The 72,089-nt window shown below is 35.2% G+C and overlaps 4 protein-coding genes and 1 long non-coding RNA gene across 7 annotated transcripts; 1 reads left to right on the forward strand and 4 right to left on the reverse strand.

Annotated features, from left to right (window-relative positions):
• Positions 1-11,497: 11,497 nt before the first annotated feature.
• On the reverse strand, positions 11,498-13,539 carry LOC114173969. 2 transcript variants are annotated; one of them, XR_003602653.1, is made up of 5 exons: positions 12,913-13,539; positions 12,574-12,630; positions 12,344-12,484; positions 11,922-12,009; positions 11,498-11,852 (listed from the first exon to the last, which is right to left on the reverse strand). It is a non-coding gene; the product is annotated as an uncharacterized LOC114173969 (long non-coding RNA). The 2 variants fall into 2 exon arrangements; XR_003602652.1 differs by having other exon boundaries at positions 12,344-12,630.
• A 3,980-nt stretch (positions 13,540-17,519) lies between these two features.
• LOC114186780 (probable glutathione S-transferase) lies at positions 17,520-22,663 on the forward strand. 2 transcript variants are annotated; one of them, XM_028074795.1, is made up of 3 exons: positions 17,520-17,845; positions 17,931-18,276; positions 22,373-22,659. In XM_028074795.1, exons 1-2 carry the CDS (start codon positions 17,528-17,530, stop codon positions 18,273-18,275), a joined length of 663 nt encoding a protein of 220 aa, XP_027930596.1. In that variant the 5' UTR covers positions 17,520-17,527; the 3' UTR covers position 18,276; positions 22,373-22,659. The 2 variants fall into 2 exon arrangements, with proteins under 2 accessions (XP_027930596.1, XP_027930605.1); XM_028074804.1 differs by having other exon boundaries at positions 17,528-17,845; positions 22,364-22,663.
• LOC114186801 (probable glutathione S-transferase) lies at positions 18,942-20,616 on the reverse strand. Its single transcript, XM_028074827.1, has 2 exons — positions 19,614-20,616; positions 18,942-19,453 (listed from the first exon to the last, which is right to left on the reverse strand). The coding sequence occupies exons 1-2, from the start codon at positions 19,926-19,928 to the stop codon at positions 19,118-19,120; spliced, it is 651 nt and encodes a 216-aa protein (XP_027930628.1). The 5' UTR covers positions 19,929-20,616; the 3' UTR covers positions 18,942-19,117.
• Positions 22,664-29,387: 6,724 nt separating the features above from the next.
• LOC114186794 (probable glutathione S-transferase) lies at positions 29,388-31,149 on the reverse strand. Its single transcript, XM_028074815.1, has 2 exons — positions 30,614-31,149; positions 29,388-29,967 (listed from the first exon to the last, which is right to left on the reverse strand). The coding sequence occupies exons 1-2, from the start codon at positions 30,926-30,928 to the stop codon at positions 29,620-29,622; spliced, it is 663 nt and encodes a 220-aa protein (XP_027930616.1). The 5' UTR covers positions 30,929-31,149; the 3' UTR covers positions 29,388-29,619.
• Positions 31,150-43,065: 11,916 nt separating this feature from the next.
• On the reverse strand, positions 43,066-44,782 carry LOC114185549 (glutathione S-transferase U19-like). Its single transcript, XM_028073387.1, has 2 exons — positions 44,309-44,782; positions 43,066-43,588 (listed from the first exon to the last, which is right to left on the reverse strand). Exons 1-2 carry the CDS (start codon positions 44,621-44,623, stop codon positions 43,247-43,249), a joined length of 657 nt encoding a protein of 218 aa, XP_027929188.1. The 5' UTR covers positions 44,624-44,782; the 3' UTR covers positions 43,066-43,246.
• Between the last annotated feature and the right edge of the window lie 27,307 nt (positions 44,783-72,089).

Genomic DNA, 72,089 nt, shown 5'->3' on the forward strand with positions numbered 1-72,089 from the left:
TTGTCTTCAATCAATACTGATGATATCATGTTTTAAGCTGCCTAATCTGTCGTTCAAATGCATGTCTTAGGTTTAATTTCGTTTTATTACTTAGCTTTAATTTTTTTTTCGAATCATGTTTTGTCTTAGGTCATGTTAAATGCTTTGTATGTCATTGATTCCATAGATGTGTACCTAAACTGTGTTTTGTCTATTGTGTGTTTTGTCATTGTTCAGAATATGTTTTAATTCCAATGCGTAGTTTCTATGTTTTGTGTAGTTCTTTAATTGCTAATAGATCACTAGCAATTTTTAGCAGTTCATGATTCTAACTGTTTCAATTTAATTCGTGCATGTTGTTTCGTTCGTGCTAATTTTCTTGCATTTTTGTGTTTTGTTTGACTCTACTATTGTTTTGTTTCTGCAATGCAATTTTTGGCCAAGGATTGTGCTGATAGTATTGTTGTATTCCCCTGAACTAATCATATATCTGACTTTGTTTAGATTGTTCACATGGACATTCAGTATTGCTTAGATCACTGCATAGGCAGTGATAGTCTTTCTTTCTATGTCAGTTACCTTCAAAAAAAAATTCTATGAAATTGAATTTCAATAATTGGTGCATTGCTTTGTTGATTGTATTAACTTCTGACTGTGCAAGTATAACAGATTGTATACATGTGTTAAATTCGCATGTTGTAGTCCAATCACCATTGTTGTGTCATTGTGCTTCGAATTTGATCCATATCCAACTGCTTGCAGTAAATTCTTGTTCATCTCTGAACCTGAATTGAAAACTGCATTAGGATATTTTTCTTTGAAAGCTAAGTCACATTTTCTTATTTTCTGTGATTAGCATAGTATTGTGAGTCTTGTACCATTGTCATTGATTCAATCCTATAGTTTCTAATTGGACCAAGCAGCTTTTACTTGCAATGCATATTCTGTTATTAATTGCCTTACTATCTGAGCATTGCTTTTGTTCAATCATATTTGTAGATGTTGTTGCCTAACACAATTTGATGCCTCAGCTTGTTCCTTTGCTGCACTACTTTGATAGTATCTTCCATTCAGCTCTACCATGTAATTTTTTAGTTGTAGTTTTTGTTTTAGCAGTTTCTGTTTTATCATATTACTGTCCTTCAAACTGTTTCCATTATTTGTTTCTTCTGGTCCATTTGAATACAGTAGAGGTATGACGTCTACTGTCTATTGATATTTGTTGATGTGTCTGGCCTATCAGTTTACTTTGTTGCTATTTCTTTGATCACACATGTTCATATTTTGAGATTGTCAAATGACTTAAACTGCTGCACCTTTTGTGATATGTGTTGATGATTGATTCAAATCTGCTGCATATTGATCATTGTTCTGCGCTAGCTAAGAGTTTCTTGTGAATTCCTTGTTTTCTAGTGTGCTTTTCATCATTGTTTTTAAGTTGGATCATTTGTCCTCTGCTACATGCATTTGATCACTAAAATGGAAGTAGTACATATACATTGTTGTGAGTTGTTCTTAAAGTCTTTAAGAGTTGCACGAAAAGAAAGAAAATCAGTGAAAAGATTATGCCGAACAAAAGGAAACAAATCTGAACCCAAATAAAAAAGAAAAAAAATAATAATGAAAAGTGTTGCAGGACACTAGAATTTGTTTACTTCCTTAGTGTGCTAAGAGTGTTGCACAACTCACACAGATACTACTATCATCTTCAATTTCAATTTGCATGTGCTCTTGATTCAACTTGTTTGAGTCTTGTTTGATTTTACTTTTGTTCATCTTACTCTAGATACATTCCTTAGGTTCTTGATGAGTTCAAATTTTTGCCCTCATTTAATATTTAAATTTGGAGATTTAATTGAATTTTCTGTGCTTAAAGATTGATTTAATTGAGATTTGTGATTATTGGATTTATTGAGTAAGTTTGGTAAAAGTGGCGTAAAAATTGATTTTAGTTGCATAAAATATTATTGGATATTCTAACGTTTGTTAATGCAGCTGAAATTTATTTTTGGTCAATTAATAGTGTGATTTTAAAATATTCAAAGTTACAAAATAAGTCCAAAATCAAGAAATTCTGAAAAAGAATAAATCAGGAGCTAAATGCACCCTCAGTTTTTACTTGCACACTCCTTTTAAAGTGGACCACAAAAACCTGTTCTGCACCCCCAGTTTTCACTAAGTTGCACCCCTCCTACCACTTAAACTCCACTCAACCAGATCATGCCATGTGGCAATCCCCACCTCTTAAAATTAGGCAACCAAAGCAAGCCACGTGGCAACAATCCTTGCACTAACAAGCTGTCTAATGGAAGGCTGCCACGTCATCATCTTCATCTCCCAAAACCCTAACCCTAATTTTCTTTTCTCCTTCCACCACCATGGCAGCCGCCACCGCACCTCCTCACCTCGCCGGCCACCACTGCATCACCATCACACCATTGCCGGCAACTACCTCCCTGCCGTCCTCTTCGCTGGAAAATGCTGCAGCGCTCCACACACACAGATCCATGGCAGCCGCGAGTACACCGCTAGCGCGACCTGCGCAATTCCGACCACCACGAGTTCCCGCACCACCATCTTCGTCCGCAACCACGCCACAGCACCTCCATGACCACCATCTTCCTCCTTCGCGCCATCGCCATCTCCACCGCACCTTCACGTCTCGCCGGCCACCACAACAACCATTCTCTCCGTTCGCGCAACTGCAGCGCGCCTCCGCAACACAACCTTGTTCCGCCATCATCTTCCTCCATTAAAGCGCGAGTTCTTCTTCCTCGCACACAACCTCCGCGAACCAGAACGCCACCGCGCCACCGCGCCACCGTGCCATCTCCATCACAGCTGCAGCAGTGCCGCCACGCTCGCCGGAGCAGCCACCACGTCGGAGCACCGCGCCGTCACGAGGGAGGGAGAAGAGTGTGAGAGTGAAACCCTAATTTCTGGAGAGAGAATCTGCACTGCCACGTGTCAGCATCTGATAGGACAGTCAAACTGGTCAACTCTGGTCAACTGGTCAACTGGTCAAAGTATGCAGTCAACTCTGGTCAAAACTGCAAATATGGTTAAATGAGAGGGGCAGAATTGGAAATTGGACAGAAATTGAGTTGCTAATTAATTAAATAAAAATGAAAGAATTTAGCAACTGACAGATAAAGTCCAAAGTCCAGTGGAAGCCTATATAAAGAGACTTAAGGGAGTAGAGTGACGGACAATTTACAACTTACAGCTTAGACACTTAGAACTCTCTGGTTTTGGCAGATACCGTCTCCACCACATCTCTCATTCTTTCATTTATTTTCTTTCTTTCATATCATCATGTATTCCATCAAAGCCATGGAGGGCTAAGCTTTTAGGGTTGATTCCACTGTAATTTCTTAAATGGATTCTGAGGTTAGATGAATTTATATGTTTTGTTATTTTGATTATTGTTGTGGTTTTCGTTTATCTATGTCCTTTGCTTCTTAATCGAATAGAAAATAATGATTTTAAATCTACATGCATGCTAATCATATGAGTTAAAAGGTTTTTAAATTAAATTGAGACTTTACTTTGATTTTGTTTAGAAACTTTCATTTGATTAAATAAGTTTTAGCCAATAATTGAGACTTTAATTTGATTAGAGGTAATTACTTTAACTAAAATTAGTCAAGACTTTACTTTGATTAATTAAGTTTTCTATTTGGTAAAGAAACAAAGGAATAGACATGATTAGGCATAGTAAAATTAATTGAGACTGTACTTTGATTAAATTTACTATGGACAATCTAAACAATTCTCACTTTTAATTGAGACTGTACTTTGATTAAAAATGAGGATGCCAACAAATGAATTGAGTCTTTACATTGATTTATTTGTAAATCAACAACAATAATTAATTTAACAATAATCTCTAGATAACCAATGAAGAATCTTATTTAGAAAAAGCAGTGGAATTGACCTATTTACTATTACTGTGTTTACAATCTTCCGTGTCATTTTCTTTGCATATCAAAACCCCCCTATTTTTATAGTTGCTAGTTTTAAATTGCATTTTTGAGAATCAAATATTTGAGATCAATTCCGTATTCGTTGTGAGACGACTCAGGGTTATCTTAACCCTAACTATTTTCTTCACTACAAACTGGCAATACTGAAGTTGCTAAAGTAGTGGTAATTTGATCGCCTAACGACAGCGATATCAGTTCTCTTTTGTGTGCCTCCTTTCTTTGATAGCTTGTTTCTTGCTTATCTTTGTTGGCCATCCTTTGAGTTTGTCTATTACATCCATCACTTGATGTTGTCCTTGCCTCATATTTGAGCTTTTCTTGTTTTCTTGATTCTTTTTACTCTCACGCAGCAACTTGACTTGCTCCTATTCTATTTTGGATTCTCCAATCTCACTATTTTTTGCAACCTTGTAGGTGAAGCCTCTTACGAGAGTAGTGGAGTGGTGAGGAATTTGTAGGGGACTCAACTGCCGAGAGGAAAAAGGAGTGAGCTGGGACTTGAGAGCATCAAAATGGAAGAAACACTTGAGGGAGACATGTTTTGGAGGCTGGACCAAGAGAGACATAGCATATCATTCCTTTATTTTGTGATTTGTTGTTTTCATATCACGGTCTTTTGGGTTGTATCTCTTTTTCAATTGCTGTTTTTGCTCATTTGGCTTAGGTGCGAAAATGCTTTAGAGCAATCCCATCCTTAGCATTTAATTGTAATAGTTTAAGCGTGTTTAGTGTGAGGTTCAAAGGGTTCCAAAGGTCACTTGTATCTTCACTTCGGTTTTTCATCTAGTTTATGTTTTCAGTCTTTATGTTTTATATTTTTATGTTTTCAATGTCCAAGTTTTGTGTGATTTGTGTGTTTGCCATTTATGTTTTAGGTCACCGTGATATCTAGGTGCTATGTGTTTAACACTTAGTTGACCTTCTTTTGGTCTTTAAGTTTTCACTCTGTTCACACACTTTGTCCAATTGTTTTTCACACAATTTGTTTTCAGTTGTACTTTTATTGAGAATTTTTTTGAAAGAAATTTAGAGATCTTTTGCTAAGAAAGGTTTGGTTTCTAAGTTTGTCCACGAGACTCACCTCCCTTTCCTAGGAGTATCTCTAGAAATCTTTTCCATTATTTTCTCTTTAGAAATTCATCAACTTCTTTGTGAAAAAAAAATTGTTTTGCCAAAAGTGTTTCAAAATGAGTTTTTCTTCTACCCGTATGCATATAGATAGGCATAGTAGTAATGAGTTGCATCATACCATTCATAGTGACATTCCATTCTTTTAGGAAGATATATGACCAATATCATTTAGAGATTGGATGTGGGATACTGAGAAATTGGTGCGACCAATGTTTAGTAAATATAGTCACATAGACATTCTTAGGCATGTTACATCTAGGTTTGTAGGACGTGCATATGAGTGGTGGTAAGAGAGGGAATATAGAGTGAAAAAGGGGAGAAAATCATGCATCAATACATTTTATGAATTAAATATGCATGTGGAAACATTTCATTCCTCCTTCATTTAGGATCACTAAAGAGCAACAAGCTAGGATAGAAGACTTCATTGACATAGGGGATGCATTCATCCAAAACATTGCTAAGTTTTCTATACTAGAAAAGGATTTTAAGCACAATTTGGACTTGCTCTTAAGTGAACAAACAAAGAGAGAACAATATAAGAGAGAGCAAGCAAAACTTGAAAAGCTTCGAGAGTATGAAAAGAAGAGAGAAAAAGAAAAGCATGAGAAGCTTTGTGCTAAAAGAGAATAAGAGGAAAATGAGAGAATTGAGAAGAAAAGAGATGAGGAAGAAAAGGCTAACAAAGAGAGTCTAAGAAAAGCAAAAGAAGAGAATGAGAGAAAAGACTTAGAGGAAAGAGAGAAAATAACACAAGAGAGTGAGCTTGAAATACAATCACCAGTGGTGGAGTTAAAGATCGTTTCAAAAGCAAAAAGGGGCTTAATTGTTAAGAATTTGGTGTTCAATCCTTCACCAATTCCTTCCATTAAGTTCCAATTTTCAAAGGGAGTTTTTGTAACGTCCTAGTCGGAAATTACTTAATAAAATACATAAGAAAATAAATAAAATAACAACCTTATTTATTAATCATCAATTTCCCAAAAGTCGTAGGAAAATTTAAAACGTAAAGTCCAATGCGCCAACACAAATAAAATAAGTCGTATCAATACGTATTACAAATAAAACCAAACAATATAATAATAAATACCACCTCAACAAATTTAAACACGGGTTAGTACACTTCCCCCTTTTCTTTTACTCCTTCACTTCTAACACTTGCCTTTAGACATCTATCTTCTTTATACCCTTTAGGTGAGATCAATGATCGACCTTTGTTGTACAAGTGTCTACTTGCCCCTTCGACTACAGGCTACCACCTGATAGTCCACACGTGGGAATAACTTTGCCACAGCATCTCACCGTGACATCAAGTGGAGTTCCCCAAAACAAACCTAAGTTTGTAGTTGTTTCCAGACTACCAAATCTTTATCAGAATCCACTGAAGAGGGCAATCATCTGAAACCTCGTCGTACGAGCCATAATCCGCACACTCCAATGGACTTCCTAAACCACCAGGCTACAACCTAGAGTGGTCACGTGTTACCCCAATACAAGATGTACTCGTAATTGAGCCCCCAACCAAAGCATCGCATTATGAACATCCCCTAAAGCGGTGTAGAAAACTTTCCTCGCGCACCACCACTAGACCAAAACCGCCTGGCACGCATCTCACGCCACTAGGCGAAATTCAGCTCTAGATCGCCTGGCGAGCATCACACACCGCCAGGCGCCAAGCGCCTGCAGAATCATCACTGCACCGTCACCACCTGGCAGACTCCACCCTACCGCTAGGCGCCTCGCCCACCGTCACCGCCTGGCGCGCCGATCTCACACCGCCAAGCGTCAGTCCCTTCCCAGTCCTTCTGTTTCACCTTTTCCGCCTGCGAACCCGACCCTACCGCTAGGTGCCATTTGCGCAGAGTGACTACTGTCACTAGTTTTTTTACTCTACCGCCTGGCTGCTCGCCTCGTGCCGCCAGGCGCCATACCTGTAGCGCAATGCTACTGGTTTTTTGGCCTTTTTCTCAGGTCTTAAGAGACCCCAAACCAGTCTCATACCTATCATAATATTTACAGACATAATATCATAACCAAACTCAACATATACCACAACTCATGCTCAATTCATACATACACAAATACATCATACCAATTCAATTATCATTTTACACATACTCTTCATCCATTCCTACTCTAAACTTGTCACATGCATGCAATCCTTGATCATGACATCTAATGTTATTTAACTCATGCCACATCAATTCTTTCACACATAATACCAACATTTTATAGCAAACCCTTTTCGCAAAACAGTGGGTTAGAAGCCAGATACCATCACTGCCACATTACCTATATCAATTCTGCCTTCATTGACCAATTCACACACGGATATGTTATTCTTATAATTTCACATGCACATTCTCATTTAATCGTGACATTTAAATCTCAATTATACCATCACATACTCTTTCATTCCATACCTGTTTTTAGGTTTCCTTCTACTCATGTTGCACTACCAATCCCAATTTGCTATAGTTTTATTCCACACAACACCCATCACTTACATTCACTACTGAGACTCCAAAATAATCCACAACAGCGTCCCCTACATATAACCCCTCACGTTCATACAGAAAATAGATACATATATATATATATATATATATATATATATATATATATATATATATACACCTTGCATAAAATAATACCCATTTGATTAAACAATATACCTACATCGTGCGTAATGGTTTTTAACCCCTAACACAAACCCTATCTCTCAATTTCAGATCAAAATCATGTCTTCCAACAACCATAATATTCACAATCGATCAGAGACATCAAAGTTCAAAAATCAAATGTAAACCATCACGAAAACATTAACAAACAGCGAAAACTGAGCAACCCAGTTCGTGCCGCCTGGCGGGTCTCCTTCGACCGCCCGACAATTCATAAAAGGAACCAAAGCCTGGTGCAACTGCTTGTGCCGCCTGGCGGCGTATGAACTGCCGCCAGGCGGTTTCTGGAAGGTTAGCATTTAATGTCATAAAGGCTTCTCTTACCCGCATTTATTAAATAATTATTTATTTAATTATTTAAATTTAGTGGGTCTCACAGTTTTCCCATCTTTCAACTCTATTCACTTTATCATTAAATCTTTTGAGTTGTTTCCCGCATTTATTAAATAATTATTTATTTAATTATTTAAATTTAGTGGGTCTCATAGTTTTCCCATCTTTCAACTCTATTCACTTTATCATTAAATCTTTTGAGTTGTTTTTCTCTCAAACTTTTTGTTCTCCATCTCATTCCCTTATTTCATCATCCTTAACATATTGTGCCAAAACACACTTTGACTTTAAAATTCTTTTCAAAAATCATCTAAGTCAAAGTATAAGACAATCTTTTTGTGAAGTGGGCCTAATACTAACTTTCTCATTTTTAAAAGCCCATTTTCACACATTGTTCAATCAATTCTACTGCATAGCACTATAATTTTGAAACCTTACAATCATACCTCAATTACCACACCCATCAGAACCAGTCCTTACCTCTAGTCCTCCTTGCAAGTCTAGTCATTTCCATATCACTTACTCCCTATATTTTAGTCACTTAGTCCTCCTTGCCCGCTAGGCGATTTTTAGGCGAAAGTCTAGAAACTTATAAAATAGCATAATCAAAGGGAGTTTCATGCAAATATGGTCACAACAAGGCACTGTGCATTATACACGAATAAAAAGCACACGAAAGCAACTCCCCTTACCTGGAATCATTGCTCCAATTGAGTTCCTTACTCTTCTTTCACACTCATTCTTCCCTTTGCTTCTAATAACCACAAGAAATATCCTTTTCTTTGATTTCTCCATGCACCCAGAACTTCTCCACTCTCACACCAAATTCATCTGCACTTTTCCAAAACTATTTCCCTTCCCTCTCTCTTTTTCACTTCTATTTTAATTAAATTAATAAAAAAACGAAAATAATTATTGTAAGGTTTATTAGCCATCAATTCTCATTAACTTGATGGTTTTACTGACCTCTTGGCTTCACACTCTGATGGCTAGGGCTTTTGACCCTTCTCCTTCATACCAAAAAGAAATTTGGCAAAAAGGAACCTATTTCACGTAAGTCAAGGTTTGAATACACAACCCTCCAATTACAAAGCAAATGCACAACCAATTCAACCCATTCATGTTTCGTGATAATTCCTACACCCCTAGGAATATAATATCACGCACCGCTGTAAAAACATATCATTAAAATGACACATAATTAAATTAACACACAATTTGGGATATAAAGGACTCAAACCCAAATCCTCTCAATCACAACCAAGTACTCTCTTGAGATAGTACTTTTTCACATCATAAAGAGTAATAATTAATGTCATAAAGACTTCCATTACCCGCATTTATTAAATGATTATTTAATTAATTATTTAAATTCTTCGGGTCTTACAGCCCTCCTCGGTATTAGCTAACAAGTTTGATAGTCTTGGAACAAATATGGGTTGCGATTCGTATTAGGGAACTCCACTTGGTGTTGTGGATTGTAGTCCATGACAAGATTATTTCTGCATGTGGACTATAGGTGGTGTCCTATAGCCGGAGGGGTGAGAAGACACTCGTGACAACAAGTATCGACCAATGTAATCATCAAAGGGTGTAGAATCAAGAGGCGTCTAGAGGAAGATGTGAATGTTGGGTTGACGATTGGGTTTTGGGTTAGAGTTATGGGTTCAAATCATTACTTTATTGTATATTGTATTCTTTTATTTGAGCTCATCCTATCTGTGTGTGTTTGGTGATGATCATGTAACTTGTTACAGAGGTGCAGTTGTTGATACAGGTGAGTCCGTGGATACTCAGAGCTAGAGAAAGGTCAGCTTGGGGACCTTTTCATGAATTTATTTTCCTATGGATTCTCTTATTTACTTTGTAATAATTTTACATTAACTGTTTGGATCACTGTAAGCGTTGAATGCATTCGTGGATTTGATTTTTGGCGCATATAAATTAAGTTTTAAATTTTCCCGTGTTTTTAGGAAAGTACATTATTAACAAATGCAGAATAATAGCATTTCTATTTTTTTAAAATTCTAAATAAGTAATATCCGGCTAGGATGTTACAAGAAGAATGGTAGCGAAGAACCACAACAACGAATTCTTTAACGAAGAACTCAACAATGACAACGAGTAAAGAAGTGGCGATGAGCTACAACACAAATGAGTGTAGTGAAAAACTAGGTCGTGAAGCAAAAAAACTCTACAAAAGTGAAATAAAATGCATATACGACGATAGTTCTACCTTTACTCGTCGTTATATAGATTTCATTTAACAAATGATGACGTGTTTTACTCTAAATTGTCATTATATATCTTTCATTTGAAAAATAATAACGGGTTTGACGATAATCATCGTTAAACAAACAACACACTATAATTTCATTATTGGATGTTATCGAAGCCTTTTTTTCCACTAGTGACTAAGGAGCAGCAATTGCGATAATAGTACACACAATAGTCATTTTAGTCACAAGTGCAAAAATCTCCTCATAGTCAATGACAAATTCTTGTCAATTACCAAGAACTACCAATCTAGCCTTATATCAGTTCATTGATGTGTTTGATTAAAGCTTTATCACGAAGACAAATTTGTTGCCAAGAGGTTTAATAAATGGAGGGCATCGAACAACATTCCCACTACAAGAAATTAGCTTATTATTTACGTCAGTTTTTTGTAGGTAATGTTTTGTTTTCGTAGGTAATGCGTTGTTATCTACGAATTACCTACGAACAAAATTTTGTAGGTATTAAGCTGATAGGTAACTTTATCTACGAAAATATACTTCGTAGATAATATATCTACGAATATTATCTACGAAAGAAAGACGTAGATAATTATCTACGAAAACAACTCGTAGGAAAATTATTCAAATTACCTACGAAGAATTTCGTAGACGACTTATCTAGGAAGATTTTCGCGAGTAACAACATATTTACAAAATTCTACCTAAGTAACTTACCTACGAAAATTTTCGTAGATAATTTACCTACGAAATTTTTGGTAGATAACTTAAATATAAAAAATAAAAAAAAAATAAAAGATATTATAGAATTCCTACATCCATATATCTCGAATAATATATCTCGGATATGCTAATAACAATCAACTAGGTAAGAATATTAATTAAAAGGTAATTATATCTCTATATTAAATTGTGGTTATAAACAAATCCACTCCTTTGTTAAATATCATCTTCTTATACTCATATTATATAATTATATATATTCTTCCATCTTATTAAGAATCCATCCATCATGATAGTTTTCACATTCAAGGACGAAAACCACTTCTCCTATGCAACTATAAAAATGCAATTATATGATATAAAAATGCAACCCATGCATACAGAGAGATAGCAAAATGTCCGCACTGAAAAAAAAGAGAGAAAAACATAGGAAAAAAATTAACAAGTCAATGCAACTTCTATTTATCCGCTTCCACAAATTCACAAAGTGACAAAGCTAATAGTTGAGTTTAGTACCAATAAGCATTCAATTCCTGTAAAGTATTACTAAATTAGGACCTTCCACCTATCATTTTATCACAAAATAAGGAATTAAGAAGTGGAAATAGAAACGAAAATAACAATGTTAAACAAAAAGGCCAAATAATAAACAATGTTCAATCACACTGTTGGACAGCGAAGGTCCCATGGCTGATTTAGTTCTAAAGCATCTGACCTTTCCCTTTCATTTCTAATTCTTTGTATGCTTTCTTCATGTCTTTTAATTTAAAGTCAGAATCGACCTGAAAAATAATTATTGTAATGAGAAAAATTCAAGTTGGTTGCAATGTGAAAAATGAACTAACCAGTACCTCTGATGCATGCAATTCATCCATTTTTTTTCATCTTGTTGTACTTGGATTTTGCTTCCTCCAAGGCAATGGTATGTTTGTCAATTATCTGCGCGGTAAAATTAAATTAGCCATGACTCTACCCAACCAATATGTGTATGTATAACTTTCAAAAGGTGCACTACACTATACATTTTTAATGTATTTCATTTACTAAGGAAAAAAATTTACAAAATCAAAAACAATTTCACCCCAATATTTTCTAAATTTCTCTAGAGCTCCAAAGCATTGAGTTGTCAAACATTAATTAAACCATCAAAGTTAAATATAAATGTAACCTTTATTTTCAACATTCATCCACCTTTAGAAATAAAAATAAATACAAGACTTGTCAAGTAACCCTCAATTTGTAAAGGAATTAAAAGAATGAATTTCGAGCCAACCTTTTCCTTCAATTGTTTAGATCCATTAGTTAGCCTCTTAATCTCCTTTTCATCGACAGAAACAATTTTCTTCATCTCTTCCAATCTCTTAAGCTCATCCTCCTATGGCGTCGATGTTGCCTCAAGTGAATCAATTTGTTTCTTAAAAAGAAAAAAAGTCTCGATGCCACCATCAACAACTCTAAGGAAATTACAATTTACTTTTCTCAAGCTCAGAAATAGTGCATTACCTCTTTTTGACTTCTAGCTTACTCCATTTCAAAAGCAGCAACAACTTTTTCTGAGGCCTAATAACGTTTCACAACAGCCACAATTATTTAGCGAATGTAATTCAATTTAACATTCAACTCAAACAACTTGTATCCTTTCAACCGTGTTACTTTCTTATCCTTCTACTACCAAGTTGGTTCAACAACAGAGCAAAACAATACAAATTCACAATCCATTCATATTACCATTCTCAATAAAAAATTCATAGACAAGAAACAAAAAACAAAAACCCACCCACTTAATATGAATGCCTAGAACATCAATAGGGTTTAAGATTTGAATGGGTTGTTTACCCTAACCTTAAGGTGAGAAGACAAGATTGTGGTCATGAGATGACGCGGTGGTGCTCGCGGAATGACCCGGTTGTGGTTGCGAGATTATGCAGTGAAGGTGGTTCCAATAATGGGCCAATGCACGGTGAAGGGTAGGGTTTTGAAGAATATGGTAGAGGCACCACTGGAATAATGTCGCTCCGCCGACTACTCCCGCCACCACTGAAGAACTTTCTAGAGCTTCGAAACAACGTCATTCGTCGACTCCTTCGTATCATCCTAACTCCTCTAGCGGACGTAGTTGAACGCAACCTCAGCTTGGGACCGTGAATCGCCGCAAGCTGTGATGGCGTTAGCGCCTTCGGCTTTACGGCGATTGATATTGCTATTTGAGGTGGAAGATGTCGTAGCACACGGCGTATTCGCAGCCACCGCAATGGCGATAGAGACCGTAGAGCGGACACGAGAGGTTGGACTAGAGTCAGGTGTTGATGCCTTCAGCGTGGAAGGTGTGGAAGCATAGAGGGATTGGTGCTTAGGGTTTTCATTTGGTGATGCTTAGGTTTTTTTGATTTGGGGAAAAATTTTCGATTTTGATTCGGGGGAAGTTTTAGTTGAGTGTTTTTTCTTTGGTAGGAAAGTTCTACTTCGTGAAAAATTTAGATGGAGAGTAAAAGATCAAGTGGAGGGTTGCAAAAGATATATTTTGAATAAAAAAAATTATACAATTTTTACCTATGAAATTTTTTTGTAGGTAATTTTTTTTTTAAATATTTTTATTTATTTTTTTGGTGATAATTATTTTCTACACAAAAATTTGTAGATAAAGTTTCGTATGAAATATTTCTACCGAAGCGCGTTATGTTTGTCTACGAAATTTTCGTATGTAATTTATTTTTTTCTTACTCACGAACTTTAATTTTATCTACAAGTCATAGGTTAGCATGTAGTTAGGGGATCTGGTCATATGTTTTTGTGGATTAAATTAAGAAAATTGCATTCCTTAACTCGCCAACAAATACTCCCCATTGGTAATGAATACAATGAAGATTTAAAGAGGTTTTGTACATCCTTTTACACATGTTCGAAATGTATACCACGAGTTAGCACTTACGTAGGCATGGGTAAGCCAAAATACTACGCAGTAGAAGTGAAGAAGAAATATAGGCACCTTTATTTTCCTTCTCCAAAACATAAAAAGGGGCAAATTAGACTCACTTGAAGGAGTATGAGTATGAAGATTTAACTTTATCACATTAATTCAAGCAATGAAAGTGTCACTACTGAAGTTATCGAAGAAAGAAAAATTCATGTGCAAAGCATTGCACCTAGGTTAACAGTTATTAACTCACGGGTTGACACATATTAAAGGGATGAATTCATATGTTGTTGTGAATTAAATTAAGAAAATTACATTCCTTGACTCACCAACAATTCTCCCCACTGGTTATGTACATCCTTTCACAAATGCTCAAAACTTATACCACGAGTTAACATTTACATAGGTATGGGTAAGCAAAAATAATGGACAATGGAGATCAATGTCAAATATAGGCACCTTTATTTTAAAAAAGACAAAAAAGAGGGAACGTGGACTGACTTTAAGGAAGTGGAGACTGATGATTTAATCTTAAAATATGGATTGAAGCCATGATAGGCATTTCAGAAGTTTGCCAAGGATGAAATATTTATGTGCAAATCATTCCACCTTGGTTAGAATTTATTATTTCATGAGTAAGCAAGTACTTAGGTCGTTTTGTTCATACTGAATTAGTGAAGCATCAAGTCCAATAAAAGTAATAAAATAACTGAAAAAAAGTACTTAGGTCAAATAATATGACTTTAACATTTTTATAATTAATCCTTACTTAACATCATAAAATACAAGTACTAATATATCATACTCTTCAGACATTCAAAAAATATATATATTTTCAACATGGGCTACATTCACAAACATAGTACTACAAAATTCAGTAATTTAAGTTTCTTCTAATTATGGTGCTTTCTCCTCGCGTAAGTAAAAAATGGAGTTCGTATGACTTGGCTCTTGAAACGTTTCCTTGGTTGATCCTAAAATCGGTGATACAAATTACTACTTTGTGATTGGTTGATGTCTTCATGTTCAGCAAGCTCTTCTCCCTAATCGGGCGTTAGTCCCCAATTAAAAACAACCTGTGATTAACAATAGAATATTACAACTTAAGTTTTAGTATCAATTGTTATCATTGTAAAAAACAAATGAAATGGGTTTGTAGTTATTAAGTCCTAAGTAAGCACATATGAGGATTTATAGTTTACTAAATAAGCCAACCAATGAAAATCATCTCTAGACAACGATAACTACCATGAATATCTTTTGCGCAAATCATAGAGCATGAGTTTGCAGATATTAAGACTTCAGTAAGTACATATGTGGATTTACAATTTAAGTCAACCAATCAAAATCATCCCTGCTCAATTATAAATAACATGGATATCTAATGTGCAAACCATACACAATGGATTCATAGTTATTAAACACTAAGTAAGCACATATATGGATTTACAGTTTACTCTCAATAAGTCAACCAAAGCAAAATCAATTATGCTCAACAATAACTAACATGGGTAACCAATGTGCAAATCATAAAGCATGGGTTTGTAGTTAATAACTAAGTAAGCACATAGGGATTTACAGTTTACTGAATAAGTTAACAAATGAAAATCATCTTTAGACAACTATAACTACCATGAATATCTAATGTGCAAATCATAGAGCATGGGTTCGCAGATATTATGTCTTAAGTGAGCACATATGTGAATTTACAGAATCTTAAGTAAGAACACTGAATCTTAATCCTAACCTCAACAATCCATATTCAAATTAAAAATCCATCTTCGTCCTTGCCTTTTACAGAAAAAATAATCACAAACAATATGCAAAAATAAATACAACTTACCGCCACGCACCTTTCAAAGAAACGACCTCGATTAGATTCCACCAAAAAGACGAAAGCCACAAATTTACGTCACTACAACGAAGACACCACTACAAACAACAACAACATTCCCTCCTGTTCACCCCAATGGGTACAAGTGTTGAACCGTTGAAGCTTTTGTTCAATGAGAAAACCCACACCGTTGGGACGAAGAAGAAGTAGAAGGGGTTTTAAAAAAATATATGATTTTTAGAAAACTCACACTGTTGGGACAAAGAAGAAGAAGAGGGGTTTTTAGAAAAATAGGGTTTGAAGATGAAGAACAATGATTAAGACGAAAATTAGTGTGGTTGAAGAAGACGAACAAGACGAGCAAGATGTTCTTCAGTTCAACGGTTTGCACTCGCACTTTCTACTTTTTCTCCTCCAATTGTATTCGCACCTCTTGTTTTTTCTCTTCCCGCTTTCTTCCAAAGAGAACCAACGTGAAAATTGAAGAAAATTAAAAAAAAAGAACTTGAAAAACAAATGCCACATCATGTTTTGAGATAAGTTGTCAACAAATAGATGTTTCTGTATATTTTCCTATAATTATAAACATATATCTACACTAATAATTTATAATACTTTTATTAATAAATTCCAAATATTTGGAAAACCATATATTTAGAAGACCAAATCTATTAACGTGCATAATTTTCTTTTTTATCAACAAAGAATAAATAAATATAATATATATAGTACTTATGGGATACTCTAACTTTTTACACAAAAACACATGTTAATCTTTGTCAAGATATGTGCGAAGATTCTAAAAGAGAAGATGCTTAAAATACAAACTTTCCACCTGTGCCAGACAATATATGAGCATGGTTACGATTCGACAAAAATATTCTTCAATGCCAATTTTTGTTTTTTTATTTTTTGGAATAACTTGTTCATATTTTTTAATGTTGTTTTTGTATTTATGTATTTCCATGTCAATTCTTTAAACAAAGTCTCGTTATTTTTATTTAAATTCAACATTTTGAAGTAAAAGATCAAGGAATTATTATTCCAAATCTATTATTTCATAAAAAGGTCATAATTAATTGCCCAATCGGCACCCATCCTTTCTGAACTTTCGACACTCTACTATATTCCTCTGACTTACTAAATGAATAACCAATAGCTTTAAGAGTTTTTAGAAGCATTACCCAGAAGCAGAATTTAGGACTATTTTAAATTTTTTTAAACATTTTGAATAATTTAAATATCAGTATTAAATATGTTTCATGTTTTTAATATAATCATAAAATTGTTTTTTTCGTATAACCTTTCTTCACATTTTTTCGATGTTTAATGGAAGATGCAGGGTTTTAGTTAAATTTGATAAATAAATTCATTAGATAGAGTAAAATTTTGATTATGCGTGATGTGTTCTCCTTCAAATTCAATAAAGGGATTGCTATGAGAGAGTTTATTTGAAATTAAGCATATGTAGTTTGGGATCATTCGATGTATTAATTTCACGGAATTTATGGAAATGTTTCTTAAAATAAATTTATTTTTAATTCAATAAAGTCACGTTTAAGAAATAGTTGTTGATAAATAAGTTTTAATTAATGTATTTCATCAGATAGGACGAGTTTGACACCGATTTCTCTTCTATTGGTCCAAAGATAACCAAACTTCCAGATATTTATTCGTTCTCTTCAATTTCATAGTGCAGTTGTTGGAACATGGAGGAGGCCAAGGTGGTTTTGTTAGGGTCAGGGTTCAGTATGTTTGGGATGAGAGCTAAGATAGCTTTAGCAGAGAAAGGAATAAAATATGAGTACATAGAAGAAGATGTCACCAACAAGAGCCCCTTGCTTCATGAAATGAACCCAATTCACAAGAAAATTCCAGTTCTCATACACCATGGAAGACCAATATGTGAGTCCCTCATCATTGTTGAGTATATTGATATGGTTTGGCAGAACAATTCTCCTTTGCTCCCCTTGGATCCCTACCTCAAAGCACAAGCCAGGTTCTGGGCTGATTTTGTAGATCAAAAGGTAGATTTAAAAATTGGAAGATAAGAACTACGCATATATGTTCTAGAAAGGTGTTAGTAACAACTTATGTGGTAAAAAACTGCAGGTGTATCATGCTTCTAAGAGAGTGTGGATTTCTAAGGGAGAAGAGCAAGAGATGGCAAAGAAGGACTTTCTAGAGAGCTTGAAGCAGTTGGAGGAATTTCTTGGAGACAAACCTTATTTTGGTGGAGACACATTTGGGTTTGTTGATGTTGCTCTCATTCCTTTCTATTGCTGGTTTTATACTTATGAGACCTTTGGCAATTTCAAAGTCGAGGCAGTGTGTCCAAAACTTATCTCCTGGGCTAAGAGATGTATGCAGAGGGAAAGTGTATTTAAAACTCTTGCAGATGAAAAGGAGCTCTATGAGGCTGTTTTGGATTACAAGACAAAATTTATATTGAATTAAGGTAACACTAGATGTTTCTTAAAGCTGTTAGAATTTGCCTGTATGAGATAGAAAGAATTTGCTATTAACTGTTGTCACATATTGAACTGAATTAAGTGTTTGTTAGACCTGCGAGAGAGAGTTTGACTGTGAAAGACCTAACCTTTACACTGATACTGATTCAGACACTTATCCTTATAAAATCTCAATTATGAGATTTTTCCGCAAATTTCAAACTGGTCATACACCTATAAATAGGAATTCTCATTTAGAAAACACTGCCTTAAATTCTCAATCTTATGGATAAATCTTTATCTCTGGAGTTTCGTTATTTTGGTTTGTTTCAAATCCGATATTTAACAGTCTGAGCAGATGTATAAAGAAAGTGTAACACATGTATCAAAGGAAATTTACCAATGGCTAAGCCAAAAGTGTATTTGAATGATATCAAAATGAACATGTAGTTTGAGTTAGTGGTGCTCACAAATGGACAATTTGCATAATTGTAAGAGCAAAACCACAAGTCCTTTAATATAAACATGCTTATTTCGGTTTCAAAATTTGTTATGTGTTTCAAAATGAAGCTGTCTTCATGAAATTTGTTTTGGCTTTGTGCACTTCATTTTGCTGTCCGTAATTTATGCCTAAAGAAATCATATATCTTTGACATGCAAAACAGTGTCATGATTTATAAACATCCAAGGGCTGTTCTATTCGATCATAAACCAAAGATGCATCTCAGTAATTCCTTTATTCAGAAGACACAACACACAAAGTAACTAGAGGCAATATTACCCTGCCTATAGTCTTGCCTCTGTTTCTTTTCTGAGAAACAGCAGGCTCTTTTACCACCTTCTACTACTCTACCCTTTGTTTCTCTTATGGGAAACGTGCTCTTTCACTCTTTGCTCCTGGGGAAAACTTTTGAACACACTCTCTCTTTGGGTGCACCTCTTAGCCCAAGAAATGATTTTGGGGTACTGTACCTCGCTGATGAAATTGCCATATAAGCTAAAAGTGTAAAAGTAACAGAACAAAGGAACAAGTGCAACATCCACGAAGCCAAAGTTGTTTCCACCAAAATAAGGCTCATCCCCAAGTTGTTCTTCCAATAATTTCAGACACTCCAAAAATTCTTGCCCAGCAGCCTCTCTCTCTTCTCCTTCAGTTGTCCAAAACCTCATGGCACGCTTATATACCTATCAGGAAGTCAATCATGAAAATTTTAGTTTTTCAAACATATAGGAATATTGTGCGAAATTCAAAGAAAGCAGTCTCAATGTAGTTTATTCATGATAAAATAATAGAAAAAAAATATTCGAAATCATAACAATGAAGCACCCGAAAGAAGTAAATTACCTCGGTGTCAACATAGTTAGCCCAGAATCTTGCTTGTGCTCTCTGGTAAGGATTAGAAGGCAACAAGGGAGATTGTTCATTCCAAACCTCGTCAATGTACTCGACAGCAATCAGAGACTCACAAATGGGTTTGCCATTGTGGATGAGAACTGGTATTTTCTTATGAACTGGGTTCATTTGGAGGAGTAAAGGGCTCTTCTTGCTGAAATCCTCTTCTCTGTTCTCATACTTGATGCCCTTTTCCTCTAGCGCAATCCGAACCCTTATCCCATAAGGGCTTAACCAGAAATTCAACAGAATCACCTCGTCTCCCATTTCTGAAAGGAAACTAATGTTCACAAGTGAGTGACACGAGTTGGAAAGTCAATTTATACAGAAGATGGAATAGATGATAAGTGACATGATAACAAACTATTCTAATTAAAAAGAAGTCCCTATCACTATGTATATTGTTTCATTTGTGTGGCACTTACTGACAACAGTATCTTCTTGTCCAGACGGCAATTGAGACATTAACTATGTTGGTTGCTCATTATAAAACAATTAATATTGATAATAATGATAACCAAGCTGCTAAAGCATTTCGCCAAAATCTATGCATAATGATACTTTTTTAATTATTAAGATACTTTTATAATTTTTGCTCATTAAATAACTACAATACATAGTACTTTTATATATGCCATGCCAAATAATAAATAAGCAGGATGATAAAATTATAAAAAAAGTTCCATGGTTACTAAATAAAGGAGAAAAATAATGAATGTTGTTGAAATACTATTGTAGTTCATGTTAGTGATGAAGATGTTTTGATGATGTTTAAAGACGTTAGTGATGAAGATTTGAGTACTAGAGTCTAGCTTTGTGTATTTATGTTTATGTTCTTTACATAAGGTATTCCTTATGACTTTGACATGCAGCATACAAACTATATTAAAAAGTGAAAATGTTAATTATTAAGATGTAAATAAATGTTCCTGTGAGGTTTTAGAAATAAATGATTATATAATGAAAATAACCGATCAAATTAAAAGATTGTTAAAGTATTTTCAAACTCTTAGATTATAATTAATTAAAACCTTTTATAATTAACTGTTTTCAGCAATTAATGAGAGCATGTTTAATAGATTAAAATATGTAATGATTCATAATCACAAAAACAGGTTGCAACTGTTTTTTCTTGCTAACAAAACAAACGTCGTAGTTGTTTTTCAAAATTTCAATTAGAATACCAAACTACGTGTAAGACCCATTTCTTTATCTTTGTAATGTTTTGGGCCAGTTTTGGTAAAAGGCTCGAGGGCAGTCCATTTCTACTACCTAAATTCCTCCTAGCCACTTACTTCCTACCTTGTTCCATTTTACTGAAACAGTTTATCTCTCTACTCTCCCCACTTGAGCAGAAACTTTGTTAGGGCACAATAGTTCCTCTCTTGAGCAAACCGATCTCTACCTCCCCGTAAGTAAAACTCTAAAATCTTGGAAGCTCTAGTTCCGCTTTAACCTCTGCTAGGGTCTTAGTTTCGTTCTCCTTGTTCTGTTTTTTAGCTTCGTAAATTGTCACGTGTAGTGGTGCTCTTCCTTATGTTCTTGTTTTGCTTGGCTTTCATTTGTTCAGGTAAGGGAAGCTAGGGTTTCATGTTTTTAAGATATTTTGTTTCTTTGTTTTTATCTGTTTTATGTTCTTGGTGCTTGAATGATGTTGGAGTTGGTGGGAAAATATCTTGCTATGTTTTATGGTTGATGGTCGAGGTTGCATGCATGAGCAGGGGAGGAACCTGTTGTTTTCGCCCAAGCGAGCAAGTCTCGCCTAGACGAGAATAGCATAAACTCTCCTAGGTTCCTGCTCGAGTTGTCGCTTAGGCGACAAACTCCAATTTTGAGCGAGGGAAGTCTCGCTCAAGCGAGGAGGTCACGCTTAAGCGAGAACTCGCAAAAACCTACAATGCTCCCTAGTCGCAATCTCGCCCATGCGAGAGCTTTTAGCTTAAGCGAGAGGCTCTTGTCACCTAAGCGAGAGCTCTTTAGCTTGAGCGAGATTTACCGCAGATTGGTTTTGAATTATTTTGTTACTTCCATGATTGATTGATTTACTTTTAAAGCTTAAAGTATGATATTATGCATGTTTTGTGGGATGTATTGAGACTGAAATTGATGTGTTGGTATAAAATGAGGCATGACTTGGTTGGTTGGTTGTGCATTGGCATGAGATTTTAATGCTTGAGATGGCATGTGGAAGGATGTTGGTAAACAAGTTTTATGGCAAACTCTTGGTGATGGTGTGGTTAATGTATACCTTGATATAGGAGATGTCTAGATAAAGGAATGTATCTTGAACTTTAATAATCATTCACACTCACGTAGAGTAGAATAATTAATATTGTGAGAGTGGTAGGAGGTCCCAGTCTTTGGCAGGATAATGGCCTTAGATGATGATGGGATTAACTCTAGGGTGTGGTTGGGTGATAACCCCTTATGTTTAGACTCTATAGAGTTTACAAACCAGCACAAGTGCATACTTCCTTTGAAATTCTATATCAAGCATATAATCCGGATAATTGAGTCAGAGGGTCTTGCATTTGTTTGCTACCACATGGTTTGGGTGCCTAATGCTTTATATGTTTATAACCTGATTTAACAATTACCTACTCAATAACATGATTAAAATATTTTACTCTTGCTTACCCTTTCTCTTTGGTGTCTGTTTTCTGTTTGGCTTTTCTCTTTTGCAATAATCACCAAATATTTAGTGTGAGCAGATATGGAAGCCCCTGGTGACCACCATGGCGATGGAGACGTAGCGGTGTAGTCTTGTGATGGGCTGGTTGTGGTTCACTATTGAACCTTTTTGAAGAATTTTCCTATTTATTTGTAATTCCATGCTCTAGAAGCGACTTTTGTTAAGTTGTGTCACTTTTAATTACATTTATGTGGCATTGTTTTGGCCAGTGGCTTTCCTTTCCAATATGATATAGATAGTTGTAATAGTGAATCCTCTTATACTTTTGTCGTGTGCTCCAAAATATTATAAGTATTTGATGTTTTATTTATTAGAATTATCTATTAAATGGGATGTCACAATCTTGATTTAACTAATTAAATATGTTGGAATATTTTTAAAGTTAATGTTTGAAAACTCTATGGATAGAGAAACATTATAAACTTTTTGGTTAAATTTTTTATCACATAAAGCTAATCATAATGATATTTTTGAGTTATTTATGCAATTTTCAAGTTCTTTCCAAAGCTAACAACACTTACAAAGGTTGTGCTGAATTTTGAAACTTGTAGTGTTTGATTTTGTTGTGGGAATCTCTTCTCATTATTTTTTGGTCACTGAATTGTTGGATGTTTCAATAGTGTTTCTTGGTTGTTATTGTAACATCTCGCCAGGATATTACAAATTTTTAATAAAATAAAGAAAATAAATTAAAATACACTGCATTTAATAATACCTCATTTTTCCAAAAGGCAGGAAAATTTAAACTTTATTAAATAATTAAACAATGTTCAAATCCATAAATCTCCAAAACACTCCTCGTCGTCAAGCGCCCTGCACTTCAGATGTCCCTATTTTTATCGCTATCGCTTGGCGGTCTCGACTCTGCCGCCAGGCGCTATACCAGTATCCCCATCTGAAACAGTTGTCAGCCAGTAGCCTATGCGTCGAGACAGTTGAAAGTGCATGAGAAGAATTATCTGACGCATGACCTGGAGCTAACTGCAGTGGTATTTGCCCTCAAGTCTTGAAGGCACTATTTTGTTTGGTTCACAGTTCTAGGTATTCAGCGATCACAAGAGTTTAAAATACTTGTTTGATCAAAAGGAGTTGAATATGAGGCAGAGGTGTTGGATGGAGTATTTAAAAGATTATGACTTTGAGCTTTTATACCATCCTTGTAAAGCTAACATCGTTGCAAATGCCTTGAGCAAAAAGAGAGTTCATATGTCTGTTATGATGATGAAAGAATTGGAGTTGATTGAAAAGCTGCAGGATATGAACTTGGGACTACACACGAGTGCATATCATATAAGGTGTACTATGTTACGAGTCACTAATGAGTGCTTGGAGGAAATTCGGGTGGAGTAGGGAAAGGATCAGGAATTGCAGCAGTTCATCAAATGGTTGGGTACTGAAAAGAGAAAGGACTTTAGGATGGGAAAAGATGGCACCCTACGTTTTAGAGAGAGGGTATGTGTACCTAGAAAACCTGCACTAAGGAAGATGCTCTTGGAGGAAGGGCATAAGAGTCATCTTATCATACACCCAGGTATGGCTAAGATGTATAAAGATTTGAAAACGACCTTGTGGTGGATAGAAGACATATGTGGTAGACTATGTGGAATCTTGTTTGGTGTGCCAAGAGGCAAAGATTGAACATCAAAGGTCGAGTGGTACGTTGGAGCCTTTGGATGTTTCTCAGTGAAAATGGAATAGCATGTCCATGGAATTTGTTACGCATCTGCCAAGGTCAGTGAGAGGGCATGACACAATCTAGGGCATTGTAGACAGACTGACGAAATATGCACATTTTTTATCAATCAATCAGAAGATGTCCATGGACAAACTAGCAGAGTTGTACGTTAGAGAGGTGGTCAGGTTGCATGGAGTATTAGCGAGTATTGTGTCAAATCGGGATCCGAGATTCACATCGAGGTTCTGGCAGTTGCTATAGGCAGCACTAGGTACTTAGTTGAGAATGAGCTCGACCTATCATCCTTAGACAGATGGTCCGTTTAAGAGAGGCATTCAGTCACTAAAGGATCTACTGAGAACATGTGTGCTGGATCACCTAGAGACTTGGAGTGATATGCTACCATTGGTTGAGTCCACATATAATAATATTTATCATTCCAATATCGGAATGGCACTTTACAAGGCTTTGTATGGTATGGTAGGAGATGTCGAACACCATTATGTTGGCAACAGGATGGAGAGTCAGTGGTACTTGGATTAAAGTTTTTACAATAGACCACTGAGAAAGTGAAAGTGATACAACATTGGATGCGAGGTGAAAGTGAAAGTACATTGTAGATCCTACTCCTGTGCATAAGGACCTGACAATTGGAGTTGAACCAGTGAGAATCTTGGATTCTCAAGTCAAGCAACTCAGATGGAAGGAGATCCAAATTGTTAAGGTCCTCTAGGACGAGGCAACACAGGAGATGCTGTGTGAGATGGAGGATCTCATGAGGAAGACATCTCCTCCCCTATTTCTTGGTAGGTCCAATTTTTGAGTATGAAAATTTTATAAGGTGGAAGAATGTAACACCCGTGAAATTTAATTAATTAAATAAATAATTAATTAATAAATGTGAGTAGTAGGAGCCTTTTTGGAATTAAATTTTGATTGATATGACATGGAAAAGTACTAACTTAATTGGTTAAGAGTATTTGATAGTGTGAGAGGACTTTGGTTCAAGTCCTATGTATGTCATTTATGTGCTATTTAATTGATTATTATTTTAATAATATGCTTGGTCATGGTGAGTGATAATATAATCTTAGAATTATAAGAATTATTATGAAACATGAATTGGTTGAATGGTTGTGCATTTACTTGACAATTGTATGATAGTGTGTTCGAACCTTGGTAGAACCAAATTAACTTTCTTTTTGCCAAAAGTCTTTTTGGCATGGAAGGGAAAGGTCATGGAAACCCTAGCCATCAGAGGACGGCTAGGAGGACTGCAAAAATCATCATGAAACAGCTAATGAATGACCATTAAGCTAAGTTTCATGCCAATTTTCGTTAAACATTAAACATAATTAAGGTGCGTTTAAGAGGCCAATTGAGAGAGAGTAGAAGAGTTTTTGAGTTTGGATATTGGAGAGTATTGTAAGGTGCACGAAGTCCAAGAAAAGCAATGGTTATAAGTGAAATAGTGGAGCTGTTCCATGGGAAAGCTAAGAGAAACCATTGGTGATTAAGGAGAGAACTCTAGCATTATCTTTTAAGCAGGAAACTAGGTTAGGGGGCTAGAACTCATTAGCTTTATTTATTAATTATAATTGTTTTATGTATAATATATATATGCATGAATCATTCCTATCACGTTTGAAACTTTGGGTTTCTAGAAATTTTCCCGAAATCACCAAGCGACGCATATCTGTCGCCCAGTTTCTAGTTTTGTTTGAATGGCCTCGCGGTGATGAACACCCGTCAGGCAATGCAAGTGAGACTGACTCGATCTTTATGTTTTTGGTGTTCTGGAATGATTCTATTCGGTAAAGAAGGGAATCTATATAAGGGTGGATTGCTGAGTATTAAGAATGATTGAGAATACGCTGTTAATTGGTGTTAATTGAGAAATATTATATGAACGATCATTTAGGGCTTAGAAGAATTGGGATTTGATATTACAGATTTATTGATATAGAGAGTTGTGATGAATTCTTCTATTCACACTTAAAACGGAAAATTATAGTATTCAAAAACATGATTGCATATTTTGATTGTGGAATTAGGCAGAAGAATGTGTTTCAAAACGTTATGGGGTTTGTGGCAAGTGTAACATAATCTAGGACTTTCCCAATGCACCGCTTGGCAGAATGCAATTTGCCGTCAGGCAACGATGGTTGACCAGCAACTGGTAATTGACTTGGCAGGGGCAGGTTGGGGAGCTGTGAGGAGGTTTACTGCGTAGTGAATCTGATAGTAATGGAAGATATATAGAGGGATCAGTGTGGGAATGGTACAGGATTTTATGACTTATGAAATTAAGAGTGGGAAGTCATAGAAGATGGTTAAGTATGAAGATGAATTTGACAAAAGAGTGACGGGATTCGCATTAGTAGTGAAAGTAACTAAGTGAGATGTTGAGTTCCTGATAATTATAGAAAGTCTATGATTAACTTAAGGATGAATGTTGCTAAGGATGACCAATAACATGATTCAAAGGGGCATTCGTTGAGGTAGTGTCTATACTGGTGGGTAGGCACAGTAGGCACTCTTAACGTGCAAAGAAATGACAATTAAACTGGTTGAGTGCAACTAATTTGTGTTTAGCCTAGAGGGGGTTGCATCCTTAAGGTAAATTGAAAGATATCGTAGTTTGTAAGTTATGAATGATGGCGGATATTGTATAGGGGTATACATATCCATTTAGACACATATATAAAACGATTGAGTACCCTAGATGTGTGAAATTACAAGACTAAAGTGGGAACTTGGTGAAGAGTGTGCCAAACTAGTAAACCATGCATTACTAGTGCAACACTTGGCGGCAGGTTTGGAACCACCAGGTGATAGTTGCAATTTCAAAGAGCAACAAAGAGGTGTGGCGCCTGTAATGGTTGATCTGCCAGGCGATAACTACAGGCACATGATCCAAAGGCGCTTGGCGCCTGGTTGCACGTGTCTCCCGCCAAGCGGTCTGGAAATGTATTTCGCATCGCGGCTCAAGACCAGCGCTAGGCGATATTGTAGAGGAAGAATCTATGTGTTGCCTACTTTGGATATGTGTGGTCTACAAGGCTTTGGTGATATCTCGAAGGTCAACTTGCTGGTGTTCCTTGAGTTGTTGCTCGAAACGTGTCCCACGATTGTGGCTCGGGATAGGGGTTTAGCATGTGGCATTCCTCGAGTTATGACTCAAAATGACATCTCTTGAGTTGTGGCTCGGGATGGCGAATGAACATGAGGAACTTTTGAGTTATGGCTCGGGTTGGCGAGTGTTGCTACTGTGAGTGTGCGAGTTGTGGCTCGTACGGCGGGTCCAGATAGATTGTCCTCCTTAGTATGAGACCATTTAGTTTGGTAGTCTTGGAACGTTACGAATGATATTCGTATTGGGAACTCTCCCTGGTGTTACGGAGTGTGGTCCATAGCATGATTTAGTGAACATGCTCTACTAGTTGTGGCTGGTAGGTGTGGCAACAAGAGATCTAGAAGTACTCATTAGAAGACGTAAAGCACGGGTAACATGGTGGTGGCCATGTGGTGTGGACCCAAAGGGTAGTAGTTCCTTTGGTGTGTGTGTGTGTGTGTGTGTATGTGTGTGTGTGTTTGTATATATGATTTATATATATGTTGTTTATACTGTTAGCTCACCCTATATGCTTGTATTTGACGATGATTATGTATTCTGTTACACGTGAGTAGAGGATATTACAAATGAATTTGGTGATGCATAGAGCTGGAGTGTGGGTTCTGTGGGAGAAAAGATTTGTCTGAGTTTTAAAGTTTATTGTCTTATTTAAATAAATTGTAAACTTTTATATTATCAGACCTTGGTGTTGAGATTTATAATTATGAATTTTAAAATAAATTCTAAAATAATAAATGTATAATTTCTCACGATTTTTGAGAAATGATATTTCAATAAATGATGCTTATTTATTATTTATTTATTTTATTATTTAAATTTGTAATATCCGGACAGGATGTTATAATGGTACCTTTTAGCTTCACTACTATATATGTTCAATTTCCTATTCTGACTTTTGAAGTTTGTGTGCACTTTAATTCCTTGAACAATTCCTTGTTATGAGTCATGTGGTTAGTGCAACCGTTGTCAATTAACCAACTTTCACTTGAATCACTACTTGAGAAACAAGTAGCAACAAAGAGTTAGTCTTCCTCCTCTTCTTGATTAGCTACTTGAGCATATTGAAATTTTTCTTTACAAATCACTACTTCATGACCAAGTTTGTTACACTTGCTGCATTTTACATCAGGTCTTTTCCAATATTTAAATGGAGGGTGACCCATTTTACCACAATGTTGACAACAATGTTGACAAGGTGGGTAACTTTTCTTTTTACTCTTTTCCTTTGCTATAATTATTTTCAATACTCTCATTTCCTGAAAACTTATTCTTCCTGCAGTTTTTCTTTTTATTTGCTCCAACTCATTAACCTTTTGCTAGCAAAGCACCTTCAACCATGTGATCTTGCCTCATAAGTTTCTTTGCTCCTATACTTGTAAAGCATGTATGACTTCTGCTAGAGAAACCTTGGAAAAATCCTTTGTATTCTCCAATGTGGTTGTTAATCGATGCTTCATATCTCTTGGGAATTGTAACCAGAACTTTTTCAACTAAGCTGGAATTATAAAATTGAGTGCTAAGTAGTCTAACCTTGTTTGCAATGCTTAGTAATTTATCTGACATCTCAAACTCTTGTATTTTTCACAGTTCAAATTCCTACATCAAATTCAGATTTTTAATGCCTTGAATTCTCTCATCCCCTGCATACTTTTTTTTAAGTAATCCCAAATTGACTTTGCTAACTTGTAAGTCATGATCCTAGTGAATATGGTTTGAGAAACACCATCAAATAGGCATGATCTTGCATTTGCCTTCTTGGTTTTCTTCTCTTTGCAGGTCTTTATTTGCCATGGAGGGATAGGCAGCAGAAGTATTTTTGTAATCTTCTTCTATGGCTTCCCACAAATCCAAAATTAGTGTTGGAACAATGGGATTCACTGTCTTTGTTTGTTTTAGATAATATATAATAAATGAAAATAAAGGACCACCAACAATATAGGTCGCGTTTAACAAATTTGTTTAATTCCTAAGAAATAGAAAAATAACTTTTACTTATTAAAAAATATAAATAAATATAAATAAAAGAGCAGTCCTAAAACAACTAACAAGCCTAAAGTGATAATGGTAACCCCATGTCAAAGGAGAAAGGAAATATGAAACAGAAGCAACCAGCTGGGGAATAAGAAGTACTCGACAACGCATACATTCTAGGTGTGTGAATTCGCAAGCTTTTTCTTGTTTCGAATTATGTCCTATTGTAGCAAGAAAGCAATAACACCAACGTGAAAACATAGATGTAATAATGAACACTGTCACGAAGAGACTCAAGTATATGATAATACAAAAGATACTCAATTACAACACCAACAAACACATGACAGACAAATCCGAGGTTTTCCAAAAACTACACATTCCAACAGAAAGCACGAACTTTGATACACTCAAGTTGTCTTTTATTATATAAATTTTATTCAGTAAAAAGGTTATGAATGACCAATGGAACTTTAAGCACAACCTACTCAAAGCCTAATTTCTTTCTTATTTCCGCAATTAACTCATGGACCTTATGTTGATCAGGGAGAGACTTGGCAACACTCTCTTTCTGGAGGCACCTCTTAACCCAAGAAATAAGCTTGGGGCACTCACTCTCTACGTTGAGGTTGCCAAAAGTCTCAAATGCTTCGAACCAAGTGTAGAATGGGATCAGTGCTATATCCACAAAACCAAGATCGTCACCTCCAAAATAAATCTTCTCTCCCAGCTGTTCCTCCAACAATCTAAGGGCCTCTATGAACTCCTTCTTGGCAGCTTCTTTTTCTTCTCCTTTTGATGTCAAAAAAACCTTCTTTCCAAGATCGTATATCTATTTGACATTTGAGAATTAAGACTCAATTAGATCATAAAATGTAATACCCAAAACACTAATGCCTTATATGAGAAATGGATTAACAAAGAGAGAATCAAATACAGGTTGTTTGATATTAGATCAACTTACAAAGATATTAATCCAATACTTTCTTCGACATCTTGCTAAAGTAAGCAGAAGAATATTTACCAAAAGATAAAACAGCAAAAACCAAACTTTTCATACAAGGGAAGTAGCTTAACCACTTAATATAGATTATGAAAATCACAGGATAAAAAGATCAGAAAAAAATAAATATTTCTATCCTCTATCCTAATGGGGACCACTTTCCTTACATCATATTCCAATACAACTAAACCATACATCATTCTATATACCATCTCATCTCATCTCATCCTTTATCTTGACGTAGGTGTCTAAGAACAGATTAAAGGGGTATAGGTGAGGGATATTTTGATATCAAATGTAAAGGTTCTAATCATGTTTACCTAAAGCAGGAAACAATATAAATATCTTTTATATAAGGATTGGAGCACCCAAATGCTTCATTATATCATTATATATAGATAAAAAAAAGTATACCATAACCATAACAAAAGTTTCATGGTCACAACAACAAAAGCATTGAAACCCAAAAGGTTACCTTCTTGTCAACATAGTCAGCCCAGAATCTGGCCTGAGCTCTCTGGTAAGGGTCAGAAGGTAACAAAGGATTTGTGTCATGCCAAACCTCGTCAATGTACTGAACAACAATGAGAGATTCACAAATGGGCTTGCCGTTGTGAATGAGAACCGGAATTTTCTTGTGAACTGGGTTCATTTGAAGGAGGAGAGGACTCTTGTTGCTCAAGTCCTCTTCTTTATACTCATAACTTATACCCTTCTCAGCAAGTGCAATCCTCACCCTCATCCCAAATGCACTTGCCCAGAAATCAAGCAGAACCACCTCATCAGCCATAGTGATTCAAGTTTAAGAACAGAAATGAAACAGAAGAATCAAATAAGAAAGTGATTTGCAGTGCAAAGAAGAATAGGGACTAGATATTTAAACTTTGAATCATTCAAATATGACTATTATAGTCTCTGTGTGCTTGGCAGAACCAAAGAATCTTCTAGCTAAATTCCAAATATGATTATTGTGTATGCTAGCATATTCTGGAGCATTGAGATATTACCAATGTTATTGAGTATTCTAGCATATTCTCCGGTGTTGTTTTCCTATCTTAGCCTCTACACAACACAAACACGTTAATTTTAAAGTTCCAGCACCTTCCATATCTAAATGTAATGGAAACTTCAGTCGCGCTGCCAATATTGGACTCAACAAGATTGAGATCAAGTCGCATTCGGTGCAATAATTTTTCTCAGTTTCTAGTTTCTACTATGGATTCTGTTTCTTCTATAGTAATTTATCAATCTTATTTTCGGTATTATTAAGATATGCATTTATTTTTCTTTTGTCCTAATTTTTTTTTTAACATTTATTACTTTTAGAAATAAGTTGAGTTCTTGTAAATTTTACCTCCCTAGATTTTTAGATTCTTTGATATTTATTAATCTTAAGTTTTTACAGTTATATTTAGTAGTTAAAGTAAAAATATATATTACAATAAACAAGGTATACTAATATTTGTCTTTATTTTTAAAATAATAATAATAATATTTTAGATTTCATATACGAAAAACACAAACCCATATTCGGTTTATAAACTACCTAATGGATTAACAAGTCAAAAGTTACATGAATAATTTAAATAGAAAAAGAAAGAAAAGGAATGTGACGAAATTACTAATTCCATATAGAGGATCATTTACAAAAATTCTTACTAATGAACCATTAATGGAGAATAAAGGGTCAATAACGGAAAACTTCAATTTAAAAAGATTCACGTCCCAATCAAACAGAAATTAATTAGTAGAATAAAATTTATCACTTTGAAATTGGAAATTCAATGAAAGAATTAAAAATTCCGATGAGAAATTATAACTCACTTGAAAAATTATTCAAATTCTAAAATGAGTTAATCTGAATATGTGAGTTTACAAAAAATCTTCTATATTATTAACCGGAAGTTTCTTAATGTATCCTTATATATTTCAACTTGCACTCTCATTCGATAGTGAATGACTTACTTTGTCTTGTCAACTTGAAATGAGTTCTTAGGGTGTGAGATGTAAGACCCACTTACTTTATTACCTTTATGTTAAAGGATTGCTCCAAATAAGTTGGACCTAGGGCTGGCCCATAAGGAACCAAAGCCCCTAAACCAGTTGAAACAATTTCATTCTTCTCACTTTCAGAAAAATAGCCTCCTTTCTCTTAGAACAATAACGTTCCTCTGCTAGGGTTTGGGTTCATCCAAGTTCAACTGAGTTCAACCAATTTCTTTCACTCACGTAAGTTACTTCTGATGCATACTCTTCTCTTTTAGTTTAATCTTCGTGCTTGCCGTTACGGTTCCTCGTAATAATCTCGTGCTTCCTCTGTATTGAGATTTTCAGCTCTTAAATATGCTCTTGGAGCTGTCTTGCTCATTCGCTTAAGGGTCGGGGTCGTTTTGACTAGCTCTTTCCAAGTAAGGGAAGCTAGGGTTTATGTTTTTAAAGTTATTTTGCCGATTTTTGGTCTGTTGTATGGTTGTGATGCTTGAATGAGGTTATTGGTCGAATAAAAATGTATGGTGTGCAAGTATGTTTGATTGATGTGGTGCTACTCTTTTTCTACACTGCACACTTTTCGTAAAATGAAGATTTCTACTATGTTAACCGTTGGATCGAGCTGAAATTTTAACAGTTGATCCTTAACACATAATGCTTGACTTTGACCGGTCAAATCTTTAATCGAAGCTCTATAGTGAGAGCAGTTTTTATCGCAAGGTCACTGAATTTGTGTTGTTGACAGCACTTCACACTTTTCGTAAAATGAAGATTTCTACTTCGTTAACCGTTGGATCGAGCTGATATTTTAACAGCTGATCCTTAACACATAGGTTTTGACTTTGACTGGTCCGATGTTTAATCATAGCTCTGTAGTGAGAGCAATTTTTATCGCAAGATCGTTGTAGTTTGGTTGTTTCTCTGATCTTGAATGGTTATTACTGGCTTGAATGTAATTGTTATATTAAAAGCATGTGATAAATGATTATGCATGAGTGATGTGATTCATGGATTGTGGATGATGGGTTTGGTATGAACTTGGCATGTGATTTAAATGAGATGGTTGGTATCAAGGAGACATGGTATTGATATGAAATACAAATATATATTCACTGTTTGAGAAGGATGAGTTGGTATGGATTCAACATTTGGTTATGAATGAGAATGGGTTGTAAAGGTTGGCATGAGATATTGCGTATGGTAAACATTACTTGATTGATTGAACATGATTGGTCTGTGGTCAGTGCGTAATTCCTTGAAATCTCTAGGTGGGATTTCAGGGTCGTGCTTCAATGGTCGGGACGTAATTCCATGGCCCCTGTTTGTGGGTGTCCATGGTGGTGCCCCATCTATATAACTTGGTAAGGATTCAAGGTAAGGATTGCATCTTGACACTCTAAGGAGTCAGTTAGTCTCACTTAGAGCAGACTGACTCCTGTGGTGAGAGTAGCAGAAGGCCTGAAATTCATTAAGGGCTAACCTTGTGTGTGAGGGAAATGATTCATTGTAACACTTGTAACACTTGTAACACATAGCTCGGGGGTGAGCAGAGGTATCCACCACAAGTGCGAGCATCCGCTGAATCCGACCAGATTATATGTATCCGGATGAGTCGAGTCGAGTCTTAGTGTATTGATTGGGAGGTCATAACATGCTTGGATGATGTATGTATATTGGACTGTGAAAGTATATCTGATTGCATGATAAAATCTTTTTGGCTTTAGCTTACCCTTTTGCTTGTTTGATTGCCTTGTATGTTGTTCTTCTACTGTTGCGATGATCATCAATTTATTGATGGGAGCAGATGCGAGAGGTACTCGAGGTCAACAGAAAAGGGATGGTTCTGCTGCACAGTCTACTCGTGCTAGACTTCATGTCTCTTTGGGCTTTTCTTTAGGGCGAAGGCCCGTCTATTGTATTGCCCCTAAGGCTTTATTTCGAATACTGGCTATCTCTTACTCCTTTTGGGTTGTAGGCATTGTAGTGAGCTTTAGTATTTCCTTTTAAGTACCTTTGATAACTGTAAGGAGTGACTTTATACTCTGCAACTTGGCTTTTTATATTATCCGGTGTAAGATTTCATTTAATTATGTTATTATTTAAATGGGGTGTTAGATGAGATGTGGTGCTTGTATGCTTCCAAAAGGTGAGAAGAATGATTATGTAACTCAAAATATATATAAATATATATATATATAATAAAAATAATAATAAATAAAATTTATAAATAATAATAACAATATATAATAATAATAATAATATGTGTATGTAATAATGAATAATATAGATGTATAATAATATGTAATATATAATTTATAACAATATATATAAAGAGATTTTCTTTTATTTTCATATTTTGTTTTTATAGTTTTATCTTTAATTATTATTTTAAAATTAATTATTTTAGCAATATTTTATCTTTAACTATTTCTTTTAAACTTCTTTTGTATTTAACACTTACTTTAAAAAAAATTGTGTTCATATTTTATTTTCTAATTTTACATATTATTTTTAAAATTAATTATTTAATAAATAGTTTACCTTTAATTGTTGTAACGTCCCATTTTAATAGATAAATCTATTCAAATAAAACAACGTACATATTATAATATCCAAGGGTACGAGACTTAAAGTATAAGGATTTCGCAGTCATCCAAGTATTCAATAAGGAAAACTAAGGCACACCATTGTACCCTTAACAAAACAGAAAGATTCAACAGATGACCAAAAGGTTGCTCATAAGCAAGGGATTACAATATAATAATAACCCTTGGGCTCAACAGCGACCCAACACTAAACCATGTCTAACTTAGCTACAACATCCCCGTCGCCACTACAATCACTAGTAGTTTTCACATTTGCTCACATCAATAAATTGATGATCATTGCAAAAGGAGAAAATCACATGCGAGACACACAAGCAAACAAAAAGGATAAGCTAGAGTAAAAAGGGTTTATCATACAATTGAGCATACAATTTAAAAGCCAAAGATGCATAAATCAACCAAACATGTGATGGCAGACGATGCAAGACTCTAAGACTCAATTATCCGGATACATATAATCAGTCAGATTCACTAGATGCTTGCACTTGTGGTGGCCTTTACTGCTCTGCAGAGCCATTGCCAATGGGTTTCACCCTACCACGCACAAGGTTAGCCTTCAAACATTTAAGGCCATTATCCTGCCAAAGACTAAGACCTTCTACTACTCTCACCACTTGAGTCAGTACACTCTACGTGTGACTAACTGACTCTTTAGAGTTTCAGGATACCATAATCATGTCTCACCAACCAATCATAGAATAATCATGCATACCAAGCTCATGCCAATTTATAACCAACCATCCAATCATGCTTCATTAATTTATCCATACCAAGCTTCATCAATTCAGATCCCAATATATCATATAGAACATATAAGGCATCATACTTGAACTGTTCAAAGCAACCAATCATTCAATCATGTGAAACATACATGTATCCAACCAACCCTGTCAATCTCGCTCAGGCTAAAGTGTTCTCGCTCAGGCAAGAGGGATCCCTTGCTCAAACTACCAACTCTCGCTTGGGCAAGACTGCATACAAAAGGCACGTCGTGGTCTCGCTCAAGCTAGCCTATCTCGCTCATGCGAGACTACTCTCGCTCATGCGAGACTACTCTCGCTCAGGCGAGTGGCCTTCGCTTAGGCGAGCCCTCGAACCAGAGCGAAAACTGGGTCGCAGTTGTTCTCGCTCAGGCAAGAGCTCCTCGCTTAAGCGAGAGCTTTTCATTTTGAGCAACCAACAGCTTGCCTAGGCGAGTTCAGCAGAACCTCCCCTACTCTCAAGCGTACCAAGCCAGATTCAATCACAATAATAGCACAAGCAATATATTTTCATACAACAGACAACTTGAATGAAGCATCCTTAATGTAAAAAAGGCCAAGCAAGCGAAAATGACTTAAAACAACGAAACCCTAGCTTCCCTTACCTAGAAATTGCTAGCCAAAGACACTAACACCTAAGCCAATGAGCATAACAGCTCCAAGAGCAGATTCGAGAGCTGGAAACAATGGCACAGATTGAAAACCAGGTTATCAATTGCACCTCTATTGGAACCACTAAAATATAGCTTAGAAAAAGAGAGGGTACAGGTTGAGAAGCAACATACGTGGAATAAAATTGGGTTCTTCTAGCTCAATGAAGAGTGGGAAACAAACCCTAGCAGAGCTCACGCAGCAGCAAAGGGAGAGAGGATGGGAAACTGTTTTTTTTAAAAAGTGGCAGAATAAGGGGTTTAGGTCAGGAAAAAGGTTTTGGGCACCCTATGGGCTAGCCTTAGGCCCAACAGTTAAGGTTATGCCTTTAAACATAAGGAGTAGAAACGTGGATCTTACAATCTTTATTCTAAAAATCCCGTTTGTTTTTAACGGTTATTTTATTTAACAACTATTTTAAAAATTAATTACATATTCTAAAAGTAAAAATTGTTGATCTTAACTCAAACTTCTATCAAAATTAAAAAATATAAACACACAAGTGCGACAACGCCGGTGTTTTCAATAGTGATTAATAATAATAATATTAATTATAAATAGTTATTATAAAAATAATAACGATAATAATATATTAATTTCAATTATAAGGGTAAAATTATAACTTTATATTTTAATTTATTAAAACATTTTTTTATTTATCACATCACTCACAAACTTCATCCTTAAATTCATTCATTTTCACCTCCAAATCTTTTCAAAGAAAACACAAATTCATCCATTCAAATCCATCCCTTGTTCAGAGAAACACACCCTAATGTTGTGTTTGCTTATAGAGATTTATTGTTTAAGAGGATGGGTGAACCTTGTTTGTTTCTAGAGCTTAGAGCTCATTTGTGTAGATGGATTTGAGGAAGAATGAAATATTCTCATCTTTACATGGAGGAAGAGATGTAAAGGAAAAGACAACTCCACAAAACACATTTACCTAAATACCCTTTATTTTTTTAAATTCCAACTTAACAATTATGGTTTTACTTAATAATAATTTTAATATTAATATTAACTGTGTTAATAATAGTAATGATATAATATAATAATAATATAAAAACTAATAATAATAACAATAATAATAAAATTAATAATACTAAAACTAATAAAATAACTATATTTTATTTTACATTAATTTTAAGTATGGAGTAAAACTGTAATATAATAATTTTATCTATTAAAACATTATTTTGTATCTATCACATCCACAAATCATTCATAATATTTATCTTCAAATTCCTTCACTTCCACATTTTCATCCCTTCAAACAAACAACGTTACTTTTTTCTTTATATCCCCTCAAAGGATATCAATAATATTTATATATAATGAGATTCTCTCTTTTGTTTTCACATTTTGGTTTTCTAGTTTCACCCTTAATTATTATTTTATAAATAGTTTACCTTTAACCGTTTTTTTAAACACCTCTTTTGTATTTAACAGTTATTTTAAAAACTTTTCTGTCTACATATTTTATTTTTCCAATTTTACTTATTATTTTAAAAATTGATTATTAATAAATAGTTTACCTTTAACCATTAGTCTAAAAATCACTTTTGTTTATAACAGTTACTTTATTTAACAACTTTTTTAATAATTAATTATATATTCTGAAAGTAAATATTATTGACCTTAACTCAAATTTCATTGAAAATTAAATATTACAAACACAAAGTCACGACAACATCGTATTTTCACTAGTGATTAATAATAATATTATTTATAAGGTTTAAGGTTTAAAAATTAAATATTACAAATGTGACATTCCCAAGGAATATTACTAATTTAAGTAAATAAATAAAGAAAAGAAAATAACACGTCATAATATTATTGCTCCCAAAACGCGGGAGAATTAAAATGTTTAAGCATCGCGCCACAATATTTAAAATCGTAGTATTTAAAACTTTACAATTTCCAAAAATCCAAAAAAAAAACATAAATGTTAATCATAAATATAGTCCTAGCTTAATCCAGCTAGCCCTCACTCCGTCGCCTGAGCGTCCTCAGCATCACCTGTATCAACATCTGATCCTGTGTAACGAATCACACGATCATAATAAGCAAAATAAGACATACGCCCATCTTATTCATCTTACTTATCTTGGCCAAGACCTTAACCCCAAGGCTGTATAGCCTTCAATTCACACAAAAGGTTAGCCTTGGTCTTGGGAATATGATGCTCACACGAACCTGCCCGCTCGTGGTCCTGCCTCTACGAACCTTCCCGCTCGTACTCTTGCTCTACGAACCTCCCGTTCGTAGTCCTGCTCTACGGACCTACCCGCCCGTAGTCCAACACATGTGATCCAAAAGCCTTGTAGCTCCCCGCACGTGGCATCTCTCAAACGTGAGCACGAAACATACGAACCTACCTCGCTCGTATCCCCATGCGAGAGTAACTGGATATGAACCTCCTCGCTCATACCATCACATATTAACCACAATCCATGAACCTACCCACTCATGGCACAGCATCTCCCGATCCAAGTATAGCAGTATCGCTTAAACGCAATGCACACAAGTCATAGTCTGTTGGGTTTTCGCCCGACGCAACAGCAAGTGCCGCTAGGCTAAACTGACCCAGACCACCTGACGGTACCTTCCAACCGCCAGGCGCCAGTGCTCGTCCAGCCCTACTGTTTTTCAGTCACCGCCTGGCGGAGCACCCCTTGCCGCTAGGCGCTACGCGGTACAAGGACCTCTGACGCTAGTCCTATCGCTTGGCGCACCTACCCGTGTCGCCAGGCGCTGTATCAGTAGCTGAACTCCACTAGTTTTTAGCACCCTAAACTAATTGGACTTATGCTAGAATGTACACCCAAGTGTCTAGATATGTCCCCCCTCGATCTAGAAGGGCTTCATAGCAACACACTGCTCCCCTATGGTTTAAGAACCCATGCTTCAAAATTTCCAATTTTTCTATCCAAAGTTTCTAGCTTAGTAAGTGCACTATTACTGCATAAGAGTTCAGTCATGTTTGCGACACGTCTATTAGTCCAGTACCTTTACCATTCACACATCCTATTTCCACTACTCTAGAGTAATATTCCAATCTTATTCTAATATACTTAACTCACATTATACAACCATGAGTGTTGTCCCACACAATATTACAAAATCACCTATCCTCCATCTATACATATATCACGATCGACAACTTAGGCCAATAAATCATAATCACCAATTATCCAATAACACATATGCAAAAACTATGCTTCCAGAACCTGAACTATTAACTAAAGTTACTCTCCTCCATTTCTGTCTTTAATATTCCAACCAACACAACATACCTTAGTCATACTTTCAACCTATTACCATTCGCATAGTTAATTTTCACAGCATATTGCCCTTCCGATGTTACAAAAAAATTCTAAAACCACTCACTCACCAAGATTCCTCCTCATTTTCACTTCTGAATTCGCAAACCAATATCTGGCCTCGCCATCGCCTGGCGGCAAGCACAACGCCGCCAAGCGGTGTATCAGTTCCCCACATAAACCATGCTTCTTCATCCCTGCAACAGATTCATCCCATTTTCCAATAATCATCCCTACCACTTACATTCACCAAGATCCGATAGTACACATATAATGGACTAACTTTCTGCTTTTAATTTAATTCCTAGAAGTTTCTCTATCTTACTCTCTTGAGTAAACCTAATTCAATTCATGCTCATATATATCCTAAGTTTTGCCATACCCTAATTTTTTAATTGATTTCAGACCAACAAGGTATCCAATAGAATCTACACACATCAATTTCAGAAACCATATTGATTCCCATCAAACAGCATTAAAACCACCAAAAAGGAACGCGAATAGTGTCGCGCCGCGTAGCAGAAATTCATCGCCGCCAGGCGGTTCAAGCCAAAACAAGAACAGCGCCCATCTCTGATGTGCCGCCTGGTGGTACGGATTGAGCCGCCATGCGGTTTCTGGGAAAAACCCAGGAACCTCAATAAAACAATGCCGAAAATAGATGAGAAACATGCAATTTCAATCGAGCAATGCATAATATAGGGTTCACGACTAAAAACACGCAAAACAACTGGTGGAGCTCTTGGTGTGGAATGGATGAAAGCTCCATGAAGTAGACGTGATCCATGGAAGGGAGTGGAAGCAAGTGTTTAAGGCTCTTGCTAAGCATTGGTTTGGACTAAGGTGTTTGAAGGTTTAGGTTAAGAGAAAGCTAAGGGAAGGTGGCTAGAGGAGATGATTCAATCCCTTAGCAAATGAGACTCTCAAATGCAATAGGGTGGAATACTCTCAACACTATGCTTCTATTGAAAAATTCAAGAGTACTCTCAACACTATGCTTCTATTGCAAATGAGTGAAATTTTGGCTTTTATATGAAGTCATTTACACATGAGAAAGGAGAGCCATTGGATGGAGTAGGCCTTGATCTTGGCCCTTAGATCAAGCTTGGAGAAGGAGGCTTGATCTTGGCCATTGGATGATGCCTTGGAAAAGGAGGAAGCATTCCCAACCCTTGGATGATTTGGATCCATGAGGTGTAGGAAGAAGTGTTGACTTCCACTTAGTCCACCTTGGCTCTTTTGATAGCTCATGGCCAAATCTCTTATTGGGCTTAGTGAAGCCAAATTTTATCAATTGAACTACTCATTGTTTGACTTATTATTCTAGAAAGCAAAGCCTAAATAAGGGACCAATATTATTGTTATTCTATTGCTCTTTGAGACACCTCTTCAAATCTTCACATCTTCTTTAGCCCATGTGAAGAGTGTGAGAAGCCCATGTGGGTTTGGGCCATCTTGAATGAAGCCCAATTTGATCCTTTTTAGCATGGCCCTTGTTATTAGGCTTCTTGATGGGCTTGGGCTTGAAGGTGCATGATGGCCATGGATTGGGCCTTAAGCATGATTTGGGCCTAGACATTGCCCAAGCTATAAGCCTTTTTGGGATCACATCAACAACTCCCCTTACCTGGATTCCTTGCTCCAAATTCGAATTTGTGCGCATGTGTCTAATCCTATAACTTCCTTGCCTTTGCTCTCTCTCCAACGATGGTTTGCACTCAAATTCTTGGCTCCACACAACACGAATTTCTCTGGAAAAACTATGCCCAACCCTCACATTGCAGCGCTCCCTTCTCTAATTCCCTTCTCTCTCAAAGTTCACTCACCCTTAATTACCATTTAATTCCTTAAAATGAAATTTAATTACAATTTTGGTTTAATGGTTATTCAATACTCCTTAAGAGAATGTTTTCAGCCCTTTGGATTGCCACTCTTGGCTGCTAGGGTTCATAAACCCTTTCATGTTCTTGTCAAGGAAAAATTTGGCAAAAAGAAAATAAATTAGTTCTCAACAAGATTTGAACTCACAACCCTTCAATCACAAAGCAAGTGCACAACCAATTCAACCAATTCATATTCGTGATAATTCCTCAAATTCTAAGATTATGTTATCACGCCTCACATTCAAATATATAACATAAAAACGCATAAGTTAACATACAAATGACATACATAAGACTCGAACCCAAGTCCTTTCACACAATCAAAGTACTATTTACAACTTGAGCTAATATTTTTCCACATCATAGTAATCCGCATCAAATACCTTAAATGCTCTTATTACCCGCATTAATTAAATAATTATTTAATAACTATTTAATTTTCTCGAGTCTTACAACAAACACAAAGTCGTGACAACGTCATGTTTTCACTAGTGATTAATAATAATATTAATTATAAATAATAATAATTATTATTATAGATATTAATAATTATTATTATAGATATTAATAATTATTAAATAATAATGATAATAATATATTAATCTTAATTGCAAGCGTAAACTTGTAACTATATATTTTAATTTATTAAAACATTTTTTTATTTATCATATCAAATACATCACTCAGAAACTTCACCCTTAAATTCATTCATTTTTATCTCTAAATCTTTTCAAAGAAAACACAAATTCATTCTCTAAAATCCATCCCCTATTCAAAGGAACACACCCTAACACTACGAAAAAAAAAACTCATATTTCATGCCAATTTTGCTTTGAATTTTTTTCTTAGAAAATACTTATAAATTTTGTTATGAAAAAAAAATTGCAGGAAATTGGTACCAATTTTTTTGCAAAATATTTTGTATAAAAAACTTTTCACAACAAATTTTGCAAGAAATACTTACAAATTTTATAATTTCGTAGGATATTATTATCCATACAAAAATTACCTGCCAATTAAAATTCTTAGAAAAAATAGTAAAAGAAAGTCTTTTCTTGCAAACCTATTTTTTCTACATATTTTATTTTTACAATTTTACTTATTATTTTAAAAATTAATTATTTAATAAATAGTTTACCTTTAACCAGTATTCTAAAAATATCTTTTATTTTTAATAGCTATTTTAAAAATTAATTATATATTCTGAATTTTAATATTATTGATCTGAACTCAAATCTTTATGAAAGTTAAAAGATACAAACACACAGCCGCGACAACACTAATATTTTCAGTAGTGATTAATATTATTATTATTATTATTATTACTTATAAATAATAATTATTATTATTATAGAATTTTCTCATATAGTTTACTTTATTTTTAATAAATAATTTTATTTTATATATTAATTTAATAAGATTACATTATCATCATCTACTAATATAATATCATATATATTTAAAAAATACGTAAATACAAATAGGACACTAATTAATATATATATATATATATATATATATATATATATTTATTTATTTATTTATTGAATTTGACACAAAAATGATTATAGCAGTTAAAGTTTTACTTGAGAAATAGAATGGTATAGTAAAAACCGTACCTGTTCCGTTCCGTTATGATGTCATCTATCTAACAAAGAAATATTTCTACACATAAGTAAAATAAGACTTTTTCGTTTATATGAAAACATAATGGAAGAAAAAACTCCCTCACATATGTGTATTGATATATAAATTTTCTTTTAAAAAATATGCACTCTTACATAAAAAACAATAATCTAGCACATCAAAATGCCTTTTATTGCAAAAATATTACTACTTAATGGAAACCTAAAAAATTAACCAATACTTCAATTTGTCATTTAAGCTGGAACCTACTGAATGCCGAAGATCTTTCTTGTGAACTCATTCACCACCTGCTCATCGGGAAGAGACTTGGCAACACTTTCTTTTTGAAGGCACCTCTTGGCCCAAACAATCAACTTCGGATACTCACCATCTTCTATGTTAAGGCCCACAAAAGCTGCAAAGGATTTTATCCAAGGGTAGAATGGGACAAGTGCTATGTCCACAAAACCAAGATTTTCTCCTCCAAAATAACTTTTATCTCCCAGTTGTTCCTCAAACAATTTTAGGGCTTCTATCAACTCTTTCTTCGCAACTTCTGTTTCTTCTTCTCCTTTTGCTTTCGAAATCTTCTCTAGGGTATCAAATATCTATTTCACAATCATAATAGACATAAAGACACACTTATGTTAAATATGATCAAATGCACACTGATTTACATAAAGAATTTTTCATTTAAGATCATCAAACGCTCTGCTATGTTGTCAAAGTAAAATCATATACTTCTTGAAATAAGTCTTTTTGCATCATCGTCTCATTTAATACTACGTAAAAAAAAAAATTGGTAAAAGATGAATTTTAAATGTAACTTGAAACTAATATTACAAATAAAATTTAGGATTAAATATAGTTTTATGAACTTTAATGCAATATTCAAATTCGTTTTTATCTTAATTTTTATTTATTTTAATTTCCAAATTATAAAAATAAATTAATATAATTTTTTAATTAAACTTTTTGACGTGTTTTTAGTTGATATTAAAATAAAAAAATTAAATAATATAAACAACTTAAATATTAACATAAAATTATGTTTGGTAGTAAAATAAAATTTAATATAATTAAATTAAAATGAATATATTAATTCAATTTAAAAATTTAAAAATTAAAATATATCAATATTTTAAAGAACTTCGTTCACGTTAAAATTTAAAAATTAAAAATGTATTTAACCTTGAAATTTATATATTTATATAGTCTAAATTTATCTTATTTCTAACGTTAATAAATGACACCAACATAAATATATCTAAATCACAAAAATTTTAGTAAAGGAATTAAAAGTAAAAAATGAAGCAAAAAAGGGATACCTTGGTGTCAACATAATCAGCCCAGAATCTTGCCTGTGCTCTCTGGTAAGGGTCAGAAGGCAGCAAGGGATTTGTGTGATTCCAAACCTCATTAATGTACTCAACAACAATGAGAGATTCACAAATGGGCTTGTCCTTGTGGATAAGAACCGGAATTTTCTTGTGAACCGGGTTCATTTGTAGGAGTAAAGAACTCTTGTTCTTCAGATTCTGTTCTTTGCGCTCATAGTTTATACCCTTTTCAGCAAGTGCAATCCTCGCCCTCATCCCAAATGGACTCGCCCAGAAATCTAGCAGAACCACCTCATCTGCCATAATGCTTCAACTTCAAGGAAAACAAAGAATGATGGACAAATCTGCAGTAAGAAAGTGATTTGCAGTGCAAAAGAAGGCTATGGACTACTTATATTTATAACTAGTTTTCAAGTTTGAAATACTAAAACATTATTATTAGTCAACATAGGATTTCCATTATCAGAAAATCTTGTAGCTTAACTTCAAATAAGATTATAACACGCTCTTTTTTAGATAATAATGTTAAATTCAAAAGTATCGCTTATTCTTTTGGAATTTATTTGTTTTTTTTTTATAAATCTTGACTTTTACACAAACACGTTAATTCAAAGTTCCAGAACCTTCCATGTCTAAATTAAAGGAGACAGCCGAAGCCATTCAAAATCGGACACAGGAACATGTGTCTCAATCCACTATGAATAGTTAATTGCGTGTAGTATCAAAATTCGTTCAGTGGGGTCGTCATGGATGATGCAATAATTTTCATTTATTTATCAATCTTATCTCACTTTTGAACACTTATTTTTTTTTTTGTTTAAATTCATCTTCACGCAAATAAACCAAGTGTCGCTTTTTGGAGATACTGCATCACCATCGTATTATTTCGTTCTTGACTAATCTAATTCAATTAAAACATAAATAGAGTCCGACTAAAAAAGATTGGTTGAGTATAAAAACACTATATTTTTGAATATTTAAACATTAAAATAAGAAGTATTAATTAATATAATTAAAATAAAAGTTAAATTAAGATAATTTTATTATTTTTAGATGCATAATTCACCAACACAAAATAGAGCTATTATTTCATCCCTGACAAAAAAAAATAACAGATGTGAAAAATGTACGATGATATTTTCGTGAATAATTTGTCAAATTTTATGTTTGACCATTTCCCACCAAATGTAATTTTTTTTCTTTTATGTCTAACCTATTTAAGTTAGACATAATTTACATTTGTCCTAAATGAGTTAGATGTAAAAAGCGAAAAGTACGTCTAGTGAGAAGGGACCAAATGTAAATGGTTTAAAAGAAACCCTAGTGCCTATTCAATTTTCACTTTCTCCTTCATAGTAAACGGATAGAAAACACAACACAAACACTATTATCGATGTGGGTGTCATTTTCGTCACATGGTGTGCAATTCAGTGAGAAACCTCATATCCCCGATTATTTTCGATACTGAGGTTGGTTTTCCTCATCTTCTCCATTTATGTTGGCCTATTTGTGATGAAGTGTGAAAATTACTTCATTTTTCTCCTTATGTGGCTTCTTCGTCGACGACGACATAGTAGAGCTGCTTTGATTTTGCGTTGAATTTTGGTAAAGCGCTCGTGTTACAAATCTGGTTGTGGATGTCCGACATGGTTGCACCAATGAAGTGCGTAGTAGCTAGAGATCTATGATTAATCCTCGCAATCATGGTGGTTTGTGTTGTGACTCGCGGTGGGAGTTGGTGGTGCAAAGGTTGGCCATGGATGATGGTAGCTATGTGAAGATGGGGAGGAGGAAGATGATGGTGGTTGTAGTGGATGTGCAATTTTTTAATTATGTGAAGATTGTACGCCTGTTGGTCAACAGGCATACATTTGCGTATCCTGAATCTATGTTTGACCAAAAAACAAACATTAAAGGACAAAAATAACTTGTAAAAATCCCCTTTTATGCTTGTGATTTAGTTAATTAATGTATTTTTCAACCAATATAGATAATTTCGCTAGTAATTCCATGTATTTTTGTGGAGATAATTTTAATATACTATAGTTTATAGTTTTAAAAATATAAAAAATTGATTTTGTTTTAAAGAATTAAAATTACGTGTTATCTTTTTGTAGATGTGTCAATTTGACCAATGGCCCATGGGCCAGTCTTGACCCACCCTTCATTAAGCCCCCTTTTTAGGGATCCCCAAATAAAGGGGCCAAAAAAAAAGCTCCAACACTCAAAGCCTCTTCTCAAGTGGGTTAGTGCTAGAGCTAAGATGAATTTGGCCTCATTAAAATATTTTAATTAACTCTTAAAAGAAACATTGAGTTTGAGCCAAAAGATTGGGTCAGGTCAAGCTAACAGTCAAGATGTTATCCCATTTGGATTTAATCTGACCTAGTTTGGACAATTCAAGTATCAAAGCTAACTAATGGTCATTTGGAAAACAAAATTTGGAAGAAGGAAACACACAAATTAAAAATCGATTTCTTTTACTACATCAATCTAACTTTTATCTTTAAAACGCTCATATATGTAAGTTTTGAAATGGTTGAAATGCTAAGAACCGTGGGGGGGGGGGGGGGGGGGGGGGGGGGAGGAGGTTGAATTGGCTAGTTGAAAAATAGGATGTCTTTTGAAGGTTTAAAATTGAATCAATTTCGATCACCAAGTTTGGATGCAAACACCTCTAGACAGTAAACTTCAACCGATCAAAAACAGAGTTAATCGATTGATTTTACTACACAAATGTTGTACTGGTATAATCAATCGATTGAATCCGAAAAACAGTTGACTGAAATACTGGAAAAATACAGAAATACAGATTTGTGATTTAAAGCAAGAACAATGTAAACGATCAATCGAGACAAGTTCCAATGAGTTACACAAACATACTCAATGCTACAGATGCCACCAAAACACTCAAGAATATCAAAAAGATAGTTTAAATCCAAATTCTTTAAACTTTGAATGATAATGCAAGAGAGAAGGGTTAGAGAAAAGATTGATGCATAAGATTTTTATACTGGTTCACTCAATCCTGAGCTACATCCAGTTTGTCAAGGTAACCCGAGCCTGACTTTGCAATATTTCAAAACATTACAAAGTTTATACTCTTACACTTTCAAAATAACAAAAAAAAACACACACACACACAAAAGACTCTTGAATCACACAAGAATCACAACAACACAACAAGACAACTCTTACAGACCTGGAAAACCACCAAGCACATGCACAAAAGCAAAAAGCTTCACCAAGCTTCGAACACAAGCAAAAAGCTCCAAGAATTCATCCAAGATCAATCTTCACCAGCTGCAAACTAAATGATCACGAAAGATAGAGAATTCCCAAGGTTTCCAGAATGGTTTCGCGCTAAAAAATGGTCTTGCTTCCTCTCTTTCAAAAATCACAACACTTATAGTCAAACTGTTACAAAATTCGATAAGTTGATTTTCAAATCAATCAGTTGATTTCACTTAACTTAAGTGAAATTAGTCGTTTAAAAAATAAATCAATTGATTGAATAAGTCACAATTTAAGAATACTATAGCTAACCTTTTAACCTGTTGAAAATTCATTCAACAGATTAAAAGACACATTTTAACCTGTTGAAAAATACTTCAACAGATTAAAAAATACAATTAAGACCAAATACATCAAACTAATGCTACAAGGTCTATAATGTGAATTACAAACATCAAGCATTCTTTCCTAATGATTGATCCATGTGGAGGACACATGTTCAAGGCTTGTTCAACATGAATACCATCAAATCTCCATAACTTTATCTATGTAGCATGAATCCAAAGCAATGACTTCAAGTTAGTTCAACAAAGCTTCATCAAATCTTCATGAAACACACCATCCAGGCTTCACATGTCAACAATATACACACGAATTGATATAAAGCGATCACCCTAAAATATTAATGCAGGATTATTGTATGAATTGATCAACTAAAATTGAGCTCTCTACTTCTATTTCATAGGTTTCATTTGCATCCTCAACAGCTTCTTTACAGAGAGTACCTTTTTTTTCTTCTAAATTTTAAATTTCTACATTCCATTATGATTCCAATCCTCACTCTCCTTTGATTCATGCGTTTTAACACTTATTCTTTTTTGTTCTCTTCTATCATTTTCCTATTTAACCTTTATCAATTGGGTTAAATATGTTTTGGTTCCTTAACTATTATGAAAAACTGCAAATCGACCATATTGATAACTTTGATACTATTTAGTCCCCCTACTTCTAAAAGCAATGATTTTGGTCCCTCATTTCAAACGACGTTAAATTTTATCCTACGTGGCAAAACAACGTTCCATTTAGGCTGTCACGTAGAGTGACATGTGACTGCTTGTATTAAAATTCATTATTTTGAATAAATTAAGTTTTTAATAAAATACAATTGAACTTTTTGAACTTTTAAAAAGAAACAAAAAGTTTATTTTGCCAAAGTGTTATTGGGGTTCTTTGCACAAAAGTAGATGCCCCCATGGTCGACGATTCCTCATTCCATTAATGAGCAAAGCCATCACAATATTTGCCACATCATCCGAGAATAATTCTCTGGTGTCAACAACCTAGATTCCACAGCGATGCACTCGCGGAGGTCGATGTGATTTGTTACTGGTGGTGATGAGGAGGCAGATCGATGGGTAGAAGCGGAGGACTTCAGTTGTAACCAAATAGATGGTGCTACAAAGAAACCTTTACCCACCTAGATGCAACACCTCCTCCACCTACGATAATGCCTATCTTGCCTAGCCAAGAGGCTGGAGGCACCACCATCGGACGACGTAGCCCTTACCACATCAACCACCACCAACATCGCACGAACTCTATGGGTTCCTCTTATTCCAACTTTTTCCTATAGTGACTTGTCGAGACACAAATAACCCATTTTTCCTTTTCTTAATTCTCTTTATTATATTTTTAGGCAGCTTTATGCTCACTGATTTGCATTACTCACCATTGTTGATCCCTTTTATTCTTTCTTTGAAAGAAATTCTGGTTGGGACATTTTGGCCTTTTTATTCTTATATTTCTTTTCAAGTTGAAAGGTGAAGAAAAGTGAGAGAGATTTTTGTTTGATTGATAGTGAGGGAGCAAATGATGAAACATGTTGGTTGGAGATGATGAAGAAAATGATGTGGGGTTTTTCTTGAAGGTTGATGAGTGAAGAAGGGGAATCCATAAAATATAGAAGATGATGAAGTAAGAAGAGGAAGAATTGGTTACATCTGTTGTGTGGAAAATTGAGGAGTTGATAATGGAGTTGAAAAAAGGATAAGAAGTTATGATGATTGTGCCAGGTGATTGATAAAAAAAGATGATGAATGACAACGGAGGTGGAAAATCTTGGAGTTCAAGCATGGAGGAAGAAGAAGAATACTTTTTTAATTTATTTCAAAAAAACAAGTTTAAAACTTAACGTTGTCTAAAATGAGAAACCAAAACCATTGCTTTTGATGTAGGGGGACCAAACAATATCAAAGTTTTCAACAAGGACCATTTGCAATTTTTTGTGATAATTTAAGGACCAACAACATATTTAACCCTTATTAAAGTTATAAATTGACATATTGATATTTGATTCACTTATTCGTACATAAACCTACAACTCATTGCACAATACAATAATCTTAACAACAAGAGGTGACAAAATTTCTACAATGTTGCACTCCAAGTCTTAGAAGACATAGTGTCTGTCATTTCCTTGCTTTGTCTTTGCTTTTTCTTCACTTGTCTATGTGATTGTCTATGTTAATATGTTATTTAAGCATTTTTATGCAATTTATACATTTATGATGTAATCAAAGATGATAAATAAAATGGTTTGTTTTTTTATGTTTGTTTTACTTTGAACCAAATGGATTTAAGTATTGATATTTTGATTCACTAGTTCATGCATAAACCTACAACTCATTGCATGATGCGACAATCTTAACAACAAGAGGTGACAAAAAACTTCAACAGTGTTGCACTCTAAGTCATAAAAGGCACAATGTCTATCATTGCCTTGCTTTGTCTTAGCTTTTTCTTTAGTTGTCTCCGTGATTGTCTATCTTCATATGTGATTGGAGCATTTTTATGTGATTTCTGCATTTATGGTGTAATTAAAGATGATAGATAAAATGGATTGTGTTTTTACGTTTCTTTTTGTTTAAAGCCAAATGGATTTTCCTACTTGTGTGTTTTGTCAGTGGGGTTACGAGTTTGGGAGGTAGTGACAGCGAGTTTGGTGATGTGTTTCTGATGTGTATGGCAAAGAAGTATCACCTGTTTCATATTATGACATTAATAATAAGTTAAATTGGGGGTGAAAAGTTTAGTCATAAGTAGTATAAGTAGTTACACATAAAACACCAACCCATAAATTTTCTTTAATTATTAATCATAGTTAAGTAATACCAAATTGACATTTAAAAAAAAATAACAATAGTTGGTGTCTCGTCAAGAGCATGCTTGAAAATCCTGAATTTGGTGAAATAATGGAAGCATGCAATCTAGAGTAGTTATTCTTATTTTGGAGTCAAAAACTAAATGTCTAGAAACAAACACAATGATGGAAAATCTTAAGGTCATTATTGATAATAGTTTTGATGTTGTGATTATAACCAAAGCCAAGTGAATGTCTTTACTATTATAGGGATGGATATTCTCCATTAACATAAAAATTCAAGTGAGTAATGATGACCTAGATTTATAAACATCTTAAGTTTTCATTGTAAGTGATGACCCTCCTTATGTGTGCTTGATGGAGGAAGGAGGCTCCATGGTTTAATGCAGTGGAAGACAAGTGTGCAAGTATTGAAATGGTTGAAATGTCAAGAAGGGGGGAGGGTTGAATTGGCTAGTTAAAAATAAGATGACTTGAAAGTCTAAAACAATTTTCAATTGAATCAAATCAACCACTAAGTATGGATGCAAATACTCCTATACTAGACACTTTCAATCGATCAAAAACAGAGTTAGCCGATTGATTTCACTAAACAGATGCAATACTGATAGAATTAATAGGTTAAATCACAAAAACAATGATCGAAAAACTAGGAAAAAGAAAAAAATGTGAATTTGTGATTTAAAGCAAGAACAATATGAAAAATCAGTCAAGATAGGTTCAAATAAGTTATACAAACATGAGCAATGTTGCAGATAACGCCAAATAACATAAGAATGTCAAAAATATGATTCAAATCAAAATTCTTTAAACTTTAAAGTGTAATACAAGAGAGAAGGGTTAGAGAAAAGAGCAATGCATAAGATTTTTATACTGGTTCACTCAAACTTGAGCTACATCTAGTTAGTCAAAGCAACCCGAGCCTGACTTAGCACTATTTCAAAAGATTTATAAAGTTCACATCATTAAACTTTCAAAATATGCAAGAACATCACACAATGAATCTTGAATCACACAAGAGTCAAACCAGTCCAGCAAGACACCTCTTGTAGACATGGAAAACCACCAAGCATAATCTAAAAGCTTGAGAAAGACCAAACCTCATTGGTGGCACAACCTTGCCTACCACAACGTGGTGGCGCACTTGGTTGCGAATGGATTAAAGCTCCATGAAGTAGACGTGATCCATGGAAGAGAATGGAAGCAAGTGTTTAAGGCTCTTGCTAAGCATTGGTTCAGATTAAGGAGTTTGAAGGTTTAGCTTAAGAGAAAGCTAGGGGAAGGTGGCTAAAGGAGATTATTCAATCCTCTAGCAAAGGAGACTCTCAAATGCAATAGGGTGGAGTACTCTCAACACTATGCTTCTATTGCAAAATTCAAGAGTAAAAATGTACAAATGGTCTACTTTTGGCTTTTATATGTGAGCCTAAAAGCTAGACTAATTCTTGGCCCTTAGATCAAGCTTAGAGGAGAAGCTTTAATCATCACCCTTGGAGAAGGAGGCATCTTCCTAGCCTTTGGATGAAGACTTGGAAAAGAAGACACTCTTTTAGCCCTTGGATGAAGGAGGCGCATGGGTGGAGTGTGGACTTGGCTCTATGGGATGCATGATCCATAAGGAAGTCACGGCTTAAGGGAGACACTTAGTGGGCCGAGCTCATTTGTACATGTAACACCTATTTTTATGTCTTACACCATTATTGAAAGTAAAGCCCAAACATTGGCCCGATTTAAAATCTATTCTACTGGGCTTTGATGCACTTGTTCAAGTCTTGGTGATTTCTTTGGCCCATGAAAATAATGTGACAAGCCCATTAAATTTGTGTCCATCTTGAATGAAGCCCAATTGGATCTTTTTGAGCATGCCCCTTGTTATTGGGCCTCTTGATGGGCTTGGGCTTGAGATGCATGTGGGCCATGGATTGGGCCTTGTGTAAGACCTGGGAAAAATTAGACTAAAGAGAAACACTTGGAAAAAAATTAATAGCTTCATTAATATTATTGATTTATTTAATTTAATTAGGTTATTAAATTATGAAATATGAAATAATTATTATTTGAGTGATTTAAGTTATTGTTGTATTTATTATAATTATTTAAGTGATTGTTTATTTATTTTTTATTTTAATATCATATATAATGTTGTGAATATGTGTTTATAAAGCTGTAGTGTGCATGTTCTCAATGAGACGCATAAAGTGTAATGGTTTGTGTGTGTGTGCCAGTAGTGTGAAGGTGTTAGAGTTCGAAGCCTTTGCAACCCATGTCTTGTGCAATAATTATTTTAATTTTTCTCTCTTCTTTTTTTGGTAGGGCCCACGAAAAGAAAAACTTTATTTATCTCTCCCTTTTAAAATTGCAGCAACCGATTTTCACGTGATTCACTTGCTGTTTTCAATTCTCCTTTATTTCTCTCTCCTCCGTTGGTCATGTAAACGTTGCTGCCATATATTTTGTTTCCAGTACGTTGCATGCAGGACTTTTGTTTTAATCTTTTGGTTTATATTTCTCCTTCTGTTTTTATTTTCAAAGACTTATTGATGACAACCTAGGTATGGATTGTTCTTATTTTCGTTTTATATCTTCCTTTTTCCCTTCTATTTTTTTATCACATGCCCTATTTTCTCTATTGCGTTTAATGCATGTTGCTTCATCGTTTTGATTTTTTTCTTCTCTCCGTTGCTACTATGGGTTATAGAGGAATAAAAATGGCGAACTAAATATTGGTTTTTTTTCAAATCTACAAAATCTTAACTAAATATTTAGGTACACCTTTAAGTTAAAGAGTTTGGGTATAATTAGGGAGAAAGGGGAGGAGAAGAGACCAAGAGACTTGGAAGGGTTGACAGTGGAAGCAAGTGTGCAAGTGGAGGGGCGCGCAACATCCGTAGACTAGAGAAGCGTAGTTTGGAGGATCCACTACACGAGGTAGGGGAAGCTTTTCCTTAATTTTCTCTTTTGTGTTGATTGGTGGCATGGTGTGAGTTATTTGCATGGTGCAAGTGGGAAGCAGTTGTTTTGTTATCACTATGGTGTTTAATTGTACGTATATGAATGCCATATTTTGTATCAGAAGTCACATTTAAATTATACCGCTGTTACCACCTTAGTGTCCGGATCTGATCGGGTTTAGTGCAGCTTTATGGGTGTAGCATGTTTGTTTTTCCTCTGGTTCAACTTCCTTGTTCCTCTTTTGGTTTGATAGACCCGTGCCATGTACCCATTTGTTTTAACCACGTACAACTATTGTTGTTTTCTTTTTTGCATGCAATTTAAGGAGCATCTTGGCCTTTGATGCTAGCTTGGAGAAGAAGGCTTGATCTTGGCCATTGGATGATGCCTTGGAAAAGGAGGAAGCATTCCTAACCCTTGGATGCTTTGGATCCATGAGGTGTAGGAAGAAGTGTTGACTTCCACTTAATCCACCTTGGCTCTTTTGGTAGCTCATGGCCAAATCTCCTATTGGGCTTAGTCAAGCCCAATTTTATCAATTCAACTACACATTGTTTGACTTCTTATTCTAGAAAACAAGGCCTAAACAATGGGTCAATCTTATTGCTATTCTATTGCTCTTTGATACACCTCTTCAAATCTTCACATCTTCTTTGGGCCATGTGAAGAGTGTGAGAAGCCTATGTGGGTTTGGACCATCTTAAATGAAGCCCAATTGGATCTTTTTGAGCATGCTCCTTGTTATTGGGCCTCTTGATGGGCTTGGGCTTGAAGGTGCATGTGGGCCATGTATTGGGCCTTGAGCATGATATTGGCCTAAGCGTTGCCCAAGCTATAAGCCTTGTTGGGATCACATCATCCCCTCCCACTTGAAGAGGATCTGACCTCAGATCAAGTGGGTCATTTAAGGCTCACAACAACTAAAGCTGAGTTCCACCAGGATGAAAAACATATATGCAACACTCATGAAACAAAATTGGATTAAAATCATGAAGACCATGCGATACAATTGATTGAGGAATGTGTGAAAGTGGGCTTATAAATTTGGAAAAAGTTGGTATTAGGCCCACTTCACAAAAATAGTGTTTCTCACTTTGACTTGGATGATTTTTGAAAAGAATTTTAAAGTCAAAGTGTATTTGGGCACTATATTTTGAGGAGGATGAAATAAGGGAATGAGATAAAGAACATAAAGTTTGAGAAGGAAACAAAACAAAAGATTTAATGAAAAAGTGAGAAAAGTTTAAAGATGGGAAAATTCCCTTTGAAACTTGGGTCTTCATGAAAGGAATTAGTGAAGGATTACACACCAAATCCCTAACAATGAGTTCCCTTGAAGTTGAATTACTCTTTAACTCTACCACTTTTGATTTTCTTTCAAACTTACTTTCTTTTTTAATTTCTCTCTTGCTTCAAAGTCTTTCCTCTCATTCTCTTCTTTGGCTTTTCTAATATTCTCCTCTTTTGCCTTTTCTTCTTCATCTTTGTTCTTTTTCTCTTTTATCTCTTTTTTCAACTTCTCAATTTTCTCTTATTCCTCTTGCTCTTTTTTCTTTTTCTCAGCACGAAGCTTTTCAAGCTTTTCTTTTACTCTTTGCATATCAAACTCGCGAAACCTTTCAAGCTTCTCTCGTGCTCTCTTTTGTTTTTCTCTTTCTCTTTGTTCACTAAAGAGCAAGTCGAAATTGTTCTTAAAATATTTTTCGAGTCTAGAAAACTTAGCAAGATTTTGGATGAATGCATCACCTATGTTAATGAAGTCTTCTATCCTAGACTGTTGCTCTTTAGTGATCCTAAATGAAGGGGGAATGCAATGTTTCCACATGCATGCTTTTAATTCAGAAAATGTGTTAATGCATGATTTTCTCCCCTTTTTCACTCTATACTACCTCTCTTTCCACCACTCGGATGCACGTCCTATAAACCTAGAAGTAACATGCCAAAGTATGTCAAGTTGACTATATTTACTAAACAATGGTTGCACCAACTTCTCTATATCCCACATCCAATCTCTAAACGATATTGGTCCTATATCCTCCCCAAAGAATGGAATGTCACTATGAAATGTATGATGCAACTCATGACTACCATGCTTATGCAACCTAGGACTATATGTAGAATATATACTCATGGTGATTGAATGAACTTATGCAACTTGAACAAAGTGTGGTAGAGGAAATCAATCACAAGTGGACCTCCAGGTTAGGCGAGATGAGTCTTTAAGACTTCTTAAATACCAAGGCCAATCCTTGCCAAGATACACTTGTAAAAGGTGTCAAAGATTACACAATTATTTAAGTGCTAAGTAAATAGAATCACTTGAGTCACTAAGCTCAAAACATACAAACAAGACTCAAAGAAATTTAACACTAAATACGGACCCCTAATTGGCCAAAATATGAAGAGACTTTGGTCTCAAAATTTTAAGCCACTAAACAACGGGAAAACTTGAATATAAACTATGCGACCTAATGTAAGGTGAGAAAGCACTTAGAACTTTCAACACACTTACAACTAAAAGTTAATTACTAATGGATGATAAAGGTTCTACTTAGGAGATGAGATTGAATACCTTGTGGTTCCCCAAGACACCTAAGTAGTCCAAATTACAAAGTAAAGAATAAACTACAAAGTTTTAACAATTTGCATGCAATAATGTGCAGCCAAAGCACTCCAATTGTTGCTTCCAAGAGAGCACCCAAGAGCACCAATTTTTTTTGTGAATTTGGAGGCCTTAGTTGATGGCCAAAGGTATGCACCAATTGGGGACTTTGTGAGGCAGCAAACACCTCTCGAAATGGCTTTGAATTGGCACCAAATGACCACAATATAGCTGCAAAAAAATACAACAAAATAATACACAAGGCAAATGTTAGTACTTAACAGTCATGCCAAGAAAATTAAGGCTCAAACTCTCCAAATTTGGTGAAAGGAGGGGTAAAAAAAAAGATAAGCACAACGTTTAGAGATTTACTCCTCAACCACCCCCTAAGATGCTGCCTATGCTAGCAACCAAATCAAAATCAAACACTTAATTCATATCCATAAGCATTGGAACCAACATTACTTGCCAAATGAAAGAAGAAACACAAGAAAAGCGAATTAGAAAATGCTAAACCAAATGGAATTATAGTGACAAGACAGAATTGAAATGCCAAGAATGGACAAGCAAATAAATTAAAGGCACACAAGGAGGGAAGCACAACAAAGAGAATCCTAGAAGGGAACTAGAATGGATCTACAAAAACAAAACAGAAACTGTAGTGCTTGTAAGAAGGCCTGTAGTCCGTTATGCATTGAATCCAATCGGAGGGTGTACACCACTCCAAATTGAAGGCATTTGATAGGAATATAGGAGACACACTTAGACCAAGACATTGATGGACAAAAAGCACTGAAATTAGAGCTGAAAACACACCAAAATGCATAAACAGAGAAAGCTGGAAAAAATACTACACCAGTAAAAACGCTGACAGCTGCCTCAAATTTGAGGATTTGTCACAATTTTGTTTAAAATTTTCATCCAGATGTTCTTTAGATCAGCAAAAATTAGCAAGTGAATTGGTGCAGTGGATCGTTCCTGTTAAATCAAACAAACACAATGTGCGTCTGGAAAACAGAGGAATAAAAAAGGCACAACAAGCCTGAAAACGCTGATTGTTGGCCAGACTTTGATGAATTATTGCGAATGCATATCTCAATGGTTTTGAGTGATTCTTGTTGCAAAAATTTCGTTGATGTCTTATCTTTTAGGCACAACAAACAACTAAAATTAACAGGCACTGTATCACTCAAGAGAATTAACAAATAGAAGGTGTGCGCTCTGGAAAACAAAGAAACTGGAGGAGATTGCTCTCTGAAAATTTTTTGGAGATGTTCAAATGAAAATCCAGTGGATTGAAGCATGATTATGAACTAAAATCATACATGAATAAAAGATGAACATCTCAAGACCCTAAGGTACCACAACCAACGGTGAAAAGGGTTTAATCTTTGCAAGAAAATTGTCCAACCATCCACACGCATAGTGTAAGCATCATTTGCGTAGTTGTGAGATGGTGGCACTATTTCAAGCTTAGTAAAACAGCAAAATGAAAGAAATAAACGGTGGAAATGAAGCAAAAGTGAAGACGAAGACCATAGACAAAAACTTAAACGGTAGAAAAATGAAAAACAAGCAATATTCTCCGATTAAAATGCAAGAAACTTGATGTGATCCCAACAAGGCTTATAGCTTGGGCAACGCCTAGGCCCAAATCATGCTCAAAGCCAAATCCATAACCATCATGCATCTTGAAGCCCAAGCCCATCAAGAGGCCCAATAACAAGGGGCATGCTAAAAAAGATCAAATTTGGCTTCATTCAAGATGGCCCAAACCCACATGGACTTCTCATACACTTCACATGGGCCAAAGAAGATGTGAATATTTGAAGAGGTGTATCAAAGAGCAATAGAATAGCAATAATATTGGCCCATTGTTTAAGCTTTGCTTTCTAGAATAATAAGTCAAATAATGTGTAGTTGAATTGATAAAATTGGGCTTGACTAGGCCCAATAGGAGATCTGGCCATGAGCTATCAAAAGAGCCAAGGTGGACTAAGTGGAAGTCAACACTTCTTCCTACACCTCATTGATCCAAAGCATCCAAGGGTTAGGAATGCTTTTTCCTTTTCCAAGGCATCATCCAATGGCCAAGATCAAGCCTTCTTCTCCAAGATAGCATCAAAGACCAAGATGCTTTCTCCTTCTCATCCAAGGGTCAAGATTCCTCATGTGTAATGGCTTGAGTATAAAAGCCTTAATTTTTCAGCATTGTACTCACTCTTGAATTTTTTGTGCAATAGACACTTTGAGTTGAGAACACTCCTCACTATTGCCACTTGAGAGTCATCTTTTAGAGAGCTTACTCTCTTTACCTCTAACCCCCTTCCTAGGCTAGAACCACCTCTAAATCATTCATCCTTTCACCTATCCATTGCAAGTAAGAGTCTACAAACTTGCCTTCCACTCTTCCATGCTTCCTCCATCATTTCCGCTGCACTTGGAGCTTCATGTCTCCACCAAGCTCCATCATAGTGGTATCTCGAGCCATCCTAACCATGGAGTAGTCACTTTTCTTGGTTTGGTAAGGGTTCTATCCATAGCTTGTTTAGTTTTCCTTGTTTCCTTGTTGTTTCATCTCTTCTCTTCTTCTTCTTTCATTGTTCTTCATCTTTCATGGTTCATTTGTTGGGTTTATGTGTTTCTATTGTGTTTCTCCATTGAGTCCATGCAACTATGAGACTACAAGAGTGTTGTACACTCTATTTGTAGATTTCCTTGCTTTCTATGGTTCACATCATTTACTAGCTTTCCTTTAAAGTTCAGCACCATGTACTTCATTCTATTGAGTTTCTTGCATTTTAATCGGTGAATCTTGCTTGTTTTTCATTTTTCTACCTTTTAAGTTTTGTCTATGGTCTTCTTCTTCACTTTTGCTTCATTTCCACCGTTTATTTCTTTCATTTTGCTGTTTTACTAAGCTTGAAACAGTGCCACCATCTCACAACTACGCAAATGATGCTTACACTATGCGTGTGGATGGTTGGACAATTTTCTTGCAAAGATTAAACCATTTTCATCGTTGGTTGTGGTACCTTAGGGTCTTGAGATGTTCATCTTTTATTCATGTATGATTTTAGTTCATAATCATGCTCCAATCCACTGGATTTTCGTTTGAACATCTCCAAAAATTTTCAGAGAGCAATCTGCTCCAGTTTCTCTGTTTTCCAGAGCGCACACCTACTATTTGTTAATTCTCTTGAGTGATAAAGTGCCTGTTAATTTGAGTTGTTTGTTGTGCCTAAAAGATAAGACATCAACGAAATTTTTGCAACAAGAATCACTAAAAACCATTGAGATATGAATTCGCAATAATTCATCAAAGTCTGGCCAACAATCAGTGTTTTCAGGCTTGCTGTGCCTTTTTTCACTCTATTTTCCAAACGCACACTGTTTTTTTTGATTTAACTGGAACGATCCACTACACCAATTCACTTGCTAATTTTTGCTGATTTAAATAACATCTGGACGAAAATTAACAAAAAAATTGTGACAAAAAATGTGCAATACAAAAAATATGATAAATCCTCAAATTTGAGGCAGCTTTCAGCGTTTTTTTACTGGTGCAGTATTTTTCCAGCTTTCTCTGTTTGTGCGTTTTGGTGTGTTTTCAGCTCTAATTTCAGTGCTTTTTGTCCATCAATGTCTTGGCCTAAGTGTGTCTCCTTTATTGCTATCAAATGCCTTCAATTTGGAGTGGTGTACACCCTCCCATTGGCATCAATGCATAACGGACTATACGCCTTCTTACAAGCACTGCAATTTCTGTTTTGTTTTTGTAGATCCATTCTAGTTCCCTTCTAGGATTCTCTTTGTTGTGCTTCCCTCCTTGTGTGCCTTTAATTTTTTTGCTTGTCCATTCTTGGCATTTCAATTCTGTCCTGTCACTATAATTCCATTTGGTTTAGCATTTTCTAATTCGCTTTTCTTGTGTTTCTTCTTTCATTTGGCAAGTAATGTTGGTTCCAATGCTTATGGATATGAATTAAGTGTTTGATTTTGATTTGGTTGCTAGCATAGGTAGCATCTTAGGGGGTGGTTGAGGAGTAAATCGCTAAAGGTTGTGCTCATCTTTTTTTTTACCCCTCCCTTCACCAAATTTGGAGAGTTTGAGCCTTAATTTTCTTGGCATGAGTGTTGAGTACTAACATTTGCCTTGGCATAGTTTTTGTGTATTGTTTTGTTGTATTTCTTTTGCAGCTATATTGTGGTCATTTGGTGCCAATTGAGAGCCATTTCAAGAGGTGTTTGCTACCTCACAAAGTCCCCAATTGGTGCATACCTTTGGCCATCAACTAAGGCCTCCAAATTCACAAAAAATTGGTGCTCTCGGGTGCTCTCTTGGAAGCAACAATTGGAGTGCTTTGGCTGCACATTATTGCATGCAAATTGTTAAAACTTTGTAGTTTATTCTTTGCTTTGTAATTTGGACTACTTAGGTGTTTTGGGGAACCACAAGGTGTTCAATCCCATCTCCTAAGTAGAACCTTCATCCTCCATTAGTAAATCGTTTTTAGTTGTAAGTGTGTTGAAAGTTCTAAGTGCTTTCTCACCTTAATTTAGGCCACATAGCTATATTCATGTTTTCTAGTCCTAGGTTGCATAAGCATGGTAGTCATGAGTTACATCATACATTTCATAGTGATATTCCATTCTTTGGGGAGGATATAGGAGCAATATCATTTAGAGATTGGATGTGGGATACAGAGAAATTGGTGCAACCCTTTTTTAGTACATATAGTCAATTTGTCATTCTTAGGCATGTTACTTCTAAGTTTATAGGGCGTGCTTCCGAGTGGTGGCAAAAGAGACAATCTAAAGTGCAAAAGGGGAGAGAATCGTGCATTCATCCTTCATTTAGGATCACTAAAGAGCAACAAACTAGGATAGAAAACTTTATTGACATAAGTGAAGCATTCATCCAAAATCTTGCTAAGTTTTCTAGACTAGAAAAAGATTTTAAGAACAATTTGGACTTGCTCTTGAGTGAAAAGAGAGAGAGAGAGAAAAACAAAAGCGAGCACGAGAGAAGCTTGAAAAGTTTTGAGAGCTTGATATGCAAAGAGTAAAAGAAAAGCTTGAGAAGCTTCATGCTGAGAAAAAGAAAAGAGAGCAAGATGAATATGAGAAAAATGAGAAGAAGAAAAGAGATGAGGAAGAAAAGGCAAAAGAGGAAAGTCTTAGAAAAGCCAAAGAAGAGAATGAGAGAAAAGAATTAGAAGAAAGAGAGAAAATAAGACAAGAGAGTGAGCTTGAAATACAATTACAAGTGGTAGAGTTAAAGAGAATTTCAAAAGCAAAAAGGGAACTCATTGTTAGGGATTTGGTGTACCATCCTTCACCAATTCCTTCCATGAGGATCAAATTTCCAAAGGGAGTTTTCCCATCTTTAAACTCTTTTCACTTTGTCATTAAATCTTTTGTTTTGTTTCCCTCTCAAACATTTTGTTCTCCCTCTCATTCACTTATTTCATACTCCTCATCATATTGTGCCAAAACACACTTTGAGTTTAAAACTCTTTTCAAAAATCATCTAAGTCAAAGTGTAAGACATTTTTTTTGTGAAGTAGGCCTATTATCAACCTTTTTCCATTTTATAAGCCCATTTTCACAAATACCACATTCTTGTATGATGCATGGTCTCCATGATTTTAATGCCATTTTATTTCATGACTATTGTAGATATGTGTTTGATCTTGGTGGAACCTCAAATTTGGTTGTTGTGAGCCTTAAACAACCCTCTTGATTTGAGGACAAATCCTATTCAAGAGGGAGGGGATGATGTGATCCCAATAAGGCTTATAGCTTGGGCAACGCCTAGGCCCAAATCATGCTCAAGGCCCAATCCATGACCATCATGCACCTTGAAGCCCAAGCCCATCAAGAGGCCCAATAACAAAGGGCATGCTAAAAAAGATCAAATTGGGCTTCATTCAAGATGGCCCAAACCCACATGGACTTCTCATACTCTTCACATGGGCCAAAGAAGATGTAAAGATTTGAAAAGGTGTCTCAAACAGCAATAGAATAGCAATAATAATGGCCCATTGTTTAGGCTTTGCTTTCTAAAATAATAAGTCAAACAATGTGTAGTTGAATTGATAAAATTGGGCTTGACTAGGCCCAATAGGAGATTTGGCCATGAGCTATCAAAAGAGCCAAGGTGGACTAAGTGGAAGTCAACACTTCTTCCTACACCTCATGGATCCAAAACATCCAAGGGTTAGGAATGCTTCCTCCTTTTCCAAGGCATCATCCAATGGCCAAGATCAAGCCTTCTTCTCCAAGCTAGCCTCAAAGGCCAAGATGCTTTCTCCTTCTCATCTAAGGGTCAAGATTCCTAATATGTAATGGCTTGAGTATAAAAGCCTTAATTTTTCAGTACTCACTCTTGATGGAGCTTGGTGGACACATGAAGCTCTAAGTGCAGCGGAAATGATGGAGGAAGCATGGAAGAGTGGAAGGCAAGTTTGTAGGCTCTTGCTTGCAATGGATAGGTGAAAGGATGAATGATTTAGAGGTGGTTCTAGCCTAGGAAGGGGGCTAGAGGTAAAGAGAGTAAGCTCTCTAAAAGGTGACTCTCAAGTGGCAATAGTGAGAAGTGTTCTCAACTCAATGTGTCTATTGCACAAAAATTCAAGAGTGAGTACAATGCTGAAAAATTAAGGCTTCTATACTCAAGCCATTACACATGAGGAATCTTGACCCTTAGATGAGAAAGAGAAAGCATCTTGGCCTTTAATGCTAGCTTGACGAAGAAGCCTTGATGTTGGCCATTGGATGATGCCTTGAAAAGGAGGAAGCATTCCTAACCCTGGGATGCTTTGGATCCATGAGGTGTAGGAAGAAGTGTTGACTTCCACTTAGTCCACCTTGGCTCTTTTGATAGCTCATGTCCAAATCTCCTATCGGGCTTAGTGAAGCCCAATTTTATCAATTCAACTACACATTGTTTGACTTATTATTCAAGAAAACAAGGCCTAAACAATGGGCCAATCTTATTGCTATTCTATTGCTCTTTGATACACCTCTTCAAATCTTCACATCTTCTTTGGCCCATGTGAAGAGTGTGAGAAGCTTATGTGGGTTTGGACCATCTTGAATGAAGCCCAATTGGATCTTTTTGAGCATGCTTCTTGTTATTGGGCCTCTTGATGGGCTTGGGCTTGAAGGTGCATGTGGGCCATGTATTGGGCCTTGAGCATGATTTGGGCCTAGGCGTTGCCCAAGCTATAAGCCTTGTTGGGATCACATTAGGTTGTAGTTGTGTAATAGATGATGGGGCCGAGAAGGTGTTGTTTTCAAGGGTCTTTAGGATCTCTCTTCGTGTTTCTTCTCTTTTTCTCTTCTATATCACGTGATTGCATGCTACTTTATTACGCTGCAACAGTTTTAGGCATGGGTTCCATAATTATTCTCTTTCTTTCTTACATATGATATTACTTTTCGTGTAGGTTTGGAGTGTGTTTTATTAGCTAATTCATTCCTCTAAACCAATTATGTTTCTTGCTTGGACTGTTGTGGATGGGATATGTGCGTTGCTGTAGTTTTGTTTGATTCATGCATAAGATTATGTTCTTGCCAATAATCTGGTTTTCCTATTTTCATTTGGTGCAGTGAAGATTTTCGTACGGGTTCTTTATTTTCTCTTTCCATTCTTTATGTGTCAGGGACTATCCATATTAAACACCAATTGGCTTATGAAAACAAACCCTTTTTAATTTAACTTTAGCATGTGGGGCCCAATGGGAGATTGTGGTAGACAAATTACTGCATTTAATATTTGTGTGAGGTGTCGTGGGTCATTAAATTGGTGTAGTGGTTCTTTAAATTTTTTTTATGTTGTATTTTGGTTCGCTTCTGATTTCCTCTTTCTTCACTCTTTCTATGTTTTCCTACGTGAATACATGATACAATGGTGTCTATTATTTTTTCTTCGATATGCGTGACTGTTTGGGTATATGTGAGATAAGGAAAATAAGGTTTGGGTGGGATACTTGTATTCTTTTTACGTTAGTTTTCTTTTGGTGCAGCTTCATTCTTTTGTTCTTCAAATATGTATATTGTTGGTGGGTGGTAATTGGTTGGTGAAAACATGGAGCAGGTTCTTGTTTTCGTGGCTGTATATAATACGTGTATGGGTGTGGAATATGAATTTTCTTTTCATTATGGACTTGGGTTGCTATGCGTGATGTGGTGGTGAGTACTTTGTTGGCAATATGTAATTCTCATGTGTTGTAATTGGGAAAGTATTTTGCCTTGTTGAGAACTCTTATTGGAATTGAGTGTTGTGTGAGGTTTTTCGTACCTAGGAACCTAATGAAGACTCTTTCGCCTTTGTTAAGTAGTGGAAAGGGGTCCTCTTCGCTTGTGTGAAGCAGTGGTAGAGGATTGGTTCGAGTGTTGTACCCTCTCGCCTTTGTGAACCAATAGGGAGGGGAACGATGTTTCACCTTATTTCGGCTCATTGCGAGTATAGTGCCCGATGTGCGATGCATCAACGTTTTTACTCATAATTCCTTGAGGAATAAGGGAGACAGTCTGGCTACGATAGTGGGACACATCAAACCATCTGTTCTAGGAAACTAGATGTTGTTGTGGGGTGAGAGGCCGCGGAAAACCAAAGCTTGATTATGATCACTATGTTTGAAGATTTTAGATGAAAGTGATGCTATGTTTGGTTTGGTATGATTGTTTGGATTTTGGGGTTTGTGTGTTCAAACCAAGGATTGATTGTGATCATAATGCTTAAGTGTTACTTGAATGCGACGTTGAATATTACTGGACATGTTTTATTTACGGATTTCTTTTATATATATCATTGTTTATGGTTAGCTTACCCCTATTTTTTTGTTTGTGTGTTTGTTGTATGTGCGATGATCGTATAACGTATGTGTTATATGGGAGCAGATGATATTGCAGATAATCTTGACATGGAGTAGATTGACGAGAGGTTGGGGTGGACTCAGGAGTTTTTTTTATAATATATTTAGTTGTTTTAAATCATATACTAAAGATTATGTAATTTTCTTTTGATCGCAAATGTTATTGGAAGTTTTTAACAAAGTGACGGTTTGAATTATGTCATTTAAATTAAATTAAAAGTTTTGCTTAAGTACATTTTCAATGTTAATTCCTTTTCCGCTAAACGTAAAAATTTTCTAATGTTCCGTGACATCCCAAAATTGGGGTGTTACACCTTGAGCATGATTTGGGCTTAGGCGTTGGCCCATGCTATAAGCCTTGTTAGGATCACATCATCCCTTCCCTCTTGAAGATGATCTGTCCTCAGATCAAGAGGGTTGTTTAAGGCTCACAACAACTAAAGCTGGGTTCCACCAGGATAAAAAATATATCTGCAATAGTCATCAAACATTATTTTAGTAAAATCATAGAGACCATGCAGTCGATATTGACGCAAAATGGGTGAAGATGGGCTTTTAAGTTTGGAAAAATGTGATATGCAGCCCACTTCACAAAATTTTTTATTTTCACTTTGACTTAATTGAAACCTAAAAGCTAACTCTAAGTCAAAGGTTGGTTTTAGAAAATCTTTGGAGGAGTTTGAAATAATGGGTAAAGGTGGAAAAACATTTTTAGGAAGAACTAAGACAAAAGAATTAATAGAAGATGAGGTAGAGTGTAAAGATGGAATCATTGCCTTTAGAAACTTGATCTTTATGTCTTTGCAAAGAAGAGTAGAATGTGGTATCTTTACTTCCCTAAGCACGATCTCCTCCCTTTCTTTTATCTCAATCTCTACCTCTTTTCTTTTGAAATCTTCCTCTTTTTTACACTCTCTTTTTCTTCATACTCTTTTCTATCTTTTTCCTCCTTCTCTTTTCTCAACATCTCCTCTACCTTTTGTTCTTCTTTGTCCCTCATTTCTTTCTCAAATTTTTCTCTTTCCTCTTGCTCTCTTTGTTTTTGGAATGCTCTTTCTCTTTTCTCCCACAAGAGTATGTCGCGTCGCTTTTTATACTTAGCTGCACGACGAAAGAATTGTGGCTCATTGTCAATGAAATATAGACCTCTCTCCACGAGTTCTCTCAACTCACGTTTGAGTGCTTGAGTTCTCTCAAAATTAGTTGGAACAAATTGTCGCCTCATGCAAGCCCTCAAATCCTCCAAATTTCGAATGGCATATTTTCTACCAATGTGAACGAAATTTTGTCTTGAATGCCACCACTCAGATGTATGTGTTATAAACCTACAAGTGCACAAATCAACTATACAATATTTACTACTCCTAATAATGAATGGATGCAATTTTTCAATCCTTTTCTCTCAAGCTAAGTATGACATTGGATCTACTTTGCTACCAAACTAGGCAATGTCATGCATAGCCCTATGATGCAAGTAATCCTCACTATATTTAGAATGCAAATGCCTTTGATCCCAAAAATTATCATGCAAAGTAGAATAGGGATACACAGTCATCTTGGAAACAATTTTGAAAAATAAGTTGCTCAAAAAAATTGAGGGATATTTCTAAAGAAAGTAGTGCTCATGGTGATTGAAAGAACTTAGAAACTCGAACAAAGTGTGGAAGATGAAATCAATCACAAGTGGACCTCCAAGTTAGGCGAGGTGAGTCTTTAAGACTTCTTAAGTACCAAGGCCAATCCTTGCCAAGATACACTTGCAAAAGGTTTCAAAGAGCACACAATTGTCTAAGTGCTAAGTAAATAGAATCACTTGAGGCACGAAGCAGAAAACACACAAACAAGACTCAAAAAGGAAAAACTAGCACACTAAATGCGGACCCCTAAATGGCAAAAATATGAGAGACTTTGGTCTCACAACTTAAGCCTCTAAAACGTATTGCAAGAAAACATGAATATAGTTATGCAGCCAAAAGTAAGGTGAGAAAGCACTTAGAACTTTCACACTTACTACTAAAACGCTCACTATATAGTATCAAAAGGTTCTACTTAGGAAATGGGATTGAACACCTTTTGGTTCCCCAAGACACCTAAGTAGGACAAGCTTACAAGTTTAGAATGCAATAAAGTTGGTGCACTAAGAATGGCAAAGAAGGAGCAATCCCGAGAACACCAAAAATTTAGTGAACTTTGGGAGGAAAATTAGGTAACTTAGGATGCTCAAAAAATGCCAAAATAAGTGACCAAATTGAAGAGAAAGAGCTAAGCTAGATGGAAACAACAATTACAAGCCACAATAGGCAACCAAATGTCTTCGAATTGATGTTTTGAAAGAGTCCCGAGACCAAAAGGCTTGAACCACAAATGTTGGACAACAATGCAGCCAAATCCCGCGAGGAAACACTACTAGAAATATGTTAAATAGTGACCGAAATCAGTCACTGGAAATTTCAATTACTATTAGTAACTGAAATAGTGACCAAATTTGTAGTAAAAAAATCAGTCATTAAATCGGTTACTATATTATTTAATTATTATTATTATATTATTTATTTATTTTATTTTTTATTTTTACTTTTATTTCCTTCGAAAATTTTCTCCCTCCACCCAAAATTTTACTAAAAGTAAATGTTTACACCAAATGAATCCCTACCAACCATCTCATCACCTTTCCTCATTGCTTGTGACCTAGGCACACCATCCTCACAATTTGTCATGACGATCTCCTCATCTTCGTTCATGATTCAACTCATCATCGTGACTCGCTTCTCGTAATGACTTGCCCCTCACTGTGATTTGTCCCTCACCGTTACTCGCCCCTCCCCATGTCGTTACGCTCACTTTACCGTGGTGGTAATCATTCTCACAATCATCTCATCCGTTCTATTTTATCTGTTTTTTTATTTTAGGAGTTTTGAATCATTGATTTTATTGTTCAATGGATTACTAAGAAGTTTGAATCAAGGAAGGTTTAGGTTTTCTTTCCCAGATAAATTTGGGGGTTTCTTCGGGGAGAGACATGAAGATTTCTTCCAAAAAAGGTGTTAGAAAACTTTGAATAATTGCAAATGTTTGCTTGATCTTTTATGTATTGTAGTTCAAATTAATTGTGTTTTTTTTTTCGTTGTGATTTGTATTTTATCATAACTCCATTGAAATATTCCTTTTGTAGTTAACCACTTTTTTGGCTTAGTATTGAAATATTATATAAAAGATTTGGTCAAAATAAATTGAATTTTCAATAGCTAATTAAGATTTATCTTTTTTACAGATATATATGGACACACATTTACAATTACCCAAACAAAGAAGACTTTTTTTTGCATTCCTTTTATGCTAACCCTCACTTTATTGGGTTTAATTTCAACATATGTTCAGTTATCCCAGTAAAACTTTCTCAATAATGCTCTTAGTTGTGGCTCTCTTATAAGGGTATGTTGTGTTTATCTTGGGCCCATGATTATACCTCGTTTGTTTGTGAGTGCTAACTCATCACATGTTTTCTTGTAGCTGGTAACTTAAGGCATCTGATTTTGGAGGCCTGTATAGCGTGGTTTCTACTTGATAACCTCATCTTATTTGTGGTCTTGTTATATTATTACACCTTTCAATCAACTACTTCATAGTTTTCCTAACCATTTACCTAGCTAGTCATCATTAATGAAGAGATCACCACTAACTCCTCAATTGGTTAATGTTTTAGTTGCAACTCCTGCTTCTAGGTATGCTGCTACCTCATATCGTTTCTGTGATCATACATTACACTGCATATAATATTAAAGAGTTGTTAAGGAGTACTTGTTCTTAATTCAACTTGGGCAAATAGTAGCAAGTCTATTTACTCTCTTCCAATATATCTTGGATAACGGACCTTATTTCATCTAGTAAAGAAAATAGAAAATTAATTATTTGAATGAACTTTTGGATTCTGTTTTGGTGCTTGTTAACTATCTTTTCCCTCAAATTATAGAGTTACAGCAGTCCCGAATTTCTAGTTCCAATTGCAAAATTTGGCTACTAAATTGTGAAATTCACTTTGGAAGATAAAGTTTAGAGGGATAATTATTGCTTGTAAAACTTTGGAATTTTACTATAGTATTAATGACTTTTTTAAATTGATGATTATTGCTTTATCCTTTAATTTGTAAAAGCTCAACTCTGGAACAGTTGAATTCATGATGTATTGTAATTTACATTATATTGTAACATTGTTGGTTTTTATGATATTTACTTTAAAAGTTAGAATAACTATTGAATAGTATTGTTGCAGCTTCTTCGTGCAAAGTATACTTGCACCAAGTTATCCAATTAAGAAAGCGGAGGCCAATGAATTTGATCAATGATAAGCAGGTCTATGTAGGTCATTTCCTACGAAGCAAGATAAGACAAAGTTCAATAATGTCTATGAGAAAAGTCTATTAGATTCAACCACAGATGAAAAGTTGAAGAAAGTTTTTGGAGAAATGAGAGATGCGGATAAATCTTGAAAATCTAGACGAAGCTACTAAAGCTGGGATTTGATGATAAGGAGTGGTATGTTGGAAAAGCCTAGAAAAAATCTGACCATGAACTTGTATGGAAAGAAAGATTTGAGGAGAGTTCAAAGAAGTTGCTGACAAATTTCAGAGTGTGAACTTGTAACTTATGAACATAAATGATAGTATTAGGGATGAAAATATTAAAAAAAAATGTTTGTATCTTATTACTATTGTGTATGTACAATATTAGTGATGAAAATATTAAATAAATGTTTGTATCTTATTACTATTGTGTTTGCATCGAACCTTAAACATTATATTTTTTTTAACGATTGAATTATTTTGAAAAAAATATTTACAAGAAACTAGTTTAACTATAGTAAAATTATGAAATATATAATGTCACATTATATATATATATATATATATGTTTATATTAATTAAAAGAAATTAAAATTTAAAACATATCAGTGACTGATTTAATGACAAAATTAATATTTTAAAATTAGTCACAGATTCGGTTACTGATTCGGTCACAAATTCAATTACAGATTCGATCATAGATTCAATTACAAGTTTGGTCTATATATCGGTAACTATAAATCAGCGATGAACAAAATAGTGAACGATTTATTTAGTCATTAAATCGGTCACTGTTTCCAATAATGACCGATTTTAGTCATTTAGTGACCGATTTTTTAGTCACTATTTACTATTTTTATTGTAGTGAAAAGTGGGGAAAGCAAGCCTTAGTTGATGGCCTTTGTGCACACACCAATGGGGACAACTTTGGGACACTTTGTGCACTGTAATTAAAGTACCAAATGGCCAAGAACAGCAACAAAAACTGCACTAAAAACAATAACAAGAAACAAGAAAAAAACTATGCCAAAACACAAATGTTAGCACTCATATATGTGTAGGGTGAGAAGTAATTTGCAAATGAAATCACAATGCTAAAGGATTACTTCACATCCACCACCTAAGATGCTACCACTAGCTAAGAAATTAAGCTAGAATTCAAAGCACACTCAAACCAAAACCAAAATGCTTGAGACTTAACACTTGTATGGCAATACACAAAGATGAAAGCAAGAAAAGCAAATTAGAAATGCTAAACCAAAGAGAGTAGTAATGAAATAAGACTGAAATGAATATGGAATAATAGACAAGCAAGAAATTAAGGCTTCAAATGAAAGGAAGCACAACAAAAGGAACCTAGAAAGGTACTAGAATAGAGTAGAAAATAGAAAAACAGAAACTGCAGTGCTTGCTTTTGATGCTTATAGTGTTCAATGCAACTTGTGCCAATTTTGATGGAATTAATCCACTCCAAATGAAGGCAATTGAAGGGAGTTGAGAACATACACTTAAGCAAACAATTATCGAAACAATCAGCACTTACAATCAGATACAAAGCACACCACAACGCACTACAACAGCAAAAACCCGAGACCTCCGCCCAGAAAAACGTGAAAATCTGCCTCCTCTTCACCGATTTTTCATTTTTTTTACTCAATGGTTTTGAGTGATTCTTTTTGTGTTATTTTTGTCTATGTCTTATCTTGAACAGGCAAAAATCAGAAAAATATTTGGAGCACTGAGGCACTCGTGATAAATTGCAAACAGTTGGTGTGCGTGCAGTGATTTTGAAAACAGAAACTAGAGCAAAGTGCTCACTGAATTTGTGTGAGATGTTCTATGAAGAAATGGAAATAAAATGAATGCACCGAACAAAAATGAAGAAAACTCAAGGAAAAGCAATAAAAGATGGCTAGAAAATTGAAAGAACTTAATAACACTTGTACACCATTGAAGGAAGGAGTACTACAATTTGAATCACTAGAGATTCATGTAGCCTCAATCTCAATCGGTAGAAATGACAAGAACACCATAGAAATGAACAAAAACAACAACAAAATGGAAGAACAAGGGAAATACAACACGGAAATGAAGAGACAAGCCAAGGATAATGAAACCTTACTCAACAATGGTGGATTGTCGAAGTTGAGTGGCTCTTGATACCAAAATGGTGGAGCTCTTGGTGCGGAATGGGTGAAAGCTCCATGAAGTAGCACCAGGCATGGAAAACCACCAAGCATAATCTAAAAGCTTGAGAAAGACCAAACCTAATTGGTAGCACAACCTTGCCTACCACAACCTGGTGGAGCTCTTGGTGCAAAATGGATGAAAGCTCCATGAAGTAAACGTTATCCATGAAGGGAGTGGAAATAAGTGTTTAAGGCTCTTGCTAAGCATTGGTTCGGACTAAGGTGTTTAAAGGTTTAGCTTAAGAGAAAGCTAGGGGAAGGTGGCTAGAGGAGATGATTCAATCCTCTAGCAAAGGAGACTCTCAAATGCAATAGGGTGGAGTACTCTCAACACTATGCTTTTATTGCAAAATTCAAGAGTAAAAATGTACAAATGGTCTAGTGTGGACTTAGATCCATGGGATGCA

The sequence above is a fragment of the Vigna unguiculata genome, chromosome 1 (assembly GCF_004118075.2).
Source record: "Vigna unguiculata cultivar IT97K-499-35 chromosome 1, ASM411807v1, whole genome shotgun sequence".
Classification (NCBI taxonomy): Eukaryota; Viridiplantae; Streptophyta; class Magnoliopsida; order Fabales; family Fabaceae; genus Vigna; species Vigna unguiculata.

What these genes read in the sequence shown, in the direction of transcription:
- LOC114186801 (XM_028074827.1), bottom strand. Translation starts at nt 19,928, where the DNA reads ATGGGAGACGAGGTGATTCTGTTGAATTTCTGGTTAAGCCCTTATGGG. An exon ending in CTAACTATGTTGACACCGAG is followed by an intron (nt 19,454 to 19,613) that starts GTAATTTACTTC and finishes ACTTCCTGATAG; the next exon opens with GTATATAAGCGTGCCATGAG.
- LOC114186780 (XM_028074795.1), top strand. Translation starts at nt 17,528, where the DNA reads ATGGAGGAGGCCAAGGTGGTTTTGTTAGGGTCAGGGTTCAGTATGTTT. An exon ending in CTGATTTTGTAGATCAAAAG is followed by an intron (nt 17,846 to 17,930) that starts GTAGATTTAAAA and finishes AAAAAACTGCAG; the next exon opens with GTGTATCATGCTTCTAAGAG.
- LOC114185549 (XM_028073387.1), bottom strand. Translation starts at nt 44,623, where the DNA reads ATGGCAGATGAGGTGGTTCTGCTAGATTTCTGGGCGAGTCCATTTGGG. An exon ending in CTGATTATGTTGACACCAAG is followed by an intron (nt 43,589 to 44,308) that starts GTATCCCTTTTT and finishes ATTGTGAAATAG; the next exon opens with ATATTTGATACCCTAGAGAA.
- LOC114186794 (XM_028074815.1), bottom strand. Translation starts at nt 30,928, where the DNA reads ATGGCTGATGAGGTGGTTCTGCTTGATTTCTGGGCAAGTGCATTTGGG. An exon ending in CTGACTATGTTGACAAGAAG is followed by an intron (nt 29,968 to 30,613) that starts GTAACCTTTTGG and finishes AATGTCAAATAG; the next exon opens with ATATACGATCTTGGAAAGAA.